At 48.4% G+C, this 72089-nt stretch overlaps 1 pseudogene; it reads left to right on the top strand.

Moving 5' to 3' along the window:
- Positions 1–35767: 35767 nt before the first annotated feature.
- On the top strand, positions 35768–53947 carry LOC146180525 (uncharacterized; annotated as a pseudogene).
- Positions 53948–72089: the final 18142 nt, after the last annotated feature.

Here is a 72089-nt window from a genome sequence, read left to right as displayed (position 1 = left end):
GGCTTCCCCGCCGTCCAGACCCCCCGCGTGCAACGCAGCCAACCGTTCGGAAAATGACGCCGCCTTTCAAAAAAGTAGGTCACGCGCCGTGCGTTTGCGCATGGGTGTCTCTATGGGCATATCTGCCGTCTTGTCGGCACATAGGTTACCAAGCTGCTCATAGGTTACTGTGCAAAGGTTACTTGGCAATAATTTGATGGCAAACTTTGAAATGCTTGAACATAGGCCATTGTAACCTTTAGTCTGCAAAAAGAAATAAAACATGACCAAAACTTGAAAACTGCCGACTTGTAACCTTTGGTACATAGGTTACTGACGTCTAAAAGTTACATTATAGGTGACTGCGTTTAGAGTGTAATTATGCTTGTTAATGAAGTACAAAAACCCGGCGAAGAAAGCTAGACAGCCATCAGGGGGATAATAACAGACAGCAAACACAGTGCTACGAGATATCATGCACAATTCATAGTGGGGAGGTTCTAAAATAAATTTCGGTATAAGCTAACACTCCACATTTTTGCTGACTAAAATGCAGACACCACCACGGCGCTTCTGAGCTTGGTTTACAATATACAAGTTGTAATTTTGTATCTGGACCCCATCTTGTTCGTTTTTGCATGCCATGTTTCTGGAAGCATAAACACTTCCAACATATTTAGCTCTGCAAAGATATGCTCCAAAAAAAACAGCTTTAATTATAGTAGACCTAACATAATTGTGAAAACAACGAAGATAGCTTCCAGATAAAGCAGGGTCATTTTCTAACTCGTATACAGTTTGGTACCTTTCTGTGGCCATAGAGACTGGGCCGTTATTGAAACATTCTCTCGCCCAGACACCATCTGATAGAGTGTAGAAGCCTTCAACACATTTCATGCCTAGTAGCGACTCCCGATCTTGACGCCTGACGTACACTCGACCACCTCTGTTCCACGTGTGCCGGTAATCATGCTCAGTTGCTCATGTTTGGCAACTGACAGCAGTTTCCTCTTGTACCTTATCATATTGTCGACCACAAATAGCATCGATTGTTTCTTTTCTTTAGCCAGTTGTCTCGAGTTCGCTGGCTGAAAACCCTGGTAATCATGCCACACGGCTTTCCCTTTTTTGCTGCACGTCGATGGACCGCAACTACCGAGCCGGCCTACAATTCAGGAACACCTAATTTTGATGCAACTTCGTTTACTTTCTCAAATATTATCGTTTTGTGTTTTAAACAGGCAGATAATTCAGTTTTCTCGACGACCTCGACGCTTTTGTTTAGGGATTGTAACTCTATGTCATGCTTAGAGAGCTGCTTCAGCACATCATCATATTTGCTAGGTAATAGCTAATTTTATTGCTCAATACCACCAGCTATCTCCACCAGTGGCATAACCATTTCTTGCTTCACGTAATTGCACCCAGCATTGTAACCATGTTGCAATTCAGTTCAGACTTATTAAGGCTAGCGTCCGGTGCGATGTCTTCACAAGAGGAACATTTCCGAGCTTTACGCCAGGCTTCCTTCAGCGGCCGAAGCTGTGACAACGTTTTCCCGCAACAGTTTCATGATTCCTCTTGCTACATTGTGTACAAGCTGCCAGCTGATCCTGATTGCAACATACAGGAGAAATGGACTCACTCTGTTCATTTATAGGGACACAAATGGTATCCCTTAAAACTTAGGAAGCAGAATATCAGCCCAAGTTACATATTTGCGGCAGCGGCGAAAGGAAAACCAGCAGAAAGACAAATTCACTGTACACCCACCTGCAAGGCATAAAACACAAAAAACGTGAGGCCAAGGCCAGTCCGTTGCCGCTGCTGCCAAAAGCTTCTGTGCTCTAATGCACACCCTTTTAAAGCAGTCGCCTCCTGGTGTCGGCCGGATTTTTCAAAGTTTATACCGTTGTACTCAGCGTCTTTCAATACGCAGTCGCTTACTAGTTGCGATGCTGTGAGGGGTGAAATCACTATCCTGCAAGGCATGCAGCCCAAAAAACTGGAAGCTAAGACCAGTCCTTTGCCGCGGTGACCAACACAATGCTGTCATTATCTTTGTCATCATCATCTGTGTTTTGATCCTTACTCCACGACGGTTCCAGCCCTATATTCCCACCTAGAATAGAGAAAAATTGCCAGAACAATAGACACCTTTGCTTTTTTTGGGGGCAGTCCTACCCTACTAATTCTGAATTAGGAAGCAAACTTTTGAAATGAATTGATAGCGCTCGTCATTGATATCTATATGCTATGAATATTTTTTAAAGACATTGCAGAATCGCTGCACGAATGTGCTAAAACGCATACTTTTTGTTCATCATTTTTCGTTTTATATATGCGCAGGACAAACTTCAAAATCAATAACTTGGTGCGGATTATTGATTTTGAAGAACTAAAAGCATTTGTATTATTTTATTAATGAAGGATCTTACAATATGACACAGCTGCCTCACAAATACTCAGAAAACCAGTCCACTTGTTTTCGAGGTCAGATTTGTTCAATTTCACTGGATCTATACCTTAAAAAAAACAAATGTTTGGTACGTATTGGAAGCTCATGGCACCCTCTTTTGCACGTAGACAACAGTGTCATGCAATATCCAACCGCTGCCCCAGAGCTAAATGGTCTGCCAGAAATATGAACTTGGAAAGAGAACAACGCAAGAGCGTGCGCGGTATTTCCCATTTACTCCTATCTTTCAAGCCTCCCTCGATTCACGAAACCCTCTAATGAACAAAGATTTTCCCATTAAAGCCTATTTTTACTCGTTGTAGAACTTAACTTCATGGAAACTATTCACGGGAAAAACAAAGCATACCGTTTAGCGCATACGTAACAAAGCATACGTATTTAGCGGGGAGCGATCTGTGACTGCGGTCTGGCTGGCTTCCTGTGCTAACCAGCAACCCAACTTTTGCCCAGATTGTCCTGCTGCACGCTTCGCATCTTGCGCATCAACTGAGTCCGTGGCTGCGGGAACGCACAACACTGTGGCACGTGCATTCGGACTGCCAGCGTCAGCATACGCAAGGGACACCGCTGCTGCTCATCGCCACCGCAAGCTCTGCCTGGCTGCTACTTAAGCTGGCTCCCATCGGCGTTTTAAGTCATTTAGCGGGGAGCGATCTGTGACTGCGGTCTGGCTGGCTTTCTGTGCTAACCAGCCACCCAACTTTTGCCTAGGTAAAAGGCATATCTTTTTACCAATGTTTTAGCGCATACAAATTTCGGACTGCTAGTCTCAGGTCGCTCCTTGCGTTATGACTCCAACTGTTGCTGTTGTCGCTTTAAACGCTCACTGATGCCCCTGGTGTATCCGTGTTGGAAAGAACGCGGCCACAGCGTGAAGTCCAGAACAAGAGCGTACGTTTATTGAAGCGTGCCCGTTATATAGCCCCCAAGTGATAACAGGCAGCTCGCACCGCGCATGTCAGCGGCCGACACGCACCGTCATACACGCGCCTGATACATCTTTTCGCGGGAACAAACAAAAACAGTTGCAGCAACAGGGATTAGTTAAGCGCACTGGTTAAATTCCTCGTCATAGCCAAGGCGTTGCGGGGCCCGCCTGTTCCGGGACGACCTCCTTAATACTGGTGGCTGCAAGGCACCCGGAAGCTCGCTTCCCGCTGTAATGGCCGCGCACGGTGGTTCCCCAGCAGTCCTTTTTGGTCCTCCCGAGGCCTGCGATGCGAGGCAGGTACCAGGTGACGAAGGCGAGGCAGGTACCCGGGGGTTGTCGATTGGCCTACTTGTGTCGCCACCGTCGTCACTGTCCGTCTCTGCATACCGCTCTCGCGTCTCTACGAGATGTCGCCGGTTACTTCGCAGAACTCGTCCATCTTCCGTAAGAAGCTGGTACGACCTTGGAGCAGGAGCGCCTACGACTCTCGCCTTCCGGTCCCACGTTGTAGTTCCTCGCAGCCTTACCACGTCGCCTCGAGAAAGCTTCGGCAACGGTTTGCCCTGCGTTTTCTGGCGGCACTTCTTCAAAGTCGGGAAGGTTGGCTCGCAGGCGTCTTCCTTGCAAAAGTTCACCCGGGGATCGGCCGTCTTCGAGCGGTGTTGACCGATAGGCCAGCAGGCCTTGCCAGAAATCGTCCCTGGAATCCAGGGTTTTCTTCAAGATGCGTTGGACAACCTGCACACCTTTTTCAGCCAGCCCATTTGACTGAGGATAATGGGGACTCGAAGTCACATGCTTAAAGTCATAGTTTTTTGCAAATACAGCAAACTCGTGGCTCGAAAATTGAGGACCATTGTCCGTGCATACTTCTAGTGGCACGCCATATCTTGCGAAGATAGCGCTGAGTGCAGCAATTGTAGCCCTTGCACTAGTGTCCTGAAGTTGCTGCACCTCTGGAAAGTTAGAAAATGCATCGTAAGCAACCAAGTACGAGTCTGCAGCAAAGAAAAAGATGTCCACTCCCACCCGATACCATGCACATCGGGGAGTTGGCCGCATAAGGAGTGGTTCTTTTGCGTGCGCGTAAGCGAATTTCCTGCAGGTTGGACAGCTAGCTGCCAGAGAAACAATCACTTTTAAGGCCCGGCCAGAAAACAAGACGACGTGCCGTCTCTTTACATTTTTGCATGCCAAGGTGTCCCGCATAAATTCTAGACAGAATTTTCTTTCTCATGCTCTTTGGTACGACCACTTTGGAGCCTTTAAAAAGTATTCCATTAACCACAGAAAGGTCTTCTGTAAAGGCTTAAGTTCACCTTCCACTGGTTGTCCCCTTGACAGACTTTGCACCACGGCTTGCAGGTAGACGTCGCACGCAGTTTCTCCCTGCAGTTCGCGCTGCGTCGTTGGCGTCACCATATAACCCAAGGATTCGACTGCGTGAATTTCCACTTCATCCATGCCAGTGTCTTGGCGGCTGCTGCTGCTGCCATCAGCCGTTGATCGTGATAACATATCAGCTAGAACCAAGTTCTTGCCGGGAATGTACTGCAAAGAGAAGTCATACATAAACAAGCGGAAAAAAAAATCTTTGCAGTCGAGGTGGCATGTCATCGATTGCCTTTTCCGCAATTGATAAGAGTGGCTTATGGTCAGTTTCTATTAGCAGTTGTCGCCCGTAGACAAACTGATGGAACTTTTCGCAACCAAAGCAAATGCCAAGGGCCTCCTTTTCAATTTGAGCATACCTCTGCTCTGCTTGTGTTAGAACACGGGATGCGTATGCCACGGGTCGCCATTCATCATAATGACGTTGCAGAAGGGCCGCCCCTACCCCGTTCCGCGAAGCGTCGCATGTAATATTTGTGTCCCTTCGAGCGTCAAAGATTGCGAGCACGGGAGCGGTAGTCAAAACTTGTGTTACGTTTTTCCACTCTTTAGTGTGGTTTTCAGTCCACTGAAAATCGGAGCGACATTTGATAACACCCCTTAATAACGCCGTTCTTTCCGACAGCCGCGGCACGAACTTCCCAGAATAGTTAAGGACACCCATCATACGTTGAACGTACGCTTTGCTTGTTGGTTCTGGCATGTCAATCATTGTTTTAACGAGCTGTGCGTTAGGAGATATGCCATTTCCGGTTATTATGTCACCGAGGAACTTTACTTCGGTCACATTGAACTTGCACTTCTGTGCATTGAAAGTCAGCCCCGCTTTTTCGACAGCTTTCAGGACAGCTACTAGTCGGTCGTCGTGCTCTTGTCTCGTTGAGCCCCACACCAGAATGTCATCAATATATACTAGCACGCCTGGCAGCCTGTCCAGAACTTGAGTCATTGTTTGGTGAAACACTTCCGGTGCAGATGATATTCCAAACGGCAACCGCAAAAATCGGTACCTCCCAAAGGGTGACGAGAAAGTACATATCCTTGACGTTTCTTCGTCTAGTGGTATCTGGTGGTACCCCGAGTTAGCATCCAAGCAACTGAAGTATTTCGCACCCGCCAACTTAGCTTCCAAGTCTTCGTGTCTCGGGAGGGGAAAATGCTGCCTCTTAACGTGCCGATTGATCTGCCTGGGATCCAAACAAACTCGCAAACCGCCATATTTTTTCTTGACTACAACCAGTGGACTTACCCAGTCAGTAGGCTCCTTCACTTTCACAACGATGCCAGCTCGTTCCATTCATTCGAGTTCCTTTTTGAGAGGCTCATCTAGCGCCAAAGGAACCCGGCGGGCTGGCTGCACGACCGGTACTGCTCCAGGTTCCAGGACCATGTGATACGGCTGCTTCAAGCAACCAAGTCCTTCGAAAATATGCCTGAAATTCTTGAGAGAACCTTCTGTAGGAGACGTATTTATAACATTCACGGTACGCTGAACCAGTCCCAAGGCTTCACTGGCGTCCAGTCCGAGTATAGGCTGACGACCGTTTTTCACAATGAGAAGTTTCACTACAGTGTGGGAATTTCCAACGCGAACAGTTTCCGACACTGTCCCAAAGCACGTAATAACGCCGCCGTTATATGCCCGTAGTACTGTGCTCGTCGGAGTTAGTGCTCCAGCTGATGGCAGTTTTCGATAGACTGAAAACGGTAAGAGGCTCGCTTGCGCCCCTTTGTCTATTTTGAAGGCAATCTCCTGACCGCCGACTTCAGCATTTACAGTCCACTCATTCGTGCCACATTCAATTCCTACGTCCAGTACGTCAAAGTCGTTCTCCGGAAGTCTGTCGACTGCGCCAACTTCTTTTGACTTCCTACAGCAGATAGCAAAGTGATGAAACCTACCACACACGTAGCAATTTTTACCAAATGCTGGGCATTGCTTCGGTTTGTGCTTGCGATTACACTTTCTACACTGCCATTGCTCCCCGTGGCACTTGGGCTCTTTCTGTGCATGCTGCAAGTCTGTGCGCCTTGAAACAAAATCCACACAACCCTCTTCTTTACGCCACACCTCTTTTTGTTGTGCTACTGATTCTGCAATTTTGCACATCTCCTCCGCTTTTTCCAATGTCAATCCTTTCTCTTGAAGCATCTTCTCTCGTAATCTAGGACTGTTGGTACCAAAGACGATCTGGTCTCTTACCAATGAGTCGTGTAACGTCCCAAAGTTACATTGTGAAGCTTGCTTCTTCAAGTCACGTAAAAATTTTCGAATGGCTCTCCTTCCGCTTGGTTCCTCGTAAGAAAAATGTACCGCTCATGCACTTCGTTGCTCACCTCTGTGCAGTAGGCGTCGAACTTCGTATCAAGGTGCTGTAGTCATCCTTGTTCTCGCCCGACTCGAACTTGAAATTGTTGAACACATCGAGTGCCTCGTCACCGGCGATGCTCAGCAGGAGCGCAAGCCTCACTTCTCGGTTGGTCCTTGACTGCCGACGCTTGCAGGAAAATCTCAAATTTCTGCTTGAAACGCTTCCATGATGCCGAGACGTTCCCTGCCAGACGCAGCGGTTCCGGTGCGACAAGCCGTTCCATACTTCGTCCGCCGTCGGTGTAGCTAAATCGTCTCAGCCACTTCTGACACCATGTATCCGTGTTGGAAAGAACGTGGCCACAGCGTGAATTCCAGAACAAGAAGAGCGTACGTTTATTGAAGCGTGCCGATTATATAGCCCGCAAGTGATAACAGGCAGCTCGCACCGCGCATGTCAGCGGCCGACACGCACCATCACACACGTGCCTGATACACTTGGTACTGAGAAATCTTCTGTGGCCTTATGTATTGTCGATGTCATCAGGGAACTTCAAAATGAGGTCGTTGAGTTGAAAAAATCTCTAGAATTCATGAGCGATGAGTTTGAAACCATAAAGGATCGCAACTCCAGTCTTGCTGCCAAAAACAAGAGACTCTTGGAGAGCAAGGAAGTCCTCGTGCGCACGGTTGCCCACCTGGAACAATGCTCGCGCATGAACAACCTACAAATCAGAGGTGTCCCGGTGACGCAGGGCGAGAATTTCAGCAAGATCGTTGAGGGTCTCGCCAGTAAGATTGACTGCCCCGGGAACTTATAGGATGTAGATACAGTGCACAGAGTTCCCGCCCGGAACAAGAATAAAAAAAAAAATAACTGTTCGTTTCCTTTCGCGGAACAAGAAGGCGGATTTCCTTGCCAAGGCTAGGAAAACTCACCCTACCACGACATGCTTGGGTTTCCCTGAAGCGCACGATGCTCCCATTTGTGTCAATGAGCATCTTTCCCCCGACAACAAAGACGTTTTTTCAATGGCGCATAAGCTCAAGAAGGAAAAAATGTAGTCGTTCTTGTGGGCATGAAATGGCGCTATTCTGGCTAGGAAGGAGCAGAACAGCACGATCTATCTCATAAGTAAGGTAGAAGTTCTAAATATTTTCCGTGAATGAACACTCCTACCGCTACTGACGTTCTACACTTTTTCAAACCACCATGGCTACATATTCACCGAAAGACATTTCCTCGATCCTGTCCGAATCAAGTGGTCTGTCAGCCATCCACATCAATGCCCGTAGTTTACGGAAGAATTACGATAGCGTAACTGCTTTGCTTACATTCAACATCAGTTTTCCATCATATAATTTTCTGAAACTTGGCTATCTTCCCTTGATAAAGACTTGTATGCTTTTCCTGGTTATTCATGCGAACATGCAAACCGTGTTGATAATGCCTGTGTCGGCTCTGCTATCTACATTTTAAAGCACATCACCTACAAAAGACGCCTTGATTTGTGCTTGAATATTCCCAAATGTGAATCTGTTCGGATCGAACTTGATTGTCGTTCTACTGGTCACACCAAGAATATTATATGCGGCGCTATTTGCAGATCCCCTTTAAATATTGCGTCTGAATTCTGCCGAGCTTTTGACCAAGCACTTCATAAACTATCTCTCGAAAATAATTATCTATTCATCATGGATGACTTTAACATTAATTTGCTTGACATGACCAATCCTATCAGTATTGACTACACGACCTCTTTCTACAGTTATGGTCACACAAATTTGATTAACACCCCTACACTTTGTACTGATCACGGCTCGCATTCCTTACTTGATCACATTCTCTCCAATTTTCCCACCGCTCCTCAGGTTAGCATGATAGAGTTTGATATCACTTATCATTTTCCGGTATTTCTTTACGCACTATCATCTCATGGTATTAACCACAAGTCTACACAGAAATTAGTTTTCAATAGTGATAAATACATTAAAACCATTACTAATACCGATCTTTTATTCATTTTGGGTATCTCGAATCAAGAAGTGGCTTTCCCGAGCTGTCGACTATAATCGTATCAGCAATTAATAAATGCTCGTCACTTCGTTCATCCTCGCGAAAGTATGATACCCCTCTTTTCATATGGATAACTTCAGCTGTTTTAAACTCACTGCGGAAAAAAGACATGTATAAAAAAACTAAACGCCAGCCATTTAATCTTCGTTTTAAATCGCGATACATCAGGTATTCTGGTATACTATCATCTCTTCTAAAAAAAAGCTATACGAATCTATTATGAAAACCAATTATCCAAGCAATATAATAACTCTAAACAAATATGGCAGCTTCTTGATGACGTTTTCAACATGGGAAAGTCACCCAATGTAGTTAAATCTATTTTCCACGATGGGGTTTTTTTAACTAATCCTGAAGAATAGCGAACACATTTTGTAATTATTTTTTTACCTCACCTAATTATCCTTCCTCTTTGTCGTGCACACCTTCTCTTGAGCGCTGCCCCATTCCTTCTTTCTTACCCCCACTTGCCCAGAAGAAGTTATGTCCGTAAATAATTACTTAAAAATGACCGGTCCCGGCATTCACAACATCCATGGAAAACACGTGAAAATTATCCGATCTATGCTCGCACCTGTTCTCAGCCACATCTTCAATCTTGATTTTTTTTTAAGTGGCTGCTATCCGCGGCAGCTCAAGATAGCGAAAATAATACCAGTGTTCAAAAAAGGCGATCCCACTATGCCAAATATTCATCGACCAATTGTCATTCTTCCTTTTTTGACAAATGTTTAGAAAAAATATTTGAAATAAGGCTGCCAGGATATATTGAAAAATACAACACATTGCCTGATACTCAACACGATTTTCGACGCGGTCTATCTACAGATACTGCTATAGCTTCTCTCATATATTATATCAGGCTTGCTATCGATAAAGGAAAGTTTTCAGGCGCAGCTATCATTGATTTTAGCGAAGCATTTGATTCCATCGATCACTCCATCTTGTTTCAGAAACTTGAGTCGTACGGCATATCAGGACCTCCACTAATGCTTTTGAAGAGCTTTCTTCGTGACCGAGAGCACATAGTCTGTATTAATAACCATGCATCTAATAAAGCTCTCACTAACATTGGGGTTCCACAGGGTTCTATTCTAGGCCTTGTATTTTTCTAGTCTACATTAACGATTTGCCATCCTTTTTTAGGCACTGTAATAGTATAGTATACGGAGGTGACTCCACTATGATAACATAGCACCATGACATTTACCAGCTCATATCTAAACTTCAAAATGACTAATTTTCTTGAGCATTGGTGCCATATTAACCGCCTTACTGAGAATGTTACTAAGACTAGCTTTCAGATTTTCCATTCCCCTCAGAAGCCATTGCCCGTCTCACCACTGCTATACTTCAATTCCACTGCCATCGCGTCGCAAGACCGAATTTTGTTTCTAGGTGTTGTTATTGACCCTCACCTAAAATTGCATTATCGTATAGCGGAAACTTGCAAGAAAATTTCATTTGGGTTATGCGCACTAATCACAGCCCGATCCTTTTTCCCAATCCACACGTTATTATCAATTTACGCATTCGTCCACAGCCACCTAAACTACGGCATTTCATCCTGGGGTAACGCCTATCATGTTCATCTTTGGCCATTATTAAAACTGCAAAAGCAGGCCATACGCATCATAACTCCTCTCCTCGAATGTCACCGTCGCACAGTTTGTTCATGAATTTAAATGTTCTACTCCTCTCGGCTCTTTATCTTTATAATATCGGTATTCTATTCTTTAGGATTCTTCACCATCAGTTCCCATTTAGCATTTTTCCTCCCGGCATGATCAAAAACAGCGTTACAGGGTTCGCTCTACGTATTAATTTTCTACTACCTAAGGTCAGTACTAACTACGGGAAGCAAGGCCTTCAATTTTCATCCATATCAATTTGGAATTCTTTGAATTTCTACATTAAGCAAACTAATACACTTACTTTGTTCAAGTTGAAAAAAAATAATTTCTTCTTAATTTGTGATTTATTTATTTATCTTTTGTGTCGCAGAATTCGTAAGTGTTTTTGTACTTTTTTCTGTATTTTGTTTTGGTCTAAATCTGTCTGCAATGAACTCTTTACTATGTATCTCCTTATTTATTTTCAGTGTTGCTTCATAAATTTTCCTATTATAATATATTCTTTATGTTGCCTATCGCAATCTATTACCATGGGAGGTCCCATCTGCGGTCTCGTACCATGGGACCTCTAGCTGTATATTCTTGTACGTTTTTTGATTCAAAAATAAACATTCAACTTCAACTTCAACTGCAATCATGCCTGCGCTGAAACTGATACAATGTAGAATAGGAAAGGCTGTGAACGTGCCAAAAGCGTGCCGCAAGCAGAAAGTCTTGTACAAAGGGATAGAAGGCTTGTTTGGAAGTAGCATGAAATTCTGGACTCATAGAGACTAGACAGACAACCAGAGCTTACATCTCTGCGCTAATCGCCAGGAATGCGAAAAACTTCACCCGCAAGTAGTGTCTTTTCTTTTCTTTTTTTTTTTTTTTTTTGGGGGGGGGGGGGGGGATACCTTGACATGACCATATCTCTCAGGTAATTCTGAAAATAAACAACAAATATAAAGTTTATGGAGCTTGCAAAGGCTCGATGGTCTCTACGGTACGCCTGCCGGGTTGTTTCCTTTTTATTCTTACCCCTCCCCTATTTTAACATTCTATAGCATCCAATCTCCTCTCGAATACGGAGCCCTAGGCGTTTTCATCAAGTTGAAGGCATCCTGGCATGCACAATTCTGCCATACCACACACCCAGCCCATTCGGAAGTGGCTCGGAGGATACAGAAGACATGAATTTGTTTTCTCTGCAGATAGCCCACGTTTACATAACGTTCCAAGCGCATTAACGTTACCACCAGCAACTACTACTGCCTTCAATAGCAAACAAGTTGCCGTTCTTGATCCTGACCAAAAAGCAACGTAGTATTCGATGATGTTCCTTTTTTTCACGATGATTATTACCCTACGGCAATCTCTGACAATCTTCTCTAAAGGAGTAAACCGCTGTTTCAGCTAGACTGATGTGCACATCATCTAACAGCTCGTCCCCAGTGTGCAAAATAGGAGATGACAGAAATTTAACCTCTCTTTAGGAAGCCTGAGCCTATCAGCAAGGGTCAGAATGCATCTTTGCGGTAATAAGGTTTTGGATGCCCGCTAGCACAGCATGCACCCATTTATGTGAAAAGCCACAACGACGAATAACTGTCTTACAACTACAAGCTTTTCTACGACAACACAGAATATATTACTCATCTACCAATAATACATCAAGGATTCAAATTTAAATATTTGATATCCCAGGGGAACCAGTTGCATGGAGCTGCCAGCCGTTCTCAGCACCATAAGCAATATTTTGTTTAGGAAATGACTCATTAGTTGATAAAGATAGTTTTTTAATTTACTTAATATTGACTTTAGAAAATAAATTTCAATTGCTAAGCTGGAGAACCCCTTTTGAAATCTTCATTCCATTTATTTGCGCTACAGAAAGTTGTATTTCAAAAGCCATGACATATTGCGCTAAAAACACAGCACACAAGAAAAGAAGGACACGTAGCACAGGACGAGCGCAAACTATCAACTGATTTATTTAGGGTCTGCCCCCCTAAATATTTTAAATACAGCGCATTCGAGTAGCGTGCAAGCAAAATAGGCCATGAAACACGTGCCTATTCACCATAACCTAGAAGACATAATTTTAAAAAACTGACGCAGGCAGGCAACTGACGCATCATTAAGACAGTTATCATTATTTATAAAATGCGATTCTAAAAGCTTCACGCGCATTGGGATTACTTGCCCTGCCAAGAATTATTATTACATAAAGCAGTGGCTGACATTTGCGGAGTTCTGCAATGCTCAGACATGTTTGAGCAAAGGTGTTTATCGTCTAATGAACGTTCATACTCCCCTGCGCGATCATATAAGAAGGGCCCGGTCTGGCCTATGTAGGCCTTTCCACACGTCAGTGGTATAGAGTAAACCACTCGTGTCACGTATTTGACAAAGGACATCATATGCTTCTTTTTACAATCACTTTTCCATCCTTTTCTGCTCTGCGGCGCGAGAGCACAGCTGGCCTAGCCTCTTTGGTGCAGAGAGCACCATGGGTACTGCGTACTTGCCGGCCACTTTCTTCAGGTTGTGAGCGATCTTGTGCATGTACGGTACCACAACAGGTTTCGTACCATTGTATTGAGCCCTTTTGAGCGCTTTTCCCTTCAATCTTTTGATGCATGGTTCCGCTTACTGCCGCCCTTAGCGAACAGGGGTAGCCTGCCGCTCCCAATCTATAGATGTGGTTTTCAAAGCTTTCTTTCGTTTTATGCTCGCGCGACTTCATGAGCGCACACTCAAGACAAAGGGCGGCGATGCCTCTTTTGACAGTCTTGGAGTGTGCAGAATTATATGCCAGTATATCCTTCGCTACCCGGGGGTGGACCCAGCTGCACAAAAGGAGCTGGTGGGCTGGGCTCTAAGAATCGCTGAGAGCCACAAGCTTCTCGCCACCCTACGCGATATCGAGCCGACCCATCAAAGCAGTCACTAAGGCTCAAGATTCAATTAACGTTTTCACCACCACCACCACATCCCACAGAGTTGACAACGGAGAGAGAGAGAGAGTTGCATGTTTAAAAACTGTAATCTGTTCGCAGTGGGGGCTCCATGCGTGAAAGTCAAGCACTTACGCAGTCTTTTAAACTGATCTAAAATCTTAATCGTCAAGTCGATAAAATCCACATCATTCTTCTGTCTTAAGAGAATGACAGAGCATTTACATATCTGTAAATTTTAAAACCTGCATGCCTTGTAATGCAGTCGTCAAAGCGTGGTCAATATAAGTTAAAAATATTACACAAATCTGGTGCGACACAAAAATCATTAAAATACCTCGCCGTTGTAAATACAAATCGTGATCATATTCTGTAAAGGTGCTTTCAAGGTAAAATTCAAGTACAGTGACAAAACTGCCTGCTGTCAGTGAGGATGACTACAGGCTTTCCTGCGTTCTCTCTAATATTTTACTTTTAACCCCTGGTCTAAGTTAGCTGGGACACTGGGTATATATAGTTATGTGCCAAAAAGGAATGGCAACGGGAAAAGGTTTGGTTGGTTGGTTTGATTGGTTTGTGTTTAACGTCCCAAAGCAACTCAGGCTATGAAAGACGCCGTAGTGGAGGACTCCGGAAATTTCGACCACCTGGAGTTCTTTAACGTGCACTGACATCGCACAGTACACGGGCGCCTTGCTTTCCGACCCCAGCGAAAAGCGGCCGCCGAGGCCGGGATTCGATACCGCGTCCTTTGGGAACAGTAATCGAGCGCCGTAACCATTGCTCCAACCCGGCGGGGTACAACGGAAAAAGGAGATAATGGAAGTTTTCCAAACATCAAGAGTCATTCGTTAACCGAGTTTCACACCATTTCTCTACTATGTTCTACTGGACCTGTAGATAATGATTGCCAACAGCAAGTCGCAATAAAGGAAATGCAATCAGGAGTCTCGGTAATATAGACTAACAAAATAAGGCATAGTAGAGGTTATGGCTGAAAAAGAAGAGTGGTTATTTGCGAAAAGGAACTGATGATGGCGGCTTAGGCAGTTGCATGAGTTAATTGTGGAGGATCTTGCCTATCTCCCATCCACAGTGGAATTATTTTGGTGGTTTTATTTAAGCTTCGAACTAAGACATATGGTAACGGCCAACACAGTGCATGCGGTGCCGAAAATTACTCCGAAACACCAGGACGATACTCCTGAAAACATACAACATACAAGAAATAGCATGGACTCTGCTGCGTAAATAGGGAAATGGTTTGAATGCAGGCTTTCTCCAAAATTAATTGTCTTTTCTTTTTTCTCCATCCTCGTAGGCGTTTATACTAAGGAAAATAAAACCGCAGCAGACACAGGACGCAGGCTGGAGACAACACAGGGCGGTACTGGCAACTGAAAAGTTTATTGAAAAAACAGGGGCTCTTAAAGACAGATGGTACATGTGACCTTACAATCAGGTAAAGTGGACTGAAACATGAAAACCGACCAAGACCTTCGGCGAGACTTAAACGACAACAATCAGCACGTGGAAGTGGATAAAAGGATGATAACAAGCATAATCTGTAAAAGAGGAAATCATTACAAAATAATCTGGACAATCTACAACAGCACATGAATGAAAAGACAAAGATCGCACTAGATGAGCATGAAACGAATCCAAAACAAAAGGTTCAAAAAAATCTTTAAATGACCGACAACCAGGGGAGAAAGTGGATGCATAATAAAAAAAGTAAAACGACCACCAAAGAAGTCACATGACAAGGAAATCTAGTTCTTTTTGGAGGAGAGAGACAGAAGGTGAGCTAACGCATTCATCTGGATGTTAACGCTGGATGGCAACAGCCTCTAAAATCTCTCTTTCAAGTTGTCCCTTCCTTCTTCCTATAATCTCAGTCTGGCTGAGCTGTGGGCAACAGTCCCGACAACTGCGGCAGTGAATCGGCAAATTCGAGCCCCCTGCCTCCCCCAAGGAACGCGCGTGTTCTCGTAAACGATCATTTAAGCACCTACCGGTTTGACCAATATAAACACGCCCACAACTGAGGGGAATCTTGTAAATAACCCCTTTCGCACATGCAACACGCTTGTTTACTTCTAGGTGTTTTATGGCACACGTGCCTGATCTGGAAACATTCTTTCCCACCAAATTGCACAATCTGGACAGTTTGCAAGGTGCAGAAAGAACAATATCAACGCCATATTTACCTGAAATCTTTTTAAGATTATGTGAAACCTTATGAATGTAAGGAATGACTTCAAGTTTCTTCTGGCTAGTAGTTTGTAAGGAGACAGGTTGTTTTTCTTTTTCTTTCTTGCGTAGCTTCTTGGCCACCGATTCGGCAATCGCCCTTAACAGGAAACTCGGGTAACCTGCCTTCTCCAGTCGCTCCACTTGAAGATGAAAACTAGAATTCAGCATGTGAACGCATGATTTTAAAACCGCAGATCTAAAATGAAGAGGCTAGGCCTCGCTTCACCACCTTAGAATGAAAAGAATCGAAAACTGCGTTTTAACCACAGTGATCATGTGTGTTGGGCCTTCCAACCCAGGACGAGGAAAGCCTTGTTGCCTTTCGATTCTTTTCATTCGACTACTGTCCGGAATAACCGGGTTCGAACCCGACCTCGGCGGCTGCGTTTCGATGGAGGCGAAACGAAGAGGCGCCCGTGTGCTGTGCGATGTCAGCGCACGTTAAATATTCCCAGATGGTCAAAATTTCCGGAGTCCTCCACTACGTCGTCTCTCATAGCCTCAGTCGCTTTGGGACGTTAAACTCCACAAACAAATCCAAAATAGTTCTTGATGGTTTGCGTCGGTACATACCTTTGCATACTCCTATGCGTAGGAAGGTCTATTCCTGGTTTTCAAGGGAACTAATAACGGCTTTAAAACTATTAAAGCGAAACGCCCTGGGTTTCACAATTGGGCAGATGAGGGTCGCCGCTTGCGTTCTCTTTGCAAACGCTTATACAAGCGGGACTACGACTCCTATCTTGAGTCTTTAGAGAGGAGTGCCTCAGATCGTCGTAGTCAGTTCTGGCGATCCGTTCGCAAGCGTTCCGTTAAATCAGATTTGAGTATCAGCTTAGTTGACTCTCATGGTTTGGAAATTCGGGATGTTGCCGACAGTTTTGCCCAACATTTTTGCTCCGTTTACAAACACCCACATTGTGATTCCGTTTGCCTCCCATCTGGTGCATCATCTAATTCCGTTCTGGTTGACGAGGAGCTGATAACTGAGAGTCTTAAGCGTCTGAGACCATCTTTGTCTCCTGGTCGTGATGGCATTGCAGCCGCCATCATAAAAGCCTTCAGTTATATCTTTGTAGCAGTACTGACTGCCATATTTAATAACTGTTTAAAAAATGCTACCTTTCCTTGCGTGTTTAAAAGGGCACGCGTGTTTCCTGTCTTCAAGGCAGGGAACAAATCTGATGTTTCCAATTATCGTCCGATTTCTCTTCTATGTGCAACCTCTAAGCTTTTCGAATTAGCTTTGCACAACCTACTTTCCTTCCATCTCGAACATATCATAGTTACCGAATCAACATGGCTTCATATCGGGTCGGTCTACTTCTACCAACCTAGTCACGTCCATGACGTATGCCTCTGCAGCAGAACTTCAGAGAGGTCAGGTGGATACTGTGTACTGTTATATGAGCAAAGCTTTCGACGTTCTTACTCACTCGCTACTTCTTGAAAAGCTTCTACTTTCTGGCGTCGAAGTCGCACTCGTAATCCTCCTACGCAACTATCTCCTTGATCGCTGCTGCTCTGTCAGTGTCAATGGACAGACCTCCTTCGTTTACCCTGCAACGAGTGGAGTTCCTCAAGGGTCTGTACTAGGCCCGCTTCTCTTCCCCGTTTTTATTAATGTTTCCTCGGCGATCAAGAATTCATTTCTTTTTTATGCTTTATTATTAATATTATTACTATTATTTATTATTGTCATAAGATTCTTTATTGGTTCACAGGAATCGAAAGGCGCAGTTTATGTCACACTTGTTTCTCTGGACACCTAAACCGCTCGCGCTGCCTGTGGGGGCGGTAGATACTATTCGGAACAGCCCCCTTTCTTCGTCTCCTGTTGTTTTCTCTCTTGCGGAGCCACCGTGCCGAGCAAACCCAAATACTGTAAATAATAATAATAATAATAATAATCAATCAATCAATCAATCAATCAATCAATCAATCAATCAATCAATCTTTATTTAATGTGCGCAGGAACAACCATGTGGTCTTCGTGCTGCAGCACAAAAAAAAGAAACAAAAATGAAAAAGCACAAACATGTTTACACACATAGAGAGAACACAAAAAAAGAAATAAATAATACATGAAATGAAACTGAGACGAAAAGTATCACGGAAAGTGAGCAATCAATGAGTAGCATCACTCATATACACAGTGAGAGAATTTTTGAGCACACCAACAAAGAAAAAAAAAAGAACGGTAGATAGAAGAGAAAAAAACAACAAATAACTGACATTGATTATAGTAATATACAAAAAAAAACATAAAATAAACAACCATTCCAGGCGCAACAAGTGCATGGTACTTAAAACACTGGCTAGAAATACAGAATAATACAATAATGAAGTAAAATTTAACAAGGGACAGTAAGATTCGAATATAAAGTTTAAAGTTGAAATATAAGTAAGAAACGGATTAAAAGTAGTTCAAGATACAGACAGCATTGAACAGGAGAAAAAGGAAAAAGTGAAGTAAATACAATAGCCTCTCTGAAGGACTGCTGCAGAGGCATACGCCATAAACGTGACTAGGTTGGTAGAAGTAGAGCGACCCTATATGAAGCCATGTTGATTCCGTACTATGATGTGTTTGATATGGAAGGAAAGTACATTGTCTAAAGCTAATTTGAAAAGCTTAGAGGTTGCACATAGAAGAGAAATCGGACGATAATTGGAAACATCAGATTTGTTTCCTCACTTGAAGACCGGAAACACGCGTGTCATTTTCCACGCGCAAAGAAAGGCAGCCTTTTTTAAACAGTTATTAAATATGGCAGTGAGTACTGGTACAAAGATATAACTGAAGGCTTTTATGATGGCGGCTGCAATGCCATCACGTCCAGGAGACAAAGATGGTCTCAGACGCTTAAGACTCTCAGTTATCAACTCCTTGTCAACCAGAACGGAATTAGATGGTGCACCAGATGGGAGGCAAACGGAATCACAATGTGGGTGTTTGTAAACGGAGGAAAAATGTTGGGCAAAACTGTCGGCAACATCCCGAATTTCCGAACCATTAGAGTCAACTAAGCTGATACTCAAATATGATTTAATGGAACGCTTGCGAACGTATCGCCATAACTTACTACGACGATTTGTGGCACCCCTCTCTAAAGACTCAAGATAGGAGTCGTAGTCCCGCTTGTATAAGCGTTTTCAAAAAGAACGCAACCGGCGAAACTCATCTGCCCAATTGTGAAGCCCAGGGCGTTTCGCTTTAGTTCCTTGAGTTTGAACGCCGTTATTAGTTCCCTTGAAAACCAGGAAGTGCGTAGGAGTATGAAAATGTATGTACCGACGCATACCACCAAGAACTATTTCGGTTTGGTTTGTAGCGTTTAACGTCCCAAAGCGACTGAGGCTATGAGAGACGCCGTAGTGGAGGATTCCGGAAATTTCGACCACTTGGGGATCTTTAACGTGCGCTGACATCGCACAGAACACGGACGCCTCTTCGTTTTGCCTCCATCGAAACGCAGCCACAGAGGTCGGGTTCGAACCCGGGTATTCTGGACAGTAGTCGGGAATCTTACAATTGCACCACCCCGGCGGGCGAACTATTTCAATGAAGCGACTGACTTGTTCGTCTGAGTCATTAATCTCATTTATAAGGGACCAGTCGACGGAAGAGCAGAATCGGGGCCAATTCCTCACCTGTTCTGAATTAGTAGAAAGTGAGGCAGAGACAGCAGTAGTAACTAGAACTGGAGGATGAAATTTTTCACAGCGAGTCAGTGGTATGTCTGAACCCGAGACTCGAACACTTTAAAAATTCGATAGTCAGATTTCAAGAATATTACCACAGCAGTTTTCAATGATATTGTGTTGCTGCAAAGAGTTAAAGGCTATAAAATTAAGTAGAGTGTTACACTAACTTAATATGCAATTATTGTTGTGAGAAGAAGTAAATGCGTTCCAGTTGATACCTGGAGTATTAAAATCGCCTAAAACAAGAAGTTTGTGTTTGTTATGACGAATTATAACATGCTCGATTGAGAGCAGAACATCATCATAGGCAGGAGGAGGAAGATTGGGAGGAATGTAGAAAGCTGCAAGGTGCAAGGCTCGTGGTCGCCGAGTCACCCAAGCTGGACAATCGACCCACACATCCCGCAGGGACACTCCACAGCAACGCGAGAAAACCCATGGCAGAGATCGCTCCCCTGCCTCAAGATCACGATCACACCTGAGAAAGGACCCTTCAAAGCCATCTACTGCGTCCCACTGACTCTCATGGGCCGACCGAGCTGCAGGCAAGAAACCCAGCGAATCCCAGAGACGAAGAGCTACGAGCCCTAAGGATGGAGGCAAGCCGCCTCTCATCCCTGATCCCAGCACCTTCTCAAACCGCTGCTCCCCCACACCTTCCCACACAAACTGCCTCATCCCCTCAACGCCTCCCCCTACTCCATGCCACTACTCCCCCACCCCTTCCAACACAAACTGCCTCGTCCCCTCAACCCCTTCCCCCACACTCTCCTACCACTCTTCATTCATCCCATCCCACCGAAGCTCTCTCATCACCCGTTTCTAGCCAACCAACCTCTCAACCCGACCTCCCACCCGCCAAAAAAAAAAACGCACAACATCATCCTTTCAGATCACCCAAGAAGATCACAGGAACCGAGAAGAAAAACTCAATGCAAAACTACAAGAAATGGAGGCGCGCTTCGAGGCAAAATTTAGCTCCATCATAGATCAGCTCAGCCATCGATTTCAACGGCAGATGAAACAATTATTCACCCCAATGCTCCAGATGATGGAAATGTGCTTAGTACCTCAATAAGGCGGAAACTTGAGCGGAAAACACAAGGGACATTAGATGAAGGAGGAACACATAAGAACAGTACGGACGCTAGTCTTCAACTGAAGACTAGTGTCCGTCCTGTTCTTATGTGTTAATCATTCATCTAATATCCCTTGTTTGTTAAAGAAGCGCTAGAAAAGATGAGCTTAGTACCTCCTCAACCCCCAATCCTCAAACCCCCCACGCTCCAATATGGCGGGCAGACCTTTAATTGCAACTTGTTACCTCTCCTGCAATAGAACTGTCGCAGCTTCCGGTGCAAGCGCGCTTCCCTTCAACTTCTCCTCCCCACCTTCACCCCCAAACCCCAAATCCTCCTCCTACTGGACACCAATACACCCGCCACGCTCCCTAGTCGTGTTTCAGTTCACTCCGACACTACCCTTACCCCTCGAGCATCTACACTCTTACAGCGCTCGCTCACATTTCAAACCCATGACATAATATCGGACGTGCATTGCGTCATCACCGAGATTATACACAACACACACACACTATGCCATCTATTTTTATAGCCAACATATACAATCCCCCCTCCCGCCCAATGTCCTTACTGGAAACGCTCCTGCGAGATCTCCAACGACTCGCAGGAAAGCATCTAATGATCATTGGGGAGGACTTCAATTGTGCACACACAGATTGGGGCTATCGGGCTAACTCGAGCCGAGGACAACGCCTCTAGTCCTTGGTACGTGGGCTCCGTCTCACTGTGCACAATAATTTTCACACTCCCACGCGAATCGGCAATAGCGTCTGCATGGACACCAGTCCAGATCTGACGCTCAGCCGCCACCTCGTGGACATCAACTTAATCAGGACACACCATACACTAGGCAACGACCACTACATTATCTTTCTCGCGGTACCATTTACACAGCCTCATAAGAAATTCCTTACACACAAGCTAAGAAACTGGGACGCCATCCGCAAAATGCGAATGGACTACCTAGATTCAACCATCACAGACATCGACCAATGGTTCAGCTCACTCATGGCCAATGTCTCCACACACACCCAACACATCGAAACAACACAGGACACTCCTACATTAGACTATAGACTCACCCACCTCTTAGAGGCTTATCACAGCCTCCTAGAGCGCTGGAAAAAGAACAAACTTAACCGCAAGCTGAAAAAGAGGCTGGCCGCACTGCAGTCACAGGTCACCCAACATGCAGAGGAGCTCTGCCGGTCCAACTGGGGACAGGTTTGTGACAGCATGGCCGACAATCTGTCCACCAAGCGAGCCTGGCAACTCCTACGACATCTCATCGACTCTACACAGTCCAAAACAGCTACGCAACATCACGTCACTCGACTCATACACAACACAGACTAACCCCAGACATCCTTTTGCACATCCTAAAACACACACACACATCACCTGACACATCCGACCCCCTTCCTCCTTATACAGGCCAACCAAATTCTACTCTCGATGTTGAGATTACGGGTGCCGGGTTCTGAGGGGCCCTCCTGACTCTCCGCACCTCTTCCGAACCTGGTGATGACAAAATCTCCAACTCCATGCTTCGCAACCTGAATGATCAATCGATCACCCTGATTGCAGACTACTTTAACAAATGCTGGGCGGAAGGAACCCTCCCCGAGTCTTGGCGTCATACCAAAGTTATATTTATTCCCAAACCAAATAAACCACTCACACTAGCAAACCTCCGACGCATTTCCTCACTTCGTGTCTGGGAAAACTTTTCGAACGCGTCGTGCTGGCGAGACTCACTCAGCACATGACGGACAATGGCCTCTACTTCCACAGCATGGTCGGCTTCCGCCCCCGTTTGTCCGCGAAGGATGCCATGCTGCACCTCACCACCAACATTTTTGACCCGGCTAACCTGGGCCATACAAAGGATTTATCTAAAGCATTTGATCGAGTTGATCACACCGCGATCATGACAGCCCTCTCCTGTCTTGATGTGGGTGTGCATACGCTCACCTATATCGGAGCTTTCCTTAACAACCGCACGGCTAAGGTCCACTTTGGCCCACACACATCACTTCCTTACTCCCTTAAACGGGTCGGTACTCCCCAGGGCTCCATCCTCTCCCCTTTCCTGTTCAACAGGACAATTATCTCACTCGCCCGAAACCTCACCACGATACCACACCTCCGGCACACCCTCTATGCCGACAATATAACGTTGTGGATCATCCACGGCAGTGATGGCGACATAGAAGGCACACTACAAAGCGCCGCCACATTAACACACGAGCACGCACGAAGCATCGGACTCTCATGCTCGCCAGAGAAGTCCGAGCTCCTCATCCTCGGCCCCACCACCCGTATCTCTCCCAGCGCCCCCATAACCATTGCTTTGGATTATCGCCCCATTACGAAGGTGGACACTTTCCGGGTCCTGGGGCTTCATATCCAAAGCAATAGTAGAAAGAGCCTCACAATACTTAAACTCAAGCGTGTGACAGGTGCGATCTCGCACCTCATCCGCAAAGTTTCGGGCCACCGTAGGGGCATGAGGGAGCACGATCTATGTCGTCTCATTCATGCCTTTATCCTCAGCCGATTCTTATACACGCTCCCTTACCTCAAACTTAGAGGTGACGAGACGAACGAAAACCGCCCTCCACCTACCCCTCAACACTTCAACAGAGAAATTACTTCAGCTGGGTCTTCACAATACTGTTGTGGAGCTTGTGACACAGAGGGAGCCGACTGACACAGACTGGCACCGGACATCACATGCTCAGAACTCTCGATGTTCACATCCCAGCTAACGACCCCACACTCCTCTCCATCCCACGCCCTATCCACTCCAACCTTCTTGTCAAACCCCTTCCCCGAAACTCCCATCCACAACACCACGAGCCCCGCCACCGAGCCCGGGCAAAGGCGCTCCACAAATATTACGGCTCCGAGACGAATGCCGTATGGGTGGATGCCGCATGCTCGGGCAATGAGGCGGACAATACCCTTCAGTCCATTTCAACTGTCCCCCTCCCCTCTGTTACCTCCTCAGAAGTGGCCGAGGAGGCAGCGATCGCACTTGCAATTGCGCACACGGAAGCTAGATATATACTAACAGACTCAAAACCTGCACTACTAAATTTCGCACGTGAACGAAATTCATGTTTCTGCTTTTTGCATACTGACCTCGCCCACTGCCAACCCGCCCCGCCACGTGGAGATTATCTGGGTGCCTGCGCACTCGGGCAACCCTGGCAACGAGGCCTCGAACAGCTTAGCCCGAGGTCTAGAACGTCGGGCACAGGCGGTCCCCACGTCGGAGTTCTCCCGGGAGGGCAGGCACACGTTTAAAGAGATGACTCAGGCCTACCGGGTCGTGAGACAGAACTACCCCCCACCTCGCTCCTCCCTCAGCCATCACCACCAAAAATTATGGCGCCGCCTCCAGACGCGAACCCTCCCATCCCCTTACATTAGGTCCCGTTACCAGGCCACTCTCACCGACCCCTCCTACACCCTTTGCAACCACCCCACTTCCACCCTCGCTAACATTATATTGCAATGCCTGGCGGATCCTCCCCCGCGGCGTCTGGAGCACTTCACCACCTGGGAGGAATGGGAGACCCTGCTACGCTCTGAGGACCCGGTCCGGCAAAAGACCGCCACAGCTGCCGACGTCATGAACCGTAGGAACATGAACGTTTGAGGGTAGTGGGGCCGTGCGGGGGCCCAGGGGCCTGCGCGTCCCGAACTCCTCTGTTAAAATAAATGTTTTTACTACTAAGTAAATTTTTTCATGTCGATTTAAAATGATCTAAAGCCACACACATTCTTCAACAGTTTCCAGATTGGAACGTCGAACACACTTCACAGAACTGTCAATGGCGATGAGCACTCCACCTCCTCGTTGTTTGGGTCCTGCTTCAGGGCGGTCGCTACGAAAAACAGACTAATTATTTGGAAAGAAATAATTGGAAAGAATATCGTTTGACAGCCAGGTTTCGGTAACTACTATAAAGTATAAAGAGCAGTTCAACACTCAGACAGCATTGAACAGTAGAAAAGCAAAAAGTGAGGTAAATACAACATTTTAGACTAGAAAGCGGGAGTTATATGTGATAATGTACTATTTAGAATACAACGAACATCCAGTGTAAATGAACAGAGCGAGTTTTGGAAGATGTCAAGGTGAGGACAAAAAGAGTTAAATAACCACTGCATGCTGTCCAGAGGGGAGTGGGAATGAAGAGGAGAAACCTGAAATGGTCTGAATTCCCTCATGCTCTTTTTCGGAACGCGCAGTAGAATGTACTCTAAAGCTGAGGGCACATAATGTGGTCATGAAGGAGTTTGTACAGAAATATGATATCAAGTCTGATACGACGGCAGTGAAGAGAAGGAAGATTCAGTTGGGCGCTTCTTGTGGAGCGAGAGGGGGAAGTTGCGCAAGGAAAGCGATAATAAAATATCCGTAAAACTTTTTTTGTACTCTGTCAACCTTGTCCAAGTTCTATTTGCAAGTGCCATTCCAAACAACCGACGCATACTCCAAGAGCGGCAAGCATATGGACAGGTACAGTTTTAGGAACGGAAGTCGAGTATGGAACTCTCTCGAAAGTCTGCAAACGAATCCGAGTTTGCTCATACCCCGCTGAGCAATGCGTTTAGTGTGAGAGGAGAAGCTGAGGGTGCGGTCAAAAAGTACACCAAGGTCATTAATTTCATCAACCCTGTCCATCAGCACAGAATTCACAGAATAATTTTAGAGAAAGCTATGTGTTTTACGAGTAAAGGACACAACCCTAGTTTCGGAAGAATTGAGGGTAAGTCGATTCTTCGCACACCAACCAGAAAAAGCAGATATGTCCGATTGCAACAACAAGCAATCTTGAAAAGAATGTATTACCTTGAATATTTTTATATCATCAGCATAAAGAAGAAACGAGGAGTTCTTAACACCGAGGAAACATCACTAATAAAAACGGAGAAAAGAAGCGGGCATAGTACTGAGCCTTGAGGAACTCCACTCGTTGCAGGGTAAACGACAGACGTCTGTCCATAGACACTGACAAAGCAAAAGCGATCAAGGAGATAGTTGCGTAGGATGGCTACGAGTGAGACTTCAACGCCAGAGAGTAGAAGTTTTTCAAGAAGTAGTGAGTGAGTAACAACGTCGAAAGCTTTGCTCATATCACAGTACACAGTGTCAACCTGACCCCTCTAAAGGACTGCTGCAGAGGCATACGTCATAAACGTGACTAGGTTGGTAGAAGTAGAGCGACCCGACATGGAGCCATGTTGATTCGGTACTATGATATGTTTGAGATGGAAGGAAAGTACGTTGTGCAAACCTAATTCGAAAAGTTTAGTGGTTGCACATAGAAGGGAAATCGGACGATAATTGGAAACATCACAAATAAATAAATATTTCCAGACTTGAAGACAGGAAACACGCGTACCATTTTCCACACACGAGGAAAGGCAGCATTTTTTAATCAGTTAATATATATGGCAGTCAGTACTGGTACAAGGATATAACTGAAGGCTTTTATTATGGCGGCTAGAATGCCATCAGGTCCAGGAGACAAATATGGTCTCAGACGTTTAAGACTCTCAGTTATCAACTCCTCGTCAAAGAGAATGGAACTAGTGCACCAGATGGGAGGCAAACGGAATCACAATGGGGGTGTTTGTAAACGGAAAAAAAATGTTGGGCAGAACTGTCCGCAACATCCCGAATTTCCGAACCCTGAGAGTCAACTCAGCTGATACTTAAATCTGATTTAATGGAACGCTTGCGAACGTAACGCCAGAACTCACTAGGACGATTTGATGCACTCCCTCTAAAGACTCAAGATAGGAGTCGTAGTCCCGCTTGTATAAGCGTTTGCAAAGAGAACGCACACGGCGAAACTCATCTACCCAATTGTGAAACCCAGGGCGTTTCGCTTTACGATGGGCCCGTTCCTTGAGCTTTAACGCCGTTATTAGTTCCCTTGAAAACCAGGAAGGGAACTTCCTACGCGTATGAGTGTGCAAAGGTATGTACCGATGCATACCATCAAGAACTATTTCTGTAAAGCGACTAACTTGTCCATCTGAATCATTTATGTCATTTAAAAGGGACCAGTCGACGGAAGAGAAGAAATTGAAAAGACCGACATAATCACCACGTGCATACGCGAAACGGGGCGAATTCCTCACCCGATCTGAATCAGCAGAAGTTGAGGCAGAGACAGCAGTAGTAACTAGAAGCTGAGGGTGAAATTTGTCACAGCGAGTCAGCGGTATGTCTGAACTCGAGACTCGAACACTTTCAAAATTCGATAGACAGATGTCAAGAATATTACACAGCAGTTTTCAATGAAATTGTGTTGCTGCAAAGAGTTAAAAGCTATAAAATCAAGTAGAGCGTTAAACTTACTTAATATGTAAAGATTGTTGTCAGAAGAAATAAATGAGTTTCAGTTGATACCAGGAGTGTAAAAATCTCCTAAAATAAGAAGTTTGTGTTTGCTATGACGGGTTATAACATGTTCGATAGAGAGCAGAAAATCACCATAGGCTGGAGGAGGAAGATTCGGAGGAATGTAGAAAGCTGCAAGTAAAAGTTTATCATGTCGATTTAAAGTGAGCTCGAGTCACACACATTCTTCAACAGTTTCCAGATCGGAACCTCGAACACACTTCACAAAACTGTCAATAGCAATGAGCACTCCATCTCCTCTTGATTTGGGACCTGTTTCAGGGCGGTCGCTACGAAAAACAGAGTAATTATTTGGAAAGAAATCGTTGGAAGGAATATCACTTGACAGCCAGGTTTCGGCAACCACAACAGCGGTATAACAACAGGACAAGACGCTAGAAAAAATTCAGACACCTTAGTCCGAAGACCTCGGGCGTTCTGATAATAGATGTCCAAATTAAGGGCCACTGCAATTTTGCATCAGTTCTGAGGGATGAGGCATATCATCATAAATCTTCCCACGAAAGTCCTTGTATATGCAACCCATCGGCTACATCGAAGGCTCAGCAAGCTTTCGGTCGGATTCTTCATCAACTTCAATATGGAAGGACGAGTGGGAGTCGTACCTTGTTTTCAGCTGGCGGCAGGAAATGGGGGTTATATTTACTGATTTTAGATGGTTAGTAAGGTCTACCGATGGTCTACAAGAAGAGAGTGAGAAGTTTGGGCTTAAACTGAACATCAAAAAGACAAAGATCATGGCGTCTTGCCCTATCAAGTCCTGGAGCATCAATGGACAAGAAGTGGAAGCTGTGACAGATTTTCTCTTCTTGGGCTCCAAGATTACCTCGGAAGGAGACTGCAGCTATGAAATTAGGAGACGCCTGCTTCTGGGAAAGAGAGCAATGGTTAGCCTTGAGCGCCTAGTAAAGAGCAGAGACATTAGTCTGCCAACCGAGATCCGTATAATTCGTGCTATGGTCTTTCCAGTTGTGATGTATGGATGCGAGAGTTGGACTGTGAAAAAGGCTGACCGCCGAAGAATTGACGCGTTTAAATTGTGGTGCTGGCGAAGACTCTTGAGAGTTCCTTGGACTGCCAGAAGATCAAATCAGTCGATATTGTCGACCATAAACCCTGACTGCTCATTGGAGGGTCAAATTCTAAAGTTAAAACTCAGCTACTTTGGTCATCTGATGAGAAGAGAGGAGTCGCTGGAGAAAGATTTGATGTTGGGAAAGGTTGACGGTCGCCGGAGAAGGGGTAGGCAGCGAACGCGATGGTTAGATGGCATCCTCGAGGCACTGCAGATGAAGTTATGTGATGTTAGGAAGATAGTGAGAGACCGGAAAGCGTGGCGTGAAATGGTCCATAGGGTCACGAAGAGTCGGACACGACTGAACGACTGAACTGAACTGAACCGATGTGTTATCGGGACTGAGATTAGAGACGAAAATAGTCTTCGGACGCTTCTTTTGGTAAATGGCATCGTTCAGGACAGATGAGCTCGATGGGCCAGTAATGGCTCGACTTCGGTGCTTCTTCATCGCACTGGGTGAGTTATCCGAACGGCGAGGAGCAGATGCAGAAGATGAATAGGTAATATCGCCGGGAGTCATCTCTCGTTGAAGAGCGGCGGAGTAGTCCACAGACAGCTGCTCCTCACGGGTAGGATTGCCCACGGAGACAACGAGAGGACGCTCACACTGCGAAGCAGCGCACTGCACAAGCTCCTGGCGTAGGCCGCGAACATCGGCACGTAGAGAGGCAATGACCTCGGCTTGTTGTACGAAAGCCCGCGAGTTCTCTCCACGAAGGCGCTCGTTCTGCTCTCGTAGCTGGGCAACCTCATCGCTCAGAAAAGAGATTCCCTCAAGCGCGTCGAGGAGGAGAGCCCGTAGCGAGGCAAACTCACCGCCATGTTCGCCGGTCGTGGTTGAAGGGGGAAATCCGGTCGGGTGGCTGGGCAGGAGCGGGGCGACGGGAGAAAGGAACGTAGCTGCCGGCGCACCACCGTCGCTAAGCCTAACACCGTCAGACGACGACGACGCACACAAATTGCTCACGAATGGCCGAGAGCCGGACTTCAGGAGTTGCAGCTCGTCATCCGCCCAAGTGACGCACTTCGTGTGAACACGTTTCGCACAGTCGGCACATCGTAAAAACTGCTGTTTGCCAAAAAACGGGCGAGAGCACAGCGCACATGCGTCCTTACTGGGCGCCATCTTGGGAAAAAATAATAATAAGAAGAAGAAGAAAAAGAAGAATAGAAATTGGTTCTCATGAAAGGAAAGGCGCTGTATTTGTCACACTTGCACTGTGGACATTTGTCCCGGCTGTAATGAAAGGAGGAAGGTGGAAAGATAGAAACAGGAGCTGTTGTGGAGGGCTACGGTCGACGTTTTCTGTCACTGTCGAGCTGAATTCAGAACCCGCGAAAATATTCGCATGGAGAATCTTCCCCGCCTGGTTGAGCACCGATCCCAACGAAATGCCGAGATAGTGCCTAACGACACGATGTACCCAGACAAGGCTGACGCTACCCAAAACATTCTCGTGACCCTCGCCGGGAAGGAGCATCGCCGTAAGGGTCGTAATGCTATGATCACGTGGAGGCCCAAGATTCTGCCCAAATTCTACCAGAAAAACTTCGTAATTGCCATCAAGCTCCGGAAAGCACTGGTCATCCGGAACGCATTCCAATGTGGTGAGCTCGGCGCCCCATTGGGCGCATTTTTTGGGACCCGAATGGCGGCCATGTTTAGTCATCTTTTCTCGAAAGAGCAACATTGCGTCCTCGCTAGCACTTGGAATACTCTCGTCGCCGACCGTTTGCAAGACAACTTTAAAATCACATGAGCCCAAGGTTGTGTGTCTCTAAGCGGCAATCTCGAACGACATGGAAAAGAAGTTTGCTTAAGGGATCAACATGGGGGCAAATAAAGAATGCTGACTTTCTTCAACATTATCTACAACGGAGAAATGTAACTGTGCTTGACATTCGTATGTTTATCAAATCTAAAAGGCCCAGCTCACCTTTGCCGGTACGGTGAAGCCTAGATTCATGCGCTACAGCTCTGAGATCATCTCAGTTCAGCAAAATTGTGCACTATTCCGGCCTGCATTATGTGTGGAACTGCCACCAGTTCGGCGAACTTCTATCTAAACCCAAACTATAATATGTACTGCCTCAGCAAGACAGCGACTTTAAAGCCCAGGAAATCGAGCTTGATGGGCTGGCAGCCACGTCTATTCGACGGCGCTGGTGCCGATGATTCACCGCGTACCCGCGAAGCAACGAGTTAAAAGCTACAAAAGCCTCCTAGCGGTAAAGACGATAAAGGTAAAAACGTTCCACCACCCTCACCACACAGCGGCCAGGAAAAGTCAGCCCACCCCAAAGACAAGAGTTGCACCATTTCATGCCTGGGCCAATGCCATCAAAACTGGCCAATTGGAGAGCACTACGGGTTGGGTTGTCTCCTCCTCCCAAATTTTTCTTCTACCCTTCGCTTGGCGGCTGAAGCTGAGCTTTACAATTCAGCAGCGATTAATGGTGCGCACAAAACGAGGTGCTTCTTGCCAAAACTGAAGCCTCAGAGGTTACGACAATTATCCTTTCCGCATAGTATGCCCAACGTGCAGGCTATGGAGAGATTGACGGCGGTGACGCCGGAACTTTCCCTTGCCCACATCGAAGACGGCCTTAATGCGAAGCTTCATTCTCTACATAATAAGGCGATCGAAATCCCCATTGCTCGAGTCATGAAGACTTATCCTCTGTGATTGCTGAACACGTCGCGGCTGGCACCCAACTCCTCGCAGAGCCCGTTACCTTGGGGAAGTAACCCGTCGGCCATCGAAATTGTCCCACCCAGTCAAGGACCTCGACGATGGTGAAGACAGCTGCCCCCATGCAGGCGGCGAGCTTCAGGGCCCTGTAACTGACTTTGGGACAGACTCACCTCAACATGTCACCCTAAATCCTAACATGGCAGGACACCATCGGTGCAGGAGCTCTGTCCGTTTCGAATCGGCTTGCCGAGTTACGATTACTCGATGCTGTTGTCGGTGGCTCCATTCCCGTTCCAAGCGGGCCAACCCTGGCATTTTCTTTCAACCTTCGAGCATTTCGAGCCATGGTCGCCCTCCTAGAGCCAGAAAGAGGTACAGTCGTGAGCAAAAGTGGAATACAATACTTAGCCGGTGACGGAGCTCAGGAAAACGGCCTAAAATTGTCATATAGCGTTAGAGACAGGGACAGCCACAGTGACATGTGCATCCAGATAAAAAGGTGCGCCGCCATTATTGTCTCGATACCAGATAGCTGTTGTTAGATGAAGTCTCAATGCAGTTATTCCTAGACCCGCCACCGCCTGAACGTTATACACCACTTTTGCTCACGACTCTACCATTCTAGCAAATCAGAACGCATCCAGCAGGACTCTTCGGCTTTTCCTTGCATCCATATAAATTATCCAGCTAACCAGGTCGACGTAGACTTGCTACTTAATTATCCTTGTATAATGATGACCCCCCTCCAAATCCGAAAGCAGGACCCATCAATACACATACTGAGCGTATACGCCACTCCAAAATGGTCGAATATGTTATCCGTCGACCTGTTTTGCAATGCGGTGAGAGTTGTGGGTCAGAAGCGCCGCCTATCTGTGGGCGATTTAAAATCATTGATTCTGATATAGGTTTACCGGCGTGAAGAGAAATGAGGAGACAAGTTGACGGAGCTTGCATCATTTCTGGGCCTCACTCTTCATGATGACCTTGTCCACCCAACTTGTATACGCAACTTCATAACTAGGTATACATATCCTGGACTTGAACATCATCCGCCACATAGAGTATGAACACTGGGTAAACACCTAGAAAACCCTCGGCAGCGAATACTGCCTCTTCTATACAACGATTAAGACCCGCCCCTTAGCACGATCGAAAACAAAAGCCCGACTCTTAGATTGATATACGTTTCCGCAAACATATTGCACTGCGACACTGTCACGGATCTCCGGAGAACGCTCGGGCCGAAATAATGGACTAGGCGATGGCTGTACCCACACAGATGCATATTTAATACACCCTATGGACACAAACACTAACACACTCGCGGAATATCGCTGGCACAATTTGATGGAGGCGAAACGAAGAGACGTCCGTGTGCTGTGGGATGTCAACGCACGTTAAAGTTCCCCGGGTGTTCCGAAATTACTCCGCAGCCCTCCACTACGTATCCTATTTCTCTCTTTCCACTTTCATTCCACCTTCCTCCCTTCCCTTACGGCGCGGTAGAGGTGTGCACAGAAAACAAGTGAGACAGTTACCACGCCTGTCCCTTCCTTTAAAATCAATCAATCACCGAAAAACTTTTCACCATAAGCTTAGAAACGCTTCTGCCTTAAACACCTGCCCCACCGCGGTGGTGCTATGTCCACGAAAAACCATTCCCACGCTTAACAACGCCTACGCGGCATTGAACTATACAATGGTCTGAAAACGACACTCGTACTACTTCATACCAGTTGCATTGTGGTACGATATCGACGGAGGCATAGATGCGATCTAGCCGTGCATGGCTTGAGCCCTGGAATTGCGTATACTTTACTGAGCGTTCTCGCTCCAGACACTCTGCAATGTTTTCAAGGTTATAGATGTCAATTAGTCTTAACAGCACTTAAGTGATCCTGTCACAGAAAGCGCGACTGCTTGTCTTGTCGCGCTCGTTTAAAACACAGTTTTAATCCCCCATCGCTATAAGCCGTCTCTCCATCCGAAGGCGCTCTTCGATATTTTCAAAGAACACGACACGGTCATAAACCACATTGGGCGCATACACGCCCACCACTCGCCACTCAATGCCTTTGAGCGAAAAATCCAGGTAAGCACATCGTCCCGTCATGCACGAATGATGCGCCTGCACCTCTAGGTTCAACGGCAATGCCGCGACAGGCAGGAACGCGCGCCAAAGATCTGTGCTCTAACATAATGTCAAATATGGCTGTATCAGGAAGACCACATAAAATGTGTGAGAAACATTTTCTGTGGAGTGGGAAACATTGTTTCAATGGGAACATCAGTAAAGACGAAAAGACATCGCTATAAGCTGGATAACACATAGCGGTACTTGCACTAAAATAGTTCCGTTTATGACGAAACGTTCTGAACAAACATTCATCCTAAATACATAATTTATGTAAGTATACAACCTAAAACGAGGCAACTAAATCTTTGTTTCCATCTACACAAACTGTGGCCAAAATCCGCTGCGAGTTTGTACCATGTCATTACGTAAGAAGGTGATTTTAGGCGCTGCTAGACGCTGCATTTCCCTCCGAGCTGTGTGAAAATCACTGTTCACGTCGCCTTCGGCCACACTCAAAGGTATAGATGATCTGTAACTATATGCGGAAATGGTACGCGGTGGACAATAGAAAACAACTTTAATACTATTCGAAGTGTACAGCAAACGCGTTAGCACGTAATGTCATAAGAGACAACTGTTTTAAAGGCACAGATGTCTTGGAGACTCTGTTCACAAAAGTGATGTGTGTTGGTGCTCATTTGCATTGGCTACTTCTTTTCTTTCTGTATTGCCCTCAAGGCCTGTAGTTATTATTTTAAAATGTGTCCTCATGACGCTCGAAATATTGTGAAAGTAAGAATACTGCCTTTGACTCCAATGAAACTATATGATTTATTTATAGGAAGGGAAAGGCGCGGTAACTGTCTCACTTGTTTTTCTGTAGACACCGCAACCGCGCCGTAAGGGAAGGGAGGAAGATGGGAGTGAAAGTGGAAAGAGAGAAAGAGGAGCCGTAGTGGAGGGGTACGGAGCAATTTCGACCACCTGGGGATCTTTAACGTGCGCTGACATCGCACAGCACACTGAAACTATATGCAAATATGTTGCTTGTGGCTGTAGGGAGAAGGAAAAGAAAATGCACGGGCCTGCTACTGGCTCTGAGCCACCTCCGCTGCCTCGTACAGACAGAAGAGAAAATATTAAAGAAAGAAATGGAATACGGAGAGAAAGACGCGCGCCGCAACAGCCATCGTCCACCACCGAAGCGGTGGCGGGTGCAATGACGGCCTATACAAATAAACATTCAGTGGCAGGCTAGCCCCCGCCGCGGGCGGCAGTGACCTACCCGCCCCAGCCCCATCAGGGGTGCTTACCGCCAGCGGCTACGTTTCAATGGAGAGGAGGAAGAAGAGAAAGACCTTTATTTGAATTGAGTACCTACAGGGAGGTGCGATCGGATCATCCCTTAAAGAGCTGGTCCTCACAAGCACTTGGCGGAGCCCCTAGTACGGGACCCCGGTGACGTCGGCCGCAGCTCTAGCGCGCTCCAGCAATGCCTTTCGGGCTCTTAGGTCAGAGCAGCTAAGCAGGGTCGCCTCCCCGTCCTCCCAGGTGGTGTTGGGGTAATAGACAGATCGCAGGGTTGGATGGGGAGTCCCACATCATGCGGTAGATGTCTGAAGACCTCTCCACACAATGAGAACAGATGCCTTAGAAAGAAGGGTCGAAGTGTATTAGAGCTGCCAGACTCAGCAAGGTATTAGTTGTTTGGTTTGTGGGGTTTAACGTCCCATGCGACTCAGGCTATGAGAGACGCCGTAGTGGATGTCTCCGAAAATTTCGATCACCTGGGGTTCTTTAGTGTGCACTGACATCGCTCAGCACACGGGCGCCTTGCTTTCCGCCTGCATCGAAAAGCTACTGCCGATGCCAGGATTCAATCGCGCATTCTTGGGGAGAAAAGTTGAGCGCCGCACCACTGCGCCACCCCGGCCGTGTAGCAAAGTATTAGTATAAAGACGGAGCAGAAGTCGCTCTTCCAACTTCTGATGATCGGGGTCGGAAGGTAGTGCCCGGTGAGTGAGCGCGTAGATGGCGGCGTCAGCTGCTTCATTTCCCTTACGACCCTTGTGCGCAGGAGCCCAAACAATATTCCAGCGAACAGGGTCCCCACTATATACTGTCACGGCGTGGGGGCAACAATTAAAGAGCCTGCGAGTTCACTAAAGAAACTCTTTAATGGGCTGATCGCACCCGCAAAAGAATAAGTGAGTCGGCGACGGCGATAACAAACGCGCTTGTCGGTCGTCAAACTAAGATTGCCGATTTCACGCGTCAGCACTTGATTTAAAGGCTGCAAAGAAAGACTCAGATAAAACCGCAAACGGTGACCAGCACAACCAAGAACATAGCGGAAATGTACGCGAGTGGCTGGAATCTTCGAGAAACATCTTGGAGCATCTTGCGCGACAAAGAAACTGATAAAGCTGCGTCTCGCGACGATGAGCATGATCAAACAAAGAACATATAATTGATACGCGTATCAGAATCGGAGTGATAACGCCACAAGCCGGCGGATGCCGAAACAAAAACCAAATACAGATTTGAATGGTTTGCGGTATTACTCTCCCCTTAAAAGACACCGACACTATGCTTACATAGTAAGCACAGAAAGGTAAACGAAAAACTAAATTTTTAAATAACTTTAACGGGCCTAATAAGGTTTGAGGCGCGCAACATGGACGACTTCTGGCCGCACCCGGCGCTTTTGGGATGTGGTCGGGCCGTAGAGGATGACCTCGTAGTCGAGCAGTTCTATGCGTCGGATGATTCTGTATGGTCCGAAGTACCGCCGCAAGAGCGTTTTACTCAGTCCGCGGCGACGTATCGCCGTCCAAACCCACACTTGGTCTCCCGGCCTGTACTCTGTGTCGCACCGGGCGTCGATGTGTGGCAGGTCTTTGATGCGCAGCCGGCCGATTCGTCGGGCTACGTCGGGCTACCTCTGCACGCTGCAGGTAAGTGGTGACGTCAGAATTGTCTTCTTTCACGTCCGACAGCATCGCGTTGAGCGTCGTCGAGGACTCCCTGCCGTACACAAGCTTGAACGGCGTCACTCTGGCTGTCTCCAAAATGGCCATGTTACACGCGAAGACCACATATTGCAGGATGGCGTCCCAGGTCTTCTGCTGGCGTCGACATAGCAAGCGTGTGCGCATGAGCTTTATTCATACATTATGAAAGGCCGTTTGTCTGCGGGTGGTAGGCTGTCGTCCTCGGGTGACTTGTCTGGCTGTACTTCAGGATGGCTTGAGTGAGCTCTGACGTAAATGCTGTTCCCCTGTCCGTGATAACTTCTGATGCGCCTTGTCGGAGGAGAATTTGGCCGACGCAAAACCTCGCGACTTCCAGTGCGGAACAGTTAAGCAGGACTTTTGCTTCGGTCTAATGGGTCATGTAATCAGTGACCACAACGATTCCCTTGTTCCCAGTCAATGAAGTTGGGAAGTGTCTGAGGAAGTCAATTCCTATTTGCTAAAATGGCTAAGCTGCGGGTTGTATCGGGTTCAGTAGACCAGCAGGTCTCGTTGGATGGGTCTTGCGTCGCTGGCACTTACGGCACGTTTTGACATATTGGGCGACATCGGCTGCTAACCGTGGTCAATAATACTTCGCCCGGATTCGGTGCAAGGTGCGTGATAGGCAGAGATGCACTGCCGATGGCTCATCGCGGCACCCCTGCAGAATTTCATCTCTGAGGTTTATAGCCACAACAAAAAGGAGTACAGTCCTGTTGGATGCAAATTTGTTCTTCACAAGGACGTCATTTTGTAACGCAAAGAATGACAGCTGATGCTCGAACACTGCGGGAAGCGAAGTGCTCTTTCCTTCTAAATAATCGGCTATCCCTTTCTGCTCAGGGTGTGATCGCTGTTGTCCTGCGAAACTTGTTGTTGTGCCCTCGGATAATGGCAAATACCCACAAGGGGGATTGGTTATACGCAAAACTAGCAGTAAGGGCGTTACGCTGTTAGATATGAGAATAAAAAAAAAATCTAATACATAGAAATATGCAATACCAGAGAAAAACGCCCTACTGATCTGAAATTAAAAGGGAATAATTTCAACTATATAAAATCTGAAGAAGAGAAGCAGCGGAGTCGGAGCACTTATAAGGTATCCGAGCAGGGGTTTTAAATTTGCGTACGGCTAAGGGAACTGTCCAGCTGCTGAAGCCTAGCTGCGTAGCTCCAAACGAAAGTAAATTTGAAGCAGTCAAAGATATAGATAAAGTTTTGCACGGAATTTCAAGGAAGAGTTTTCGGAGCGAGGCGAACCGGCGACAGGTCAGGAAAAAATGCTCCAACGTCTCAGGTTCATTGCAGTATGAACACATGGCTGGAGGAGGAAAACGTGATCTATAATTTGCCAAACACACCTCGCACTATCGTGAAAGGTACTGTCCAGCATTCCATTTATACCTCAAATGCCGGATGTCATCAAAAGGTAAAAAGGTTGAATTTGAGGATTTCATCCAAAGAAATTGTTCGAATCTCGCCGCCACCCCTAAACAGAAGTGTGGAATCAATGACAGTATAGGGCGCTTCAAAGGAGTGGTGACAAGAAAGTCCTCAGATTCATTAATCAAAACTCCACAATGGCCAGGAACCCACACAAGTCCAATTCACGACATGAGACGGCGCGATGTCATAAAACTGGCAACGCAAACAAGATGAAGTCGAAGAAGTCAAGGCAGTTCAGACTGAAAGAACGTCCGTCACTACAATAACGTTGGAGTGATCTGAACAAATGAAAATGGTAGGCTTGAAAATCAATATGCAGAAGACTAAGGTAATGTTCAACAGCCTCGGGAAGGAACAGGAGTTTACATTAGGTAGAGAAATACTGGAAGTAGTAGGCGAATATATCTACTTAGGACAGGTAGTAACCGCAGATCCGGACCATGAAAAGGAAATAGCAAGAAGAATAAGATTGGGATGGAGCGCATTTGGCAAGCACTCGCAGATTATGACTAGCAGCTTACCGGTATCGCTCAAGAGGAAAGTATACAACAGTTGCATCTTGCCTGTACTCACCTATGGGGCTGAAACGTGGAGGCTAACCAAGAGAGTTCTACTTAAGTTGAGGACAACCCAGAGGGCTATGGAACGAAAAATGGTAGGGGTAACATTAAGAGATAGAAAGCGTGCAGAGTGGGTCAGAGAAATAAATCAAGTTGACGACATTCTAGTGGAAATTAAGAGGAAGAAATGGACATGGGCAGGACATGTAGTGCGAAGAGAGGATAACCGATGGTCGCTGAGGGTAACAAACTGGATTCCAAGGGAAGGAAAGCGTAGCAGGGGGCGGCAGAAAGTTAGGTGGGCGGATGAGATTAAGAAGTTCGCAGGGGTCAAGTGGATGCAGCTAGCACAGAACCGGGTTAAGTGGAGAGATATGGGAGAGGCCTTCGCCCTGCAGTGGGTATAATCAGGCTGATGATGATGATGATGATGATCTGAACAAACTATCCGGAAGGCTAAAACAATATCTAAAAATTCCGCAATAAATATGGCGGTATAAGCGGGAAGGCGGATTGAAAAAGCCCAATCAAGTTGACAAAAAAAATCCCAACCCCCGCTTTTTCCTGGCGCTATTCAGCATCAGTGGCATATACAACATATGAATGGAAATGTTGCAGATATTCATTCAAAATGTGGAGCAAGGTAGACAGTGGCAACAAATTGCCATGATTGGGATAAATGTCATCATGGCCCAAATTAACTTGAGGTAGACCAGAAATGGCTTTGTTTGTTTTGTTTGTTTTGTGGGGTTTAACTTGCCAAAGCACCTCAGGCTATGAGAGACGCCGTAGTGGAGGACTCCGGAAATTTCGACCACCTGGGGTTCTTATTTCTACTGACAATGGTGTTAATAGCGACTGCACTTACACAACCTGTGGTCTTTGATAGGGAGACCAATGCGTACAAAAAATCAGTTAGGAGAGGTAACGAAAGTTGTTTGGGAGCACGATATGAAAGAATCATGTAATTTTAGAATGAATTGTACCGTAAGTTGCTGAAAACGGGAATTTAAAGGAAGTACCCGAGACTTACAGCATAATAATACCACAAAACTAGGAAGGCCCAGGCAAAGCCGCAATGCTTGCCATGCAATTAAGAAAAGTGGTCGAAGTTTGTAAACCGCGCAGCCTATAAACAAGACGCAGCCGAATTCCAGAATAGGACGCTCGTCGTTTGGGACATGACGTGTCGAATCATATTCGCACTTGCCGTGACTGTCAGCGCTGAAAAATTCCTCCTGTCAAGCGAGCCGGCTTCCTAAAACCCATAGAGCCTCCTTCACAGCCGTTTCAGCAAATCGGGATGAATTTGTTAGGACCATTCCGCACCTCAAGCTACGAACAAACGTGGATTAACTAGCTGACACGTTACGCGGAGACAGCGGCTCTTCCGAGTGGAACCGCTATAGAAGTTACAAAATTCTTTGTACTGCAAATGGTCCAGCGCCATGGTGCTCCCCGAGTTGTGATCACGCACCGAGGTGGTGCCTTTTCTGCTGAGCTTATGCAGCCTATTCTTGCTTAAGTCGCACAAGTCACCGCAGGACAACTTCCTACCACCCCAAACAAACGGATTAACCGAACGTTTAAACAGGACGCTTGCCGACATGCCTTCAATGCATGCGAACGTTTAGCCCAAGACGTGGGATGCAGTTCTACCTTACGTCATGTCCCAAACGTTAAAGGTCCCCTGGTGGTCGAAATTACTCCGCAGCCCTCCACTACGGTTCCTCTTTCTCTCCACTTTAATTCCCATCTTCCTCCCTTCCTTTAAGGCGGTTGCGGTGTTCACAGAAAAACAAGTGAGACAGTTACCGCGCCTTTCCCTTCCTGTGAACCAATAAAAAAAAATGTCCCAAACGAGGCCAGTATACTCTTTTTCTTATTCTGGCTTGCGTTCTAGTGATTGGAAGGTGACCGGAAGCTGGTTCGTCGTGGCAGGCATGCAAAATTTCGTTGTGTAGATTCGTAGGAACAAGCAAATAATGTCGACTGTTGGGGGCAAAATTCTTTTTAACAGCACGTCGTCGCGTAGGCAGAGAGATGATAAAGCGAGCCGGTAAACTGCAGGAACTCTGTTGTTGTTGTGTTGTTGTGGCTGTAGGAAGAAGGAAAAGAAAATGCACGGGCCTGCTACTGGCTCTGTAGCTGAGCCACCTCCGCTGCCTCGTGCAGATAGAAGAGAATATAGAGAAGAAAGGAAAGCAAGAGGGAAAGAAAGACGCGCGCCGCAACAACAGCCGTCGTCCACCACCAGCGGTGGCGTGTGCAATGACGGCCTACAACAGATAAAAATTCGGTGCCAGGCCGGCCCCCGCCGCAAGCAGCGGTGACCCACCTGCACCAGCCCCATCAGGGCAGAGCGCAGGAACTCTGCCGCTAGCACTTTGCAGATAATCAGTTATTGCCTGAAGATCAAGATCGGTGTGTTGTTGCACGCCGAAGTCTGTAGAGCTTATTGCGTTGACGAAGGCGGCGTCTTCACCTGCGTCAGTTGGGGCAGGCTCGACGGGAGCCCGGGAAAGACAATTTCAGTCAAATGTTTACGACCAGATGTGTAGGTCACTGTAATGTCATATTCTTGCAGGCGGAGACTCAATCGTGCAAGGCGCCCTGACGTATCCTTGGTAATGGCTAACCAGCAAAGTGCGTGATGATCCGTCACTACTTTGACAGGTCTCCCGTGCAGGTGTGGCCTGAACGTCATAATTGCCCACACGATGGCAAGGCACTCTTTTTCAGTGGCAGAATAATTGCCCCCCGTCTTCGACAACGAACGACTTGCGTACGCCAGTAAACGTTGTTGACCCTTTTAGACCTGTACTAGAATTGGTTGGTTGGTTGGTTGGTTCACAGGAAGGGAAAGACGCAGTCCCTGTCACACTTGCTGTGTGGACACCTGAACCACGCCGTAAGGGAAGGGAGGAAGGTGGGAGTGAAAGTGGAAAGAGAGAAAGGGGAGCCGTAGTGGAGGGCTACGGAGTAATTTGCGTCAAACCAAAATTACTCGCATCGGTTTGTACCTTCGTGTCAGCGGGTTCATCAAAGTGCACCAGAACGGGCGGTGAATGAACGCGGCGTTGAAGGTCCTGAAATGCCTGCTGCTGCGGTGTTTCCTATTGGAACTGTACATTTTCCTTGGTGAGATACGTAAGGGGCGCGGCGAATTTGGAGAAATTTGGCCCAAAGCCACGGTAGTACGCACATAGCCCAACGAAGCGCCGAGGTTCCTTCTGGTCTGGTGGTGGTGTGAAATTCGCGATGGCAAGAGTTTTCTGGGGATCAGGAAGGCCCCTTCCTTGTTGACGACGTGGCCTAAAAATTTCAATTCTTCGTAGGCAAAGTGACATTTTTCTGCCTCTAATGTAAGGCTGGAGGACTTTATAGCTTGCAGTTACGACTCGGTGCAACGAATGTGCTCTGAAAGACTTGGGGCGAAGACGATCACATCATCCAAGTATACAAGACAAGTCTGAAATTTCAGGTCCACGAGGATGCTGTCCATAAGCCTTTGAAATGTCTCTGGCGCGGAGCAAAGGCCGAACGGCATAACCTTAAACTCGTACAGTCAATCTGGAGTGATAAATGCAGTCTTCTCGCGGTCCATCTCATCTACCTCGATTTGCCAGTACTCAGACTTGAGGTCCGTGGAAGGGAAATACTTCGTGTTGCATAGGCGTTCTAAAGCGTCATCGATTCTGGGCAGGGGGTAAACATCCTTTGCAGTTATTTTGTTCAATCGTTGGTAGTCAACACAGAACCGCAATGTGCCGTCTTTCGTCTTGACAAGAACGACAGGTGCCGCCGAAGGGCTCTGAGATTTTCGAATAACGTCGTGATCAAGCATTTCCTTAACTTGAGTGGTAATTGCGGCACGGTTTTAGACGAGACGCTATATGGTGACTGTCGAAGTGGTTGTACTGTATCGTCTGTAATAATACGATGTTTTACAAGGTGTGTGCGACCGACGCGCGGCAGCGACGCGAACACAGTTCTGTAGTGATTAAGAAGGTTCCTCGGGATATCATCCCCCTCTGCGGTAGTGCCGGGGTTGATGTCGTACTTTGGTTCGGCAACTTCCTCTTGTTCCGGTCGAGAATCACAAATTAAACTGTGCACGCACCTAGTTTCAGCGATGGCATCAATATAAGCGATCGTATTCCCTTATTTAGATACCGGTGTTCGTTAGTGAAATTGGAGAGAAGTAAGTCGACTTTGTCATCTTCGAGGATGACGACCGCCCGAGTAACAGCAACGCCGTAGTCGAGAAGCAAAGGTGGTTTACTCTCGACAAACCTTCCACTCCACGGAGGTTGTGCGCACCGACGGTCACCAATACACTGAAGCGGGGAGGAACAGCCACGCGCTCGTCAAAAATGTGGAGCGGCGCGGGCAGAACACAGTTAACTTCGAAAGCATTCTCTGTCGAAAACTGAACCGACTGAGATTGCAGGTCGTTGATAGCGCCGTTTTCCGTCAGGAAGTCCATACCGAGTATAATATCTCTGGAGCAATCCGCTATCACAACAAACGTTGTCGGGAAGGTTCGCCCTTTAACTGTGACTCGAGCTGTGCACGGTACTCTAGGTGTAATGAAATGTCCTACAGTGGTACGTATCTGAGGGCCGTCCCAAGCTGTCATAACCTTCTTGACTGCCGCGGCGAATGATCTACTGAGTATGGACTATTCGACACCAGTATCTACGAAAGCGGTTACGGGGATGCCATCAACTGAAAGGTCTAAATAGGCTGGCGGTGACGTCTCGCTGCGGTAATTTCCAGGTGTCCGGTCTCGGCTCCGGTGCGTCGAAGAGGTGCGGCGCCGTAGAGAAGTAGTCGGGCTATGCAGCTGGTCGAGCTCTCGGCTTGCCGTTAACTTGGGCGGCTCGGTAATCGTCGTCGTTGTCCCCCAGTTGCTCGGCGCCGGCGAAGTGGTTTGCGTCGTTGGAGGGTTGTATATTTCGTCGTCGAGCAGCCACACCTTCAGAGGCTGCTGCGTCTAGTTTCCCCTACGGGGATTTCTAGACTGTTCCTGCGACTCGGAGGAATTGTAGCGGCGGGGCGAAGGTGATCGGTGGTGCTGAACTGAGTCTGGGTTAGATAGGTAGTCGGCAATCCTCCGCTGGGCGCTCTCCCGGCTGCGGACAGCGAGCACCGAAGGGGAACTCGCGAAGACCCATCTCTTTGTACGGGCAGCGACGCCAGACATGCCCAGGTTCGCCACAATAGTAGCACAGCGGCAGGTAGTCCGCGGTTCGCGCGATGTCAGTTCGGTGGCGCCCGGGTCGCTGGAGGAAAGTCAGCTGGGAAGGTGGCAGTGGCATTTGGGGAGCGACCGGTGCAGGCGCTTCGTAACGGGGTGTTGCAGGCGGGAGAAAACGGTTTGCGACGGCTGCGTAACTCATTGTAGGTAGTTGTGGAGGGCTTGCAAGAAGCAGCGCAGCACCCAAAGCTTGTTGCATTACTTCGCGAACAACATCGGCAACCGATGCAACTTGCAACTGCGCCGGCGTAGGCAAGCGTTTCGCCAGTTCATCGCGCACAATGGCTCGAATCGTCTCACGTAGTGAGTCTCCTGATGACACGGTGGACCTCTCAGCTTATGTGAACAACCTCTGAACGGTCGAGCGCTTGTACTGCCGTGCTCGCATGGCAAGTGCTCTCTCGATGGAAGTAGCTTCCGTGACAAAAGAATCTACGGTCACTGGCGGACTGCGAACGAGGCCGGCGAAGAGCTGTTCTTTCACACCTCCCTTCTATAATCGCGCTTTCCGCTCTTTCGACATGTTTCGATCTGCATGGTGGAACAAAAGCTTCATTTCTTCCGCGTACACCATCACGGATTCGTTCGGACGCTGGATGCGATTCAGAGGTAGAAGATCGGTCTTTTTTTTACGAAATGTGCTTATAAATCTCTGAAGAAATTCTGCTTTGGAACGTGTCCCATGTTTGAAGGCGAGATTCATGATTGACGTACTAGGTCCTCGCCGAGTCTTCCAGGGAAAAGTAGACATGGCGCATATTCGCGTTCGCACCCAGGCACTAAAGGCGGTCGCCTGTTCGAACTGGTCCAGCCAGTCTTCGGCGTCTTCGTGGGGAAGACCATGAAAGCGAGGGGGGTCTCGCTGGTGAAGCAGGACATTGGCAGGGATCTCTTGTGGGCTCATAGTGATAGTCTGTGTACTTTTAGCCGTAGATCAGGAAGCGGACTGAATTCAGGAGATAGGCCACGTAGTCACCGGAGCGCGTCCTTGGCTGCAGTCATGACTTGAAAGAGGCGTCCGGTACATGAAAGATCTGCCCAGCACTTCTCCACCAGATGTCACGTTGCAAAAAGGCATGTGAAGGCCGCAGAGCCCGTAACACAGAGAGCCCAGTGTTGGCGAAGTTCAGGAACGAACGGTTCGAGTGCGAAACGGGAGCTTCGTCGTCTTCTGCTTCTCTTCCTTGTCTTTACACACTGGCAGCAATATCATCTTCGTAGATGTACAGGTGATCATCGTCTCGCAAAGGTATTGAAGGAAGAAAAATACTGAATTGAACAGGGGACAGGACCGAACCTTGAGTAGCGCCTTTTGATTGAGAAAACGTGCGATATGAAAGACCACCCTGATCATCTTCCTGATAATTCTTAAATTCAGGCAGCTTTGTAGTCCGGAACCTGACAATTCATCAAATTCGAAATTAGTAGTCTATAATCAACACTGTCGTAAGCTTTAGAAATATGCAATGTTACTAGAGCAGATATTTCACAAGACCGAAGGCCAAGCGAATTCAGCTCTCCATGTCAATGCGAGCAGACCATATTGGGCATTCTGGATGGAAGCCAATCTGTCTGGGAGAAAGAATTTTATGTCTTGAAATGAACTGAGACAAACGCGAATGGATTATGCGCTCTATTGTTTTCATCAGTACAGAACGACATCGGAATGAAAGCCGAGGACATAGCCATGGCTTTCATTCTTAACTAGTTGAGCCACTTTGGCCAGCTTCCAGAAGCTAGGTAGCCAGGAGTACTTTAGCGAACAGTTAACAATATTTATAATTCTTGCGAAGAAATAGGGAAATATTTAACAAACCAACAGTAATAACTACAAGGCCTGAAGCTGAAGCTTTTGTCTGAAATTACAGTTCTCAATTCTGACGTAGTCACCTCAGAAAAATCTGTCGCAGCGACCGGGAATGCGAGCGGCAGTGAGCATGGCGACGAAAAGCGAATTTGTAGACCTCTACCATCCTTATCCAATAAATGAGCCGCCTCGCTAGGGCTCAGCACTACAGGTGAAGACCCGACAAGTTGCTGCGGAGATTTAGCACGGCGCAGGAAACGAAATAGTGCACATCGGTGCGTATTATTAGATAGAAGAGAATGTAAATCAGTCTTATGTTCTTGACTGGCTGATGACCAAGCATGTTTAAAAAGTGCAGCATGCAACTTGTAATGTAATCAGTTAGAGGCTGATTATAACGCAGACTCTTCCTGCATTTTTTTGGCACCGATAAGCCCGAACGCAGTCAGGATTCCACCAAGATAATTTTGAGGGCTGACCAGATAAGGCAACAGAAAATTCAGCCTGCTCAATCGCATCGTGCAACCATGATACCACAGACACCGCCCGTGAGTGACCTTCTAAAGGAGAAATAGAAGAGACGTTCGAAGAGCGTTTTCGTATTTAACATAACTTACAAAGCGTCTCTGATGAGCCCTGTAGACAAATTTTGAAATAAATATATTGTAGGTAATAGGAAGATGATCACTGCTGGTTCCGCTATCTATGGTCGCCCACGATCATATATAAAGACCCGCAGTTGAAAAATTAAGATCTATGGCTGAGGAACACTGTTTCCTCATGAAAGTGATATCCCCAGAATTATGGCACTGGAAGCTGTTGTCCTCAATCCAGTCCCACAACTTACACCCACAAGAGTTAGACTTCAGACCCCAAGAAATATGATGAGGATTGAGATCACCAGCTATTGTCCGGATTTGAGACCAACGATTTAACAAAGCATCCAGCTGCAAAGTACAATGAATGCCATTTGAGAAGTACGCATTGGCCAAAGTGAAAGAGGTACTACCGGGCCGCGTAAACTGCAAACCAAGTATTTCACAATCTTGTCAAACAAATTCATATGAAACTGGAACCTTATGAGACAATTGTGACGAAACTAAAACCACTAACCCACCAGCCCCTGCCTAGTGATTTAATCTAGACGCCCGAAAGTTGTTAAGAGGCAACGTTTATTTGGAGGAAAGCCAGGACTGTTGCAGTAAAATATTATCACGGTAAATCTTCAGTACTAAGCAGAGCAGATCATCAAATCCAGAAATAATTGAGCGGCCGTTCTATTGCAAAACTTTAAAAAACCTATGTTGAATCAAAGATGCATTCTACAGCAGACATCAGGGCATCCTTTGTCTGCTGGGGCTCACTCTCAGGATTGATTTTGGATCGAGACTTAGAGGGCTGATTCGGGAGGTTTTCAACTTAGGAGCTACTGCGCTTGCTGCATGCTCCAGCGATCCTTGAACTAGAAGCAACGGAATTTAGGGAGCCAGACGCCTCAGAATTGATTACATGGCTTGTAGCAGAGGTTTCTTTGTTAGGAGGCGCATTCGTGTTCGAGACCACGGGCATAGCAGGGACTACAGAGGCACCGGTTGACAGAGCTTGGAAAAACGTCTTCATCTTTGTTCCAAGCATCTGAGAAAAGGTCCCCGTAAAAGGAAATTTATCTGAAGGCTTAGCTTGGTTAAGTCTGGTGATTGCGAAAGAAATGCCGTAGCTACGCTTAGTTCAGCTGGTAGTGTTTCTGGTGGCGGTGCTTGTGACTGGACTTGTGGTTATGCAGTGATATTACCTGGTTATTCTGTGTACAACTAGTAGCGATGCGAGAATTTCTGTGGCTGCAATGATATACTTGGTTGTAGGTGAGGTTAATGCAGAATGCATAACTGCTGCTCCGGCACCGGCTGCTTCGGCATACTTTACACCAGTAGAGAGCACGTTAGAAACACTCTTAGTAGCTGTACTGCCCCTGGTGGGTTCACCTCCTATAGACTATACATGACCAAAATGTTCACACTCTTCTTCGGTCTCCGTAGCCGGCCGCTCTTTTCACTTCGCATTCTGCCGAGCGGCTTTCGTGGTAGGCGGCATCGCAACGTCTGTCCGGCGGCGCGCCGCGCGCCCGGTTTTACAGCAGATGGCGTGACGTCACACCGTTAGGCGAGCCGCGCGCGGCGGGCGCAGCAGCCACCACGCACGGCTTCGCCTCGCGACGGCACAAGTTGGAGCCCTGCTCTTGCAGCTGTGACGTCACACCGCTAGGCGCGCTGCGCGCGGCGGGCGCAGGTGTTAGGCAGCAGCCACCACGCGCGGCCTCGCCTCGCGACGGCACAAGTAGGGCCCCTGATTTTTGCGCCAGATGGTATGACGTCATAGCAGAGGTCTAGCTAAAGGTCAATGGTAGCTACCGCGGCCTCGCCGCGCGAGGAGCTGAAAGTGAAAGTAGTATTGCTTTCGCAATGAAAAAATAAGCGCTCTATCCCAACCGGTATAGACTTTTCAACGGCAGAGATCACAGCTGAAAAAATAGTGGACTCTAAAGAAGCTGACTGACGCGTAGTCACTGTAGCGAAACCCGAGTTTCAATCCTTTGCATATTGCCGCAGCCTTCCCACGTGAAAGACGACGTTTCTTGAATAATTCAAGGAGCGCAATCTTATTGTTACGTGCAGGGGAACTAGAATCAGAAGCAGCATGTGAGACAGGGCACAGGCAGCAACTCAACACATCATATTCGCCTTCTGTTGGAAAATGGGGACCGCCATATGAGCCACAGTGAAACGCGGACCTGCAGCAATTAGCACTGGGGCCAAAACGGCAGCAATTGCGGCACTGCTGCGGACGTGGAGCCAAGGGTTCAACTAGAAACGGGTATGGCCACGCTTTAACTTCACACGGGCAGGTGAGGCCGGCTAAAGTTGAAATGACATTCTGTGGGTATGCGAGCATCACCTGGAGGCCTATTGCACCGGTAAACGCACACCACACCAGCAGGGCAAGCATTTTCAAAAGTGCTTGCGGGAAAAGGTTTGCAGGAACGCCGCAGGCAACACCTTTCACGCAAGCGAGGTGCGGGCGGACGAAAGTCCTTACGGCGTAGTTGCCGAACCTGATACATGCCTGAAGGTCACTCAGGCATTTGACGTTTGATTATCTGCATAGGATGCCTGCCTTGCCTAACACCTTCACTTCCGAAATGTAAAGAAATGTGGAGTAACAGAGCGAAGCTCCTCCTGGATAACTTCAGACTCGTTTAACCGAATGGTGCTACCATCAACCGGAAACGTATTAACGTCATTTCTGAGCAAGCAATCCAAAGGTACCAACTCTGCCGGGCGATTGGGCGACCAGAGCGAAGAAATCGCCATAGGCGGAAAGAAAGTACCTAGCCTAATAAGCTGCACTAATTAAATGTGGCCAATCGCCACTACCTTTTTCAGTCAGACTGGAGACTGGATATTGTTTGCTTTGCTGGTCCCAAAAAGGCGTCTTCGTCGCCTTCTTTTGGCGGCGCATCAACGGGGGCTCGTGATGAGCAGTTGGCATCAGAGTGAAGTCGAATTCCTGAAGAACAATTGGCTTCATCGGGCAAAGCGGCCGGAGGAGTCTCAAATTTGCCAGCCAGCAGATCATGTGGTGCTCGCTTGCCATCTTGAATGGTCGGCCGTATAAGTGTAATCGGAACATTGATGTTGATCAGACGATCGCGAAACACTCTTTCTCGGTCGTGGCGTAATTCGCTCCGGCTTTCGATACCGAACGGCTGCCGTACGCTATTACTTTGTCATGTTCTTCAGTTCACTGAACGAGGACTGCGCCTATGCCAACGCTGCTTGCGTCTTTGTGTATTTTTCTTTCGGCGTTTTCGGCGAAGTGCCCGAAGACAGAAGGGGTCTGTAAACGGTGCTCAAGTTCCTTGAAAGCTCCCGCAGGTGGCGCTTGCCATCTAAAAGGCCCACCAGCCTTTGTACTTTGCGTCAGCGGTTCGGCGATGCGCGACAAGGTTCTGACAAATCGGCGGTAGTAGGCGCAGAGCCCAAGGAACCTGCGCACGGGTTTCTTGCCACAAGACTGCATAAACTGCGCGATCACCGAAGGTTTCGGCGAAACCGGGCAAACTCCACCCTTGCTCACGATATGGTCTAGGAATAACAGGTCCTCGTAGGCGAAGTAGAAATTCTTTTTATTTTAATGTTAGTCCTGATGACTTGATGGCATCCAGCTTTGCCTGGAGCTTTTCAGGTGGTCTTCAATGTCTAACAAGAAGACAACCACGTCATTCAAGCATACCAAACCATTCTACCCCTTCAAGCCAGCCCGAATAGTGTCCATTACTCGCTGGAACGTAGCTGGTGTGGAGCACAGACCAAATGACATTACCTTGAATTGAAACACGCCGTCTTCTCGCGTTCCCTTTCGTCGACCTCAATTTTCCAGTAACCGCTTTTCAAATTCATGGACGAGAAATACCTAGCTTTGCAGAGACGGTCTAGAGTGTCGTCGATACGAGGCAGCGGATAGACATCTCTTATTGTGATGTTGTTAAGCGGCGGTAATCAACGCAGAAGCGAAGTGTGCCATCTTTCTTCTTCAATAGGACGACGGGTGCCGACTAGGAGCTGTTTAATGGCTTAATCACGTCTCCGCGAAGCATTTCCTCAACTTGATCCCGGATGACTTGGCGTTCGCGTAGCGATACACGGTAGGGACATTGACGAAGAGGTCGGGCGTGTTCATCTGTAATAATTCGGTGTTTTGCCAACGGGCTCTGTCGCACCTTTGACGCCGAAGAGAAGCACCCGCTTTAGCTATCAAGAAGATGGCGAATCCGGTCTTGCCTGTCTCGGTATAGTGCTATGTTGATGTCGAATGTGGGCTGCTTAGATAGGTTGAGCGTATCGTTTTCGGGTTGGTCGGAAAGTGCGAACACCATTTCGACTCTCATCTGTCTCATCGACGAAAGCGATCGTCATGCCCTTGCTAGGATGCCGGTATTTTTCGGTAAAGGTCATCACCAGCACCAGAGCCTGTCCTGCTCGGATATGGGGGACACCTCTTGCGATACCGAGCCCTCTTTCCAAAAGCAACCGGGTGCTTTCATCGGCTGCGCCTTCGGTGGTTTTAATGTCTGCGTTGTCCATGCAGGAGACAACGCTTCATCGGGGCGGGACAGTCAATTCTTCGTCAAGAGCGTTTAAAGCGATGTTAGGCATCAATGTTGCGGAAAGTATGGTGTTGTCCGTTGACAGCTTTATGAGTTTTGAGCGGAGGTCGGTGATCGCCCGATGTTCGTTCAGAAAATCTAGGCCCAAACCACGTCGCGGGAACATTGCTGCGGAACCACGAAGCTCGTCGGGTAAGTACGCCAATTTAGGGTACTCTTGCAGTGCATCGCAGCTACAGAGTTATCAGGCTACCACCTACGGTGTGAATAAGTAGGACATCGTAAGCGGTTGTTACTTTTTTGAGCTGGGTGGTGAAACGTCCACTGATATGACAGAATAGTCGACTGCAGTGTCCACTTGGGCGGCAGCCATGTGTCCATCGACAGCAACGGCGAGGACACTTTTTCGTGTCCTTGTATTGCATGTTGACTTTGATATTCGATATCTACTTCGTCGTTTGCTTAGGTCGCGGCCAGGGCACAGCTTTTTCACCTCACTGGGAGGCGGCATCAACTTGGAGTCTGGTCATGCTGTCTTCGATGTTGCCGTGATGCATAGGGGCTGTGTTACCTTGTAGTGTGGGCGCGTGATCGTCGAACGTTTTTCATAAGGAGCGTCGGTATAATTACGGCGTCGTCTTTACTCGTCATAGGAGGCGGATGATCTTCGGTTTTTCGCCGTTGAGCAACCTCATCCCCAAGGTTGCTGCCTTTAGTTTCCCATATGGCTGCTAGGGGGCCTTCCTTGCACGTAACTGCAGCTCGGCGCTGCCCATTGGTTGCTGTACAACAATGGAGAGCAATACCGACGGCTTCGTGACTCTTCCCTGAGCAAGTAGTCGTCGATTTCCTGCGGCACCAGGGAGGGGTTGCGGGGCGTCGATGACAAAACCACTCACGTCGATACGCCTGTACGGAAAGTGGCGGAAGATGTGTCCAACCTCACCGCAATGCAAGCATATTGGTCGGTTGTTGGACTTCCTCCAGGCTTCGCATTCCCTGGGCTGGACTGTCGTTGGTTTTCTCCGCAGGCGCGTTTCCTCCTCCCCAGCCGCGTATCGAATATCAAGATTTAGTCATCATAATCAGGCCTAAAGGAACGCTGGATCTCGGAAACCTCAGGGGAAGCAACACGCTCGGAACTTCCTTGCACATGGCAACAGGCAAAAAAACCCATCAGCAGCGCTTAGCGTCTGGACCGTTTGGGAACAAAGCATCATCGTCGGAGTGCGAGATGACAAAATAATCAGAACGATCCTCGCAGTTCAAGAACTTCAACTAGGGCAGACAGCAAACGCAGTGTAATCTTACCTCCGGTCCTATGAAGACATATGAAAACACTTGACACCTTATCTACACCAACACAGGTAGCACAAAATGGGCTATGACGTGGGGGCCCACGTTGGGCCCGTGGGGAAGCCCATACGGGCCCCATGCGGGATTTGCAATACGTACCCAGAAGGGGCCCGCGGGGGCTGCCGAATTTTGCTGCAATTGGTCCCAATCTGTATCCGTGTGGGCAGCCCAAATAGGGCTGCCCGCATTCAGCCCAGATAGCTGAATATGGGCAGCATACCAGAATCATTATTGAGCCCTACGTTTATGAAGGCAGTGCCGCCCCATTGGTCAAGGTTTGAATTTTTATGTCGATTAATCCCTCCAATACCTAAATTGTTCCGTCCCGGGCTTTGCGGAGGCCATTCCGTTTCGGGCTCGTCCCCGTGCTGCCCTCATGTGTTCAATTCGGTATTTTCGGGGCTGTCCAAGTTCCATTAATCATGAAGTGTGAAACATTGAGCGCTATTTATTTTTCAATTGTATTCGACACTCTGTAACATAAATAAAATTTATTCTCAATTCACTACAATTATGTGGGCTGGCCCACATCACCCCCAAATGTTGGTCTGAATAGGGATTTCGGTGATAGGGTTTGCAGCCGCAACCGGGAGCGACAAGGTGCCGGCCCGTCTACCCCCTGTGACCAAGAGGCTCGTCTCACAGTGCAGCGCAGCAAGCAGCTGCCACCACTCCAACCCAACGCTATCCGAGTGGTCGTTCGCCCGCGAGGTGAACTACGACTCCGAGACGTCCCAACACCCCGACTCTGGAAGGCAGTGCAGAGCCAGCTCCAAATTACTCTACCGGATGTCTTATGCCTGCGCATCCACCCGACCAACAACACTTTCACCATGGCAACAACACACCTCCCAACGGCCGAGACACTCAAGACGCTGACCTCCCTCACCATTGGCAACCAAACCTACCCGTGCGCGGCTTACGTGGCACCTCCACCGGGCTCTACCAGAGGAGTCAACACAAATGCCTATGATGACGAGACCCCAACGCAACTTTACGAAGACCTCGTCAGAAGAAATCCGGAGTATATCATACTAGCAGCCCGACGCATGGGAAAGACGCATTCTATTTTAATCACCTTCGACGCAAACGCAGTCCCACATTCCATCAAATACATGGGAGCCATCCACAGCTGCACCCCATACCGCGGCAGTCCGGACGCCTGTACCAATTGCAGACAGCCGGGTCACCGTCATGACGTATGCCCAAGCCCCAAGACCAGCGTTTGCCCCCGATGTGGAACACGACATTCGCAACAAGACCCTCCTTGTACGCCCAAGTGCATTTTGTGCGAGGGCCCTCACCCCACCGGTACGGGATCGTGCAAGGGGCGAAACCTTCACCAGCCACGGAACCAGCCAAGCCACCTACAAACGCAGCAGCAAGAATCGGTCGCATCCAGGGACAATTTTCCCCAGCTGTCGTCCGGACGCGCCCAGCCCAGCCAACATAAGCAAGCCTGCACAGTGCCGCTGAAACAAGCCTGGGACACCCCCAACTCTTCTCACCAGCACACGACACCCGCAACAGCGACTCTCAATCTACAACATGCCTTGGAGAAATCCCAGGAGGAGGCAGTGGCAGCCAAAGCAGAAGCTTCAGCAGCCCGAACAGAAGCCATCGCCCTTCGTCAGCACATCGCCAAACTGGAAGCCCAGATAAGTGCTCTTGCCACTGGCTCTCCCATTCTCCCTGCCCCCGCTGCTACCGCATTCCAACCTCAACCACACCCAAACCCACCCACCGCCCACACCTTGCCGAGCCACTCCCGCCCTACTTCTCCTGATTTGCTAGCAATGGAGGCTGACACAGAACCCCCTACGAATTCAACTCTGCACGACGCCCCCTCCCTCCACCCACATCTCACTAGACGACATACCAACCCTGCTTGAGTCCCTTGCTAAACGCTTTGAGGCCAAATTGGAGGACGCTATCACTCACATCAACCAGGAATGTGCAACCCTCAAAGACACTGTAATCCGCATAACACAAGGCAATGCTACTCTTAATCACCGATTCGGCGTGCTAACGCAAGGATTCTCTGATCGCTATAACGATCTTGAATCCCGGCTCAATTCTTACGCAACGTGCCTCCCAAAGCGGGATCCCACCCCAAATAGACGAAAGAGGCCCAAAGCACCGGAAGGACAAGACAATCCTATCTCTGCCGTAGCTCGTGACTCCCACCCACCCGTTATGGCTTCTCCCCATATCGACTCTCATGATGGCATCTCCGAACAGTAACCTTACACTCTGGCAGTGGAACTGCCGGGGCTTTGGCCAGAAGCGTCATGTGGTCCACCAATTGCTGTCTTGCTCTACGGGACCTGACATCTTTGCCCTACAGGAACCCTCAAACCCGCTCACCCTCCCCGGCTATACTCCTATACTGCCCACATCAGCCACACCCCCTCGCATAGCGTTTCTAGTTAGTAGCTAAATTACCACCATCTCCCATCCTCTAGCAATTCAAGATATTGATCACCTTTAAATTGAGCTTGTTCTGCAACACGCTCGAGCGAACAACCTCTTCGTTCTGAATGTATATAGCCACCCTAAGTGCCTCAAAAGCAACTTCGAACGCCTTTTTACACTTGCGAAGCGCATAGCAAACAAGTGCCCCTTACTCGTCGTAGGAGACTTTAACGCCCCACATATTTCCTGGAGTTACCCGCACGATACACCAAAAGGACGGCGGGTGTGGTTAGCCGCGCAACAAACTGGTCTCTCTCTGCTCACCGACCCTACCTTTCCTACGCGCACGGGAACCAGTGTCTGCAGACACTACACCAGACCTTACGTTCGCACATCGCCTCCCTCATGCCACATGGTGCAACACACAAGAGAATCTAGGTAGCGACCATTGCATCATCGAAATTCTCTTCCACATTCAACTACCCGTAGGCCTCCCAGAGGCTCCACTTTCACGAAGTCGGACTCTTTCCGATCACGTAAAGCAGCCCGCGCCTTCGTCCCCATCACGGACATCACTGAATGGTCCAAACAACTACAAAGTGATGTCCGATCCGTAACTCTTCCCCTACAAGAGGATTTCCCAAGCGACACAGTTGATTCCCACCTCCTACATTTATGTGAAGCTAAATCAGGCTTAGAACGACGCTGGCAAAAGCAGCGTTGGAACCGCACACTTAGACGCCGCCTCGCCCGTCTTAACAAAGGATAGAGGCGCATGCAGCGACTCTTTCACGACAAAACTGGGAATCACTATGCAACAAGCTAGATGGCAACATGAGTCTACCTCGGACCTGGAACCTCTTTCGATACCTAATAGACTCCACGCAGTCAAAGACTACCCAAAGACATAACCACACCAAACTCATGCATTCTTCCGATACACCTCCACTGGAACTTCTCCAAAAACTTAGACATCAGTACTTCCCTACATACCCTCCTGTAACGCACCCCGATTGTGCAGGCCCCCCTAACGACCTCCTCGACCAACCCATTACAGAAGCAGAGGTTCAGGCTGAACTCCAGAAACTTAACACACCCTCAGCCCCCGGTCCAGACGGGTTTCATAACAAGGCACTCCGGAATCTCGACGCTCATTCTGTTGCTGCCCTTACTGAATACTTTAACGAGTGCTGGCAAACGGGCACCCTCCCACCTCAATGGAAAGAGGCTAAAATCATCTTCATACCCAAACATGGGAAACCTCTGCTCACCTCTAACCTCAGACCCATCTCCATCACTTCTTCTGTTGGAAAGCTCATGGAGCATGTACTCCAGACTAGGCTGTGCCAGTACCTAAAAGGCAACAATCTTATGCCCACTTGTATGTTTGGATTTCGTCCTGGGCTTTCCACACAGGACGTCTTTCTACAGCTCAAACAGCACATTCTCGACTCCCAAACCTGCGACACCAAAGCTATCCTGGGTGTGGACCTCACTAAGGCATTCGATAACGTTACGCACTCAGCTATCCTACAGAACCTTAGAACCCTGGGAGTCGGCGCGAGGATGTACAACTACATCCGAGATTTCCTCAGCCACCGCACAGCCACACTTACCTTCGGCGACCACCGCCTCCCAAGCATCACGCTGGGAGCACGAGGTACGCCCCAGGATGCCGTCCTCTCCCCTATTTTATTCAATATAGCACTTCTTCACCTACCCCAAAAACTAGCTCAAATCCCCGACATCCATTTCAGCCTCCACGCCGACGACTTCACTGTCTGGACAAACCACGGCAATGACGCCAAAATAGAAGAGCACCTACAATTGGCACTAACTACCATCGACACATACGTACGGAAGCGTGGCCTGACCTGCTCCCCTTCAAAATCAGAGCTCTTTTTCTACCGCCCCAAGCAACGGGACAACGTCAATCCTCCCATCTCCCTCACGCTAGGTACCCATTCCATCCCACTAGTATCCAAAATCCGAGTGCTAGGGCTAATGCTCCACTCCCATGGTGCGCACGGAGAAGTCATAAAGGCTCTCCAAACACGCTCAACAGGCCACCCGACTGATTCGCCGCATAGCGAACCGCCGGGCTGGCCTACGCGAACGAAACACCCTTCGCCTCACCGTATATGCCCTTCCATACCTACCCCTCCGACAGAAGGAGAGAGAGACCGGGTAAACGCGGTCCTGCGGAGTTGCAAGAAGATGGCTCTACGCCTTCCCCCCAGCACATCCAACGATCGGCTTATCAAACTAGGTGTCCACAACACCTTTGAGGAACTTACAGAAGCCACCTTTACGGCACAAATATACCGTCTATCGAACTCATAGGCTGGCCGCGCTCTATTATCCAAATTAAACCTAAATCCAATTACACACACTACCAAGGGCGTCCCCCTTTCTTCTATCTTCTGCTCTAACCTCAATATACCCCCCCCCCCTGCCCAAGAACATGCATCCTGAGCGAGATGGGAACCGCTGAATAGCAAGAGCTCGGGCCCTCCACAAAAGTATAGCGAGGACCATGCGGTGGTCTATGTGGACGCAGCGGAATATACGTCAGGCCACCGTATGGCCCTGGCGGTAGCCGACAATCAAGCAAAACTTCTAACCTCCAGCTCAATCAACACCAATTCAGCCATAGAGGCAGAAGAGGCAGCCATCGTGCTTGCTCTGACCTCTACATCTGCCAACATAATTATCTCTGACTCCAAATCTGCCATTCTCAACTATGCCAATGGCTACATATCTCGCACCGCTGCTCGCTTACTACGCTTCTGGCAGCCCCGGCACCCTGTAACCCTTACCTGGACGCCAGCACATGCTGGCCTCCCTGGCAACGAAGAGGCTCATTCTCTAGCCCGAGGTCTCACATTCCAGGCAGGAGGAGATGAGCCCCTTCTACTGGCCGAGGAGCGTCTGCTCTCCTTCCGCGATATTCTTCGTATTACCGGGACAAACGAAGAAAATACGCACCCTCAGCCCCGGCCCTTACCATAGCGCAGGCCGCACACTGGCGACGACTACAAACTCGCACTGCTCCATACCCCATTCTACTACATGCCAGATACCCAGACCAATTTCCCTCCCCATGAAGACTTTGCGGCAAACCAGATTTCCTACACACCCTCCTCACATGCCCCACCTTCCCTCATCCCCCATCACCGACCGTGGCGGAGCCTTACTGGGAAACTCTACTGACCAGCACTTCTGCTCAAGACCAGCGCCGGATCATCTCCAGTGCTATTTGAAGGATAGCGCTCCAAGGGCTATCCTTCGCTTTGTAAGGGTGCCCTCCTCACAGTGAGGGAGCACCCAAGTGCCATGTAGGGGGCTTCGCCCCCACTATTCATATCATTGGCTATAAATGGTTTTACCTGCTACTGGCTCTGTAGCTGAGCCACCTCCGCTGCCTCGTGCAGACAGAAGAGAAAATAGAGAAGAATGAAAAGGAAGCGGGAGAGAAAGGCGCGCGCCGCAACAGCAGCCGTCGTCCACCACCGAAGCGGTGGCGGGTGCAATGACGGCCTGCAGCATGTAAAAATTTGGAGGACGCTTAAGCTTCGCCTTCAAGAGTGGAACGCGATAGCGTTATTGCACCGCGTTCGCACCGCCCACTCATTCGCTCGGTGTGCTCTTGAGTCACACGAAGACATAATTTTCATACTCAACACTTCTAAGTGCACTGTACAACTTTTTGCGCCGCTTCCATCACACGCGTCTCAAGAGCGAGCGCGCAAGGCCCTGCAAAACAACACCCATCGACCTGCCAAGGAGTGTAAGACAATGCGCTACGGCGCAGCAATCACTGATGAGGCGCCCCGCGTGGGACTTTGCACACACGAATCACGCGGTGAGCGCCGAGCAACGCAGCGTTCGGCGCGGCAACGAAACGTGCGCCTGAGCAAGCGGAACGAATCAAAGAACTCGGTGTCTCGGAGGGAGAAAGCCAGGCAGCGACGCGCCGTGAAGGCGGACGCGATCATGGGGCTGACGCCTTGATGGGATCGTCCTCTATCTCGCTTGGGAGCACCACGCAGAAGCATGATTCCTCGGAAGCAGCTCGGCACACATCGCAGGGGACGCTTTTCCAGCAGAAGCGCTACGGCGCAGCGATCACGTCAGAGGCGTCTGGCATCAGACGCTGCACCTAGCAATCGCACTGTGAGCGGAAAGAGGAACTGCGTCGCCTAAACACCACTGTTCGAGTGACGCACGCTGGATGTTGGAAGGGGAGAGAGCGAAAAAACTTATTAAACGCAAGAGTATTGGGCATCCTCGCACCGGTACCCGCGCGGCCCGAAGGGGAGAAGCGGGTGAGCAAAGATAGTGATGTAAAGAAAGGAAAGACGCTTGATTCTACAACCCGTGAGGATGCATGGCGAAATGTCAGAGGCGAGTGGTGCGCCACGTGTCGGGGGCAGCGCCGCACATTGCGAGGAGGGGTTCTACTGTGTTTGCCGCAAGATGGCTCTGCATGTGCGCAGAGCACAGAAGAAATGTAGCGGAAACGTACTTCGCTACTCGTGTAACTGCTACTTCTGTAAGTAACATGCTCATAATTACCGATATATACCGCAGTATAATGTTCTACGGCACGTTTCTACGGCAACACCGCATTCACTAGAAGCGCTTTTCTACAGCTTTCAAGCATCGAAACTCGTGGCTGAGTGGTCGGAAGTACTTCCGGCCACCGGCGTGTTCGGACGCAGGATCATGGACTCCACCGGAGCAGCGATAGCGGCCCAGGCTGGCCGCGGTAACAGGTCAAATGTAAGTGAAGGTAGTGAATACCAGATTGTTTTGCCGCAGCTGCCCACAGGACGTGTTGCTTTAAACACGATTTTAACGCGGTAGCGTTAAGGAGGTCGTGTCGCAGAAAAGCTGGTGTCGGCGGCGGCGCTGGCCGTGAGCGATAAACCCCGGCATGCACTTCATAAATTAAAAAGCAACTTCCAAGGTGGGCTGGGTGGGAATCGAACCAGGGTCTCCGGAGTGTGAGACGGAGACGCTACCACTCAGCCACGAGTTCGATGCTTGACAGCGGTACAAAAGCGCTTCTAGTGAATGCGGTGTTGCCTTAGAAACGTGCCGTAGAACGTTATACTGCGGTGTATATCGGTAATTATGAGCATGTTACTTACAGCAGGGGTGGTGGTGGTGAAAAACTTTATTTAGTGGAGCCGCGAAATACTCGTTACAAGGGCTGGGCCGGCTCTTGATCACGGGTGGTGGCCAGCAGGCAGTGCCTGCCGGCGACCGCTTCAGCCCAGTCGACCAGTCTCCTTTGTGGAGCCGGTTCTGAGCTGGAGACCGCGATCTCCCAAGCCTCGTTGTCCGTAAGGCGCCATTCGGCCGGTGGTTGAAACTCCGGGCATCTGAACATAATATGTTCGAATGTAGCTCTCGGGGCCTCGCAGAGGGAATATTCGGACTGATGAGTAGAGGGGGAGAAGAGTGCCAGCAGTGCTGGGGAGGGAAAGGTGTCTCCATGTTATTTGTTGTGGTTTAGTTAAGGAGGGGTGTGTGGGAGGGTAGTGAAGTCTTTCAGACCGCTAGTGTAGTGTAATGTCGTTGTAGGTGATCAGCCGATCTCTGGCACTGCCTAGGTCCGCGGTATCTGTTGCTCGGTCGACGTATGCTCGAGCAGCAAATTGGCCGCTTCGTTACCGGGGTTGCCGGAATGGGCTGGTACCCAGACAAGGTCTATGGGTCGGGGTGCTTGAACGTTGGTAGTTAATATTTTGTGAGAGGCAGCATGTAGCTGGCCTCGGGCGAAATTTTGTATGGCAGTTTTAGAATCGCTGAGGATAAGGGTGGCAGTGGAAGAGACTATCGCGTTGGCTATAGCGGATTCTTCCGCTTCTACGGACATTCGGCTAATGATAGAGGCTGATGTGATGTTTTCGAAGCGGCTGGATACCGCGCATATCGCATAAGCTGAGCGGTGTGGATATTCTGCGGCGTCCACGTAGACCGTGTCGGGTTCGTTCGCATGTGCTCTCTGTAGAGCACGTGCTGTCGCTTTCCGTCTGGCCTGGTTATGAAAGGGATGCATGTTTTTCGGAAGTGGGTGGACAGTTAGGTGATCGCGGACTGTCTTTGGAACTGCATAAGTTTCTACTGGAGGGGCAGCTAACGGTTTAAGTTGGAGAAAGGAAAGAATGTGGCGACCAGTTGGGGTAGTGGAGAGCCGTCCTAGTTGGGCGATGCGGTGGGCTTCCACCAGTTCGCTGAGGGTGTTATGAACTCCCATGCCTAAGAGTCGACAGGTTGGGGTGCGCTTAGGTAAGCCGAGAGCTGCCTTATAAGCATGTCTGATGAGAGCATCCACCTTGTCTGTCTCTGTTTTTGCTAGATATAAATACGGAATCGAGTAAAGAATGCGGCTTATAATAAATGCCTGTACTAAGCGTCTGAGGTCATGCTCGCGCGTTCCACAGTGCTTGTTGGCTATACGTTTGATTAGGCGGGTGATCTGAGGTGTTGTGTTAGTCAGTCTGGAGAGTGTATCTGTGTTAAGGCCGTTGTCTTGTATGAACATACCTAGTATTCGAAGTTTGTAAACTTGTGGTACTGGCTGACCATCTACGGTGATGAGCATAGGGGGTTGGTGGTGTTTCCGCGGGCCTGGGTGGAGTATCAGGAGCTCGGATTTGGTGGAGGAACATGCAATGCCTATTGAAGCTGCGCATCTTGACACCATGTCTGCCCCCTCCTGAAGAGTTTCTTCCATGCTACCTACATTCCCAGTGGTGGTCCACAGGGTGATATCATCTGCATATAGAGAATACGAAAGGTTTGGGATCTGTAACAGCTTTTTAGCCATGGGGATGAGTATGATGTGAAATAAAAAGGGGGAAAGGACTGATCCCTGCGGGGTGCCTCTATTACCGAGGGTAAAAGTGGGGGATTTTAGGATACCGAACCGAATTTCTGCTGTGCGATCCCGGAGAAATGCTGAAATGTAGGCATGTGTTCGGTTTCCCACATTCAGAGTGGATAGTGCATCCAATATAGAGGAGTGATAGACATTGTCAAATGCCTTTTGCAAGTCTAGAGCCAGCAATGCTCTTGTGCGTTTGCAGTGTCGGGGATGGAGAATTTCTTCTGATATCTGTAGCATGACATCTTGGGTGCATAGGTGGCTGCGGAAACCCAGCATTGTGTGAGGAAAAAGGTCGCGGGTTTGCGTGTGTGTATGTAGCCGATTCAAGACAACGTGTTCAAAAAGTTTACCAAGACATGAAGTTAGCGAAATGGGCCTAAGGTTTGAAAGAGTGAGCGGTTTGCCGGGTTTAGGTATAAAGGTAACCTGAGCGTGTGTCCGCTCTGAGGGAAGCGTTCCCTCTTGCCAGTGTTTGTTAAAGAGTTCTGTTATTGCCTGGATGGAGTTTTCATCGAGGTTTCTAAGTGTTTTGTTCGTTACCTGATCGGCTCCTGGAGCAGACGTAGTGCGGAGTTGGAGCATGGCTGCTCTGACTTCATTCTTTGTGATGTCTTCGTCTATCTCATGGTTTTGGGTTCCAAGGTACTGTGGTAAGGGTGTCTTCGGTGTGATTGTGAGGTATGTATCTTTTAAGGATTGAATAATGTTGTCGTTGTCCATGTCTATGCCATGGATAAGACGCGTCACATTTTTCTGCTGTACATTCTTGGCGTGATCGGGTTCAAGAAGGCATCGTAGCAACCGCCACGTGTAAAGTCCTAGGTTTCCAGCAAGGCAGTCGCATACTTGACCCCATTGCTGGTGACTGAGCTGTGCCGCGTGCGTCTCCATTTCCCTCATGAGAGCGGAGATGCGTAGCTTCAGGGCGCGATTGTGTTTGTTTTTAAGCCATCGCTTCTGTAAGCTCGTGTGAGCTTCCCACATATGGAGTAATCGGCTGTCAATCACCTCCGAGGATTGTGTGCACGGCATTTCCGATGTGGCCTTGTTCACGTCCTTGTTGAGGTTAGCCAGCCAATTTGTAAGGTGGTCTATCTGCTTCGGGGCCGCGGTACGAAGATCGCAAAAGCGATCCCAGTTGGTGATTTTGAGTTTCCTCTTTACACGGGGGCTTATGGAGGATAGTGAGAAAGAGGTCTCAATTATATAGTGATCGCTACCAAGAGAGGTTTGCGTGTTTGTGCAATAGCATTGTGTTATGTTTTTCGTGAGTGTAAGATCGGGGGTGGTGTTGCTCTGTACACTGTTGCCGATGCGCGTGTACTGCTGTGTATCATTGACAAGGGTTATGCCCTCATTTTGGAGAAGTGTCCAGAGTCGGGCGCCTTTACTGCAAGTCGTTTTGTATCCCCATGTGATATGGCGGGCATTAAAGTCTCCTGCAACTATCAATGGTTGGTTAGCGCTGATTTGAAGGGCTTTTTTCATGGCCGCCATTAGAGGAGCAGTTTTCCCTTTCGGGGGCTGTAGATATTCAGAATGAATAGACTCGTTCCTTTCCGCTCTTTGGGAAGCAGCTCCATAAAATGGAAGTCGATATCTGCAACGTCCATGTTATGATCAGTTGCTGTGTGGTTGCGGTGAATCAGCGTCGCCACTCTGTACTGAGTACAGTTTGTTGGTGTATGAGGAGTGTAATTGAGCAGTTTTACAGGGGAGTTTGTTTCCTGCAGTGCGATTACCACTGGTGTTTCATCGGTCGGAAGGGATTGAATGTAGAGCTGCAGATTACTACGCTTGGAACGAAAGCCTCTGCAGTTCCACTGCCACACCTTAATGTCCTGTCGACGTCCTGCCATCTTGGGGCTGAGATTCGGGTGGGATCATTTGAGATACTGTGGTAGAGAGTAGCTTTTCTAGAGCAGTTTGAATCTGGATCTGTTGCTGCTGCATCTGCTGCTCGAGCATCGCTATCCGCGCGTCTACTCCAGCTGCCCATGCGTTCGTGCTGGTGGTCATAGATTCAAATTTTTCCGCAAGCTTCTCTTCGAGTAAAGCTATGGCGGCGACCAGATGAGGCTTTTGGGCGTCGACCACTCTAGGAATGTCTTGGTGAGGTGCCTTCCGTTTGGCGGGTGTATGAGTTTTAGTAGTAGATGCTGTGTTGTTGCATGTGGGAGGAGGAGGCGGAAGTGGGGTGGAACGACCTGGGAGGGGAGTGGAAGAACTTTCCATTCCCTCTGCGGGGGAGAGCCTGTGAATTAGCGTTTGCATTTGCTGAGTGAGCTTTACAATATGATCATTGTTTTTTTATTTGATCATTCTGTTGCTGAATTTGCTTGCACTGAGTTTCTAGCTTTTCTTTAAGTTGCTTATTTTCTCGGACAAGGGAGGAAGATCGTGGGCCCCAGCTCACCTTATTTTCCGGCGGAGGCTGGTCGGTCAGGGGCGGGAAAGATGGCGAGCGGTTCCTGGCGTTGGTGGAAGCGGCGGACGCGGCGGACCTGGAGCGGACGCGGTTAGTGGAACTCGTCCGGTGCTTGCTTCGGGATTGCCGGGTTGTTTGCTCGGCGTCTGCACCAGCTGTCGAGCGTGTCGGTCTCTTGTTGCCCGGTCTGTTGAATCGCTCCGAGCAATCGCGGGAGCCCGTAAAATGGGGGCCGCCGCATAGAATGCACTGGGGTGGACACGTTGGAGGGTCGGTCGGTACATGGGTCTCCCCACATCGTTGGCATAAGTCCTTTTTGGTTGCCGTGGACACGTCGCTGCGATGTCCCAGACGACGGCAGTTGAAGCAGGCTTCTGCTTTGGCGATGAATTGATGGCAGTGGTAGACCGCTCCATAGAAGCGCAGCTGTTTAGGTACTGATTTGGTATTTATGAAGGTGACCAGAATTGATTTGGTGTGGCCGAGTCGGCGTGCATCGGTGATGAGATAGGAGGGGCTTTGGTTGAACGTTTTTAGCTCTGTAAAAATTTCTTCAGATGTCTGGTCGTAGATAGCATTATAAATGATGCCTCGAATGGTGTTGTCCGGGAGAGCGATATACGTTTTCATTGAGCAGACTTGGTCGATTATCTTTATAGATTCTAGTTGTACATTTCTGCGGGCACGGTCTTCGGCTGGCGTGCTGATAGTGAATGAATTGTGCCTGGGGTTGATTCGGATGGCGTCTTGTGTTCGCACTGCGTCTATCGGTAGCTGCAGAGCGCTGGTGACTAGAGACAGTATATAGCCCCCGTTGTGTTTACTTAGGTCGAGGCCTCCACCGGGGCGGAACACGATTTTAAGGTCTCGTGTCGGGAGCTTGGGCAACGGTGGCGGACGCTTTAGAACGGTGGAAGACTTGCCTTGCGTAGGCTGCGTTGGTGTGGCTGTGCCGGCCGGGGGCTGATCAGTCGAGCTCGTGGGGGCTTGCTTGGCAGAGAGGACATCGGGGTGAGCCATACGTCGAGCCTCCATGGCTCGGTCCCATCTTGATGCAGTATCAGTAGTCCCATCTTCAGTGCGCACCATGCCGCTGTTGGTGGGCCGTGAAGTCGGGGGAGTGAAGGGTGAGGCCTAGGCCCAATGTGGCGGTGGCCGGCTCCCAGAGCAATCTGAAAGTTTATCCGCAAATTCGGGAAGACGGACCCGAAGAGAGGGTGGACAGGCGCTTAACACCTTCATGCGTCGATTGCGGCTATTCGAAACATGAACAGTCAAGAATTCCGCACTCACAGTCGAAAATTGGAGGAGCTGATGCAAACACCAAGCGTCCGTGTCAAGCTCCAAGCCAAGAATCTCCACTTACAGAAGTCGCAGTTACACGAGTAGCGAAATACGTTCCCGCTACATTTCTTCTGCGCTCTGTGCACATGCAGAGCCATCTTGCGGCAAACACAGTAGAATCCCTCCTCTCAATGTGCGGCGCTGCCCCCGACACGTGGCGCGCCACTCGCCCCTGACGTTTCGCCGTGCACCCTCACGGGTTGTAGAATCAAGTGTATTTCCTTTCTTTAGATGACTATCTTTGCTCACCCGCTTCTCCCCTTCGGGCCGCGCGGGTACCGGTGCGAGGATGCCCCAATACCCTTGCGTTTAATAAGTTTTCTCGCTCTCTCCCCTTCCAACATCCAGCGTGCGTCACCCGAACCGTGGTGTTTAGGCGACGCGGCTCCTTTTTCCGCTCACAGCGCGATTGCTAGGTGCAGCGTCTGATGCCGGACGCCTCTGACGTGATAATTAAAAAAAAGTTGTACAGTGCACTTAGAAGGGTTGAGTATGAATAACGCTATCGCGTTCCACTCTTGAAGGCGAAGCTTAAGCGTCCTCCAATTTTTTTTTACATGGTGAGGTTCGAGCTAGGCCCTACCGCGTAGAAGACTTTCGGGATGCACTCGGCGAGAGCGACGCGCTCGCCGAGGTTGTAGCCTTGGGGGCGTATCAAGTTAATCACGTGTGAGCTGTCACCTTCAAGACTGCTGAAGCCACGAAACGTATTGTGGCTTTGAAAGAGGTGAAAGTGAAGGGACGACGGTGTGTTATTATCGACCCTCAAGACCAGCAAGTCCGACTCAGACTACATTGGATGATACACGGTGTCGCAGATGAGGACATTTGCACGGCTTTCGCCGCATTCGGGAAGGTGACGGAGGTCACTCGAGAACCGTAGCGCGTCCAGGGCGTCAGCGAGAAAGGCTCGACAACGAGGTCAGTACTTCTCAAGTTGAAGGCCGGGATGAAGGCGGACGGCCTGCCCCATCAAATAAGGGTAGCAGGGGAGCTGGCTCTCGTCGTCGTTCCCGGAAGTCCTATGCAGTGTCTACGTTGCCATGGTTGTGGCCATGTACGACGCGAGTGCAAAATACCGCGTTGTTCTCGCTGCCGACGCTTTGGACACACGGAAGTTGTTTGTGTCCGCACCTACGCTGCGGCAACAGTGCCCGCTCTCAGAGAGAAGACGCCTGCAGATGTAATGGATGCTGTCGAGGCCGAGGAAGCAGCAAAGGGAAGCGAAGACGTGGAAACCTCTGCGGCATCCGTCAACGTGGAAGCACCGACCATCACCGGCAAAGAGGCGGGTGATGACACAGGAAAACAACAAGAGTCGGCAACCTGGGTGCCAGCGGTGTCTGCGAACGAGAAAGCACCCCTTCAAGACGCAGGGTTTTTGAAACCTGCGACGAAGGTGACCATTGTTACGGGAAACGGCGTTGGGTCAACGAGCGCCGGCAGCGCACCTAAACGCCCACATACAAAGGCAGGAGACGGGAGCGAACAGCAGACCCTTAAGAACGACGATGAGCCGTCTATGAAAGCGACCCAGTACAGGAGACCTCCATTCAAGCAACGGCCCAACATAGCGGCGGACAGGAGGGCCGAGAAAAAGCCACCCTCGCAGCAAGTCGAGCCCGTAAAAGATGATGGAGGTGGGCATTCTGGAAACGTCTAGCTTCATGCTAGACGTGAAAGGTAAGCGTCATGCTCCCGGCCTCCTTCTAATGCATGATTATGGCGATGGATCAGAGTCTGAACGTTGCAACGCTCAACGTCCGAGGGTTGGCTGGTAGAAGGAAGCAAAGCCAAGTCATCATCATCATCAACCTGATTATAACCACTGCAGGGCGAAGGCCTCTCCCATATTTCTCCACTTAACCCGGTTCTCTGCTAGCTGCATCCACTTGACCCCTGCGAACTTCTTAATCTCATCCGCCCACCTAACTTTCTGCCGCCCCCTGCTACGCTTTCCTTCCCTTGGAATCCAGTTTGTTACCCTCAGCGACCATCGGTTATCCTCTCTTCGCACTACATGTCCTGCCCATGTCCATTTCTTCTTAATTTCTACTAGAATGTCGGTAACTTGAGTTATTTCTCTGACTCACTGTGCACACTTTCTATCTCTTAATGTTACCCCTACCATTTTTCGTGCCATAGCCCTCTGGGTTGTCCTCAACCTAAGTAGAACTCTCTTGGTTAGCCTCCAGGTTTCAGCCCCATAGGTGAGTACAGGCAAGATGCAATTGTTGTATACTTTACTCTTGAGCGATACCGGTAAGCTGCTAGTCATAATCTGCGAGTGCTTGCCAATTGCGCTTCATCCCAATAGTATTCTTCTTCTGATTTCCTTTTCGTGGTCCGGATCTGCGGTTACTAGCTGTCCTAAGTAAATATATTCGCCTACTACTTCCAGTATTTCGCTACCTAATGTAAACTGCTGTTCCTTCCCGAGGCTGTTGAACATTACCTTAGTCTTCTGCATATTGATTTTCAAGCCTACCTTTCTACTTTTCCTGTCTAGGTCATCAATCATTATTTGCAGTTCATCCCCCGAGTTGCTTAGCAAGGCAATGTCATCAGCAAATCGCAGATTACTGAGTTATTCTCCATCTACCCTTATCCCTAACTGCTCCCATTCCAAGTCACTGAATACTTCCTCTAAACAAGCTATGAATAGTACTGGGGAGATTGTGTCTCCTTGCCTAACACCTTTCTTTATGGGAATTTTGTTACTTTCTTTATGCAGACCTATGCTTGCTGTGCAGCCACTATATATATCTTCCAGCACTTTCACGTACGGCTCGCCTACCCCTGATTTCGCAATGCCTGCATCACCACCGAGGTTTCAACTGAGTCAAATGCTTTTTCGTAATCAATGAATGCTATGTATAAGGGCTGGTTATATTCCGAGCATTTTTCTATCACCTGATTGATGGTATGGAGCCAGGTACTTCGCCTTTTAACAGAGCAAAACATAGACGTGCTAGCAGTACAGGAAACTGAAGTGGAGGGAGAGGAGGAGACAGGGAGCATGGCGCAGCGTTTCACGTCGCGGTACGAAGTGGCTGTTAGTCACGCAGTGGGCACGTCGGCTGGGTGCCTTCTTCTTGTCAAATGGTTACCAGGACTTATAGTGCAGGCCGTGATTTCGTCTACGTGCGGAAGGTTGATTGTTTGTGACCTGGTTTTGCATAACAGTGAATGGCGCATTCTCTGCGTTTATGCACGCAATGCAGCTGAAGACAGGCTCATTTTCTTTAAAAACATCGAACGTTACTTAGATTCAACAAGGCAGCTGATAATTATGGGTGACTTCAACTGTGTTTTAAGCGCCCGAGACAAAACCTCTAACCGCCCCTTTAAAGATGCAAGCACCGATTTTTTGTTGCAGATGATTGCAGAGTTGTCATTAGAGGATGTTGCTGAGTGCTTGGAGGGAGCACGCAGCGTGCAATACATCCATTTTCAGAGTTCTAGTCATGCTCGACTTGACCGAATTTATGTATCGTTGGATGTGATACCGAAGTGTAAAAATTATTCTGTTATCCCAATGTCCTTCTCCGATCATTGTCTGGTAAAATGCACTATAGGAGCTAGAAGCCTAAGCAAAATTTTGTGTGGGACCTTTGGAAGCTGAATTCCAAACTTTTAGAAGACGATAACTTAATCAAAATTATTATACAGAAGCTAAGTGAAATAAATAAACGACCTAACAGCAGCATTGGGGAGCAATGGAAACTGTGCAAGCAAGAAATTAAAATGAAAGCGATAGAAAGAGCCACCTGTATTCGCCATAACGAGAAGCCAGAAGAAGCAGGCCTAAGATCAACAATAAAAAAGTTAATAGCGCAGGAGTGCAAGGAGCCGGGGGTTTACAAAGAGGACATCAGAAAGATAAAAAAGAAAATAGAATTAGTAGACGAGGACCGATATCGAGGAGCGCTCGTTCGCGCCAAGGCCGAAAGATGGGCCGCCGGCGAGACGCCCACTAAGCGCGCTCTGGGTCTTGAAAAAGCACAGGCTCATCGAAATGACATAACTGAAGTAGAATGGAACGGAAGCCTCGTGACAGATAAGAACGACATTGCACGTGCCTTCTTCGACTATTATCAGGAGCTGTTTGCTTTTCGGGACATGAAGTTGGAGACGTTTAAGCAGGTGTTTCTTTCCTCCTTGCCACGACTGGATGCCACCACAAGAGAAAAGTTAGAGCAGCCGGTTTCCGAGGACGAGGTTGAACGCGCCATTGATCATCTGAACCCAGGAAAGTCGCCTGGGCCGGATGGTTTTAGCGCAGCCTTTTATAAAGCACTCAAGCTAGATCTGTCCCCATTGTTAGCTGCAGTATTTAACGATGCCTATGAACTTGGTGCACTCCCTCCTTCGTTCGCATCCTCAAACACAGTGTTAATTCTTAAGTCAAACCAAACAGAGAAACTAAAATTTGTGACGTCATACAGGCCTATTTTTTAACAAATGTGGATTGGAAAATACTGATGAAAGTTCTGACAGCCAGGGTACAGACAGTGATAAAACATGTCGTTGGCTCCCACCAGACGTGTGGTATAAAGGGCCGGTCCATTACAACGAATATTCATAAGGCGAGGTGCGTGCTGGAATGTTGTGACGTTGCTTGGGCGAGGGTCGCGCTTCTTCAGCTCGACCTAGAAAAGGCGTTTGACTTTGTTCCACATGATGCATTGTTTGCAATATTAGATTATATCAATGTCGGTTCTATTATCACAGAGGGCGTAGCCCTGGCGTACCGAAACTGCACAACGCGATTGATTGTTAGTAAAGTATTAGGGGAACCCATAAATGTGCGGCGTTCGGTACGTCAGGGTTGTCCCCTCAGCCCGCTTCTATTCTGCATTTATATCGAAACTTTATGCCTGCTTATTATGCAAAATCCATCTGTTCAGGGCTTTCAACTGTACATGTCTGAGGTCAAATTTTTGGCGTACGCTGATGATGTGGCAGTGCTTTGTACGAACAAAGAATGTATTTGTGCCGCAGTTGAAGTCGTGAAAGATTTTAGTGCGACCACAGGAAGTCCAGTAAAATGGGGAAAGTGTTTGGTTTGGTTTGGTCTGTGTGGTTTAACGTCCCAAAGCGACTCAGGCTATGCGAGACGCCGTAGTGGAGGACTCCGGAAATTTCGACCACCTGGGGTTCTTTAAAGTGCACTGTCATCGCATAGCACACGGGCGCCTTGCTTTTCGCCTCCATCGAAAAGCGGTGTCTTGGCTTTTGGCACGGGGCGTGGACATCAACGCCTGACGTTTTTGCCAACGTTACATGGGTTACAACACCCGTGAAGTATTTGGGCGTACCTCTAGAATTCTATGAAGACAGGAAGCCATTTTGGCGCGCCCAAGTTTAGGAAATATGGGAGAAGTCTGACAAGTGGAAAGGAGTGCCGCTGTCTATCTTTGCACGAGCCCCTGTGTGTAATCTATTTTTTGTTTCTAAGGTGTGGTACGTCATGCAAGCACTTCATTGTTCTAGGTTGAGTGTTTAAAAGCTGCACCGAATATTTGCTGTGTTTGTATGGGCATCAAGCTGGGAAAGATGTAGTCGGGATAACCTGTTCCGGCCAATTAAAGACGGAGGTCTCGGGCTTGCTCACTTATTTGTGCGCCAGCTTGTAAACAGATTTATTTTCTTTCGCGACGTTACCGACCCCTTTTTGCGCACTGTGTGCCAAGTGAGGCTCGCGCGGGCGTTGCCCAATTTCGTTGTTGCTATGGAAAGCATGCCAGGGCGTCTTTCTAGTTTTTTCAAAGAGGTTGTCAGCAGTGTTCGAATTCTGTCAGCTCGCTTCTCGACAGATTACTTAAGTTCAGTGAAAAAGAAGAACCTGTATAAAGCTGTTTGTGACGACTTCTCTGTTCCTGTGTAGAGAGCCTTCTATAACGGCCGTCTAGGTCAAGACGTACTGAAGCGTGTCAAAAGAATGCCAGTTTCTCCTGGGGTAAAGATGTTTTTCTCTAAGTTACATACAGGAACATTATCGGCACAAACGTTTTTTGAAAGCAAGGGCTTTTATCTGCCATGGGGTTCACTTTGCTTAATATGTAAACAGCCAGAGACAATAAACTATGTATTTCTGCACTGTTGGGAGGGCGTCTAATTCTGGGGTGTGCTGCAACCAACTGTTAAAAAAAATTACTATTAGACTCATACTGGATTAGATTCCTGCCAACTGAAAATAATGATGGGATTCCACTTGATACGGTTATGCTAATAGGCCTGCACAGTCTATGGCGGTCCAGAATGGCGGGTTTTCACTGTGACCCTGACGCCCGCCCTGCAAGGCTCTACTTTCGTGAGAGTATTCGCGCATTGGTTGAAATGCACAAATTGAAGACCACTGTGCCAGACTGGATTTCAAGAGTCGAACCACTATGCGAGCTGAAGGAATTTTAACTTGACAAAGGCAACTCGTATGAGCCTGCCGGCTTCTGTATTACGTGTCATGCTTGTGGTAACCGCTCTGCTGTGAGCATTCTGTTTGTAGCGCGTTTTTGTTGGTTTTGTTTTGTGTTGGTGATGACCGGCAATAAAGAAAAAAAACTCGTGGCTGAGTGGTAGCGTCTCCGTCTCACACTCCGGGGACCCTGGTTCGATTCACACCCAGCCCATCTTGGAAGTTGCTTTTTATTTATGAAGTGCATGCCGGGATTTATCGCTCACGGCCAACGCCGCCGATGCCGACGACAGCGGCTTTTCTGCGACACGAGGTCCTTAACGCTATCGCGTTAAAATTCGGTGGCAGGCCGGCCCCGTAAGGGAAGGGAGGAAGGTGGCAGTGAAATACCTTCCTCCCTTCCCTTACGGGGCCGGCCTGCCACCGAATTTATTTATGTTGTAGGCCGTCATTGCACCCGCGGTTCAGGTGTTCACAGAGGAAGTGTGACAGATACTGCACCTTTCCCTTCCTATGAGCCAACCAACCAACCAACGAACCAACCGGCCCCCACCGCAAGCGGCGGTGACCTCCCTGCCCCAGCCCCATCAGGGGAGTATTTCAAATCGGCAGGAAAAATTTTGAGGTAGTTCAGTACGTACTCGCAAAGCGGAACAGTTACTGCGGCACATTTGCTGCCAATACTGCATAATTAACGTAGTTTTTAGAGTAAAATTAAATATTCTTTATTCATGGCACGGATATGCATAGAATGGTTGTGTGAAAAATCCAGAAGATGCAATTAGCGGCCGATATAAGATGAATTCATAAATAAAATGATGCCTGAAATATAATGTAAAGACGTTTCAGAGCGGTAAGCCCGCCTACGGCCAATTTGGGG

The sequence above is a fragment of the Amblyomma maculatum genome, chromosome 8 (assembly GCF_055883805.1).
Source record: "Amblyomma maculatum isolate TAMU_Amacu chromosome 8, ASM5588380v1, whole genome shotgun sequence".
Classification (NCBI taxonomy): domain Eukaryota; kingdom Metazoa; phylum Arthropoda; class Arachnida; order Ixodida; family Ixodidae; genus Amblyomma; species Amblyomma maculatum.
The sequence above is the reverse complement of the archived record's forward strand: the minus strand, read 5'-3'. Positions and strand labels throughout refer to the sequence as shown.